We start from the raw sequence: 72,089 nt of genomic DNA, 5'->3' as shown, positions 1-72,089 counted from the left end.
CGGGAAGCCACTGAGGTCTGGTTGTACACTGTGAAAATCCTAAATTGAAGATTTAAGTTTCCCTTTTTCTGTTGGTAAAATGCTGATACTAACAGCTGGTATTCTACCATTTAGGCCAGTTTTGCATTTCTTTTAAATTAACACAAGTTAACATAAATTACGGTGAAGGTGGTATGCTGAAATAAGTGCATCAGAGACTTCCTGATCAAGGGATTCTTGCTCTGAACACAGTTAAAATGGGAATATATATATATATATAATTTTTCATTGTACACATAACAGCTTTCAATAAAACCAGCAAGACTGCTTCTAATACTGTTTATGAAAACAGTTTATATATACATTTCCTATTTTTTGTTGAATGAGCATAAATAAAATAAAGGTGTCTTTGACAGGAAAGCTGCAGACAATTTTTTTTTTGTATTTCTTTTCTTTATTATATTTTGTTAAACCTGAATTTGGTGTATCCTGACATTCCTCATATTCTTTAATAAGGCTTATTAACATTTGTTCTTGGTGTCTTTGTTGGCTGAACTGAACATGAAACATTAAATTCTGTCTTCTTTTATGGATTGCATTGGGCCTGTTAAGCCTCCTTATGCTACTGAGGTATAACTGTTTGAGTAAGAATCTTATAAGGCTTGGGCAGAACAGCAGGTGTGGGGATGGCTTGTCCATAAGCAATGTCAATCCCAAGGCAACCTTTTAAGGACAGTCAGAGCAGCACCAGATCAGCTGTCACTTTTAGGGTTACAAAAATCCAAATACCTAGAGCTGTCTGCTTCTAACAAGTGCAAGAAAAAAGAAAGCCCTTTTCTAGAACGGCCTATGGCAAGGATGTGGAATCTGTTGTTGGACTCCATCTCCCATCCATCCCAGCCAGGATTGTCAATGTATGATGGTAGTTGTGATCCAACAACTAGGGAGCCAGTGTGGTGTAGTGGTTAAGAGCGGTAGTCTCATAATCTGGTGAACCAGGTTCGCATCTCCACTCCTCCACATGCAGTTGCTGGGTGACTTTGGACTAGTCACACTTCTTTGAAGTCTCTCAGCCTCACTCACCTCACAGAGTGTTTGTTGTGGGGAAGGAAGGGAAAGGAGAATGTTAGCCGCTTTGAGACTCCTTAAAGGTAAAGGTACCCCTGCCCGTTTGGGCCAGTCTTGCCAGACTCTAGAGTTGTGCGCTCATCTCACTCTATAGGCCGGGAGCCAGCGCTGTCCGCAGACACTTCCGGGTCACGTGGCCAGCGTGACAAGCTGCATCTGGCAAGCCAGCGCAGCACACGGAACGCCGTTTACCTTCCCACTGGTAAGCGGTCCCTATTTATCTACTTGCACCCGGAGGTGCTTTCGAACTGCTAGGTTGGCAGGCGCTGGGACTGAACGATGGGAACGCACCCCGCCGCGGGGATTTGAACCGCCGACCATGCGATCGGCAAGTCCTAGGCGCTGAGGTTTTACCCACAGCGCCACCCTTTTGAGACTCCTTAGGGTAGTGATAAAGCGGGATATCAAATCCAAACTCCTCCTCCTCCTCCTCCTCCTCCTCCTCCTCCTCCTCCTCCTCTTCTTCTTCTTCTTCTTCTTCTTCTTCCAACAACACCTGCAGGGTCACCAGGTCACCAGCCCTCATGTATTAGAAAATGCCCATGGAAATGCTGGTTTTCCTTTGTTAAGGTTCCTGTTTCCACTAGCCATATATTATGGAACCTGCTGTCTTGGTTTTCACCATTAGTCTGGTTGTCCTGCAGTAGAGTGTTTTCTTAGGTGCTGCTGCCTGAGCTGGCAAGCCCTCAGCTAGGTGACGGCTGTGCTCTGGTCTGGTTGTCTCTCCAGCCACCTCTATAATGGGCACCAGAGCTCCATGTTGGAGCACACTGTGCCTCAGCCTTTGCCTTTACAGTGATACCTTGCTTCTCAAACTTAATCCGTTCCGGAAGTCCATTCCAAAACCAAAGCATTCCAAAACCAAGGTACACTTTCCCATAGAAAGTAATGCAAAATGGATTAATCCGTTCCAGACTTTTGAAAACAACCCCTAAAACAGCAATTTAACATGAATTTTACTATCTCACAAGACCACTGATCCATAAAATGAAAGCAATGAACAATGTACTGCAGTCACACAACCAATCAGTCAGTAGCTGAACTGGGTTCCACACAGTCACAAAAAGAAAAGAAAAAAGAGCCACAAAAACGCAAAATAAATAGCAAAAACAGCATAACACTCAAAACAGAAGTGTGGCACTCAAAGCGGAGCACGTTTGGCTTCTGAAAAAAGTTTGCAAACTAGAACATTTACTTCGGGTTTGCAGTATTTGGGTTCCAAGTTGTTTGAATACCAAGGTGTTTGAGAACCAAGGTACAGAACACGCATCTTGCCTGAGGTATGCAGCAGTTGCTTGGTGTGCATGGTGTGTCGCCTTAGTACACAGGCCTGCTCAATGACCACACAGAGAAGCATGCAATAGAAAAATGGGATAAAAATATGAGAAAATAACATCAAAAGCAAACACCCTTGTTAGAAAGACATCATGCGCTATCTCCCTGCCTGGGCTGCTGCCAAAAAGATAAGACTGTCATCCAGCCAGAATTTTAACACCTGCTTCTGGAGGGTAAGAACCCAGAGACTGTCCAACTTGCCAAGTATAACAGCAACTGTACACACACAAAAATCCCATTGCCTCAGATATGAGTCTTGGGCCCCATCTGATCTGTGCTGTAGATTTAAAGCTGTATCATATCACTTTAAACAGTCTTGGCTGCCCCCAATGAATCCTGGGAAGTGTAGTTTGTTAAGGGTGTTGAGAGTTGTCAGGTGACCCTTATTCCCCTCAGAGAGCAAAGAACATCAGAGTTCAACAATGCATTGCAGCCAGCAGTACATATTACAGGGCTTGTACGCAAGCACTATGTTCTTGATGAGTGATATCCCAGCCATGAGAAGGAAGATAGGGAATGGAGACAAGAAGGAGCAAGGATCTCCTAAGCTGACTCTAAGCAACACGTGCCCAGGACAAACAGCTCAAGCACCTGCCAATATCCATGCTTCCTTCTGAGGCCTGGAGCATTGGAATATACCAGGCAGATAGTTATATGGGTTGGAGGGCAAGCTCACTGACTCCTTCACAGCCATGATAATGATGCATAATTTTTGATGGCAGGGAAGGTTGTTGAATGTTGTTAAAATAAAAAAAACCTAAGCAATCATTTCAGTGCTATGCATTAATCAGATCTGCTTTATTATTGGCCAAAGGCTTCTTTGAGCTTAGGTTGCTATGTTGCAGTGCAGGGCTGGAGAAACTTTGAACCACCAGATGTTGGATGCTGATGCTCCTTGTCGCAGCTGGTGTGGCCGATAGTAGGAGTCCAGCAACATCTAGAGGGCCACAGGTTCTCAATCCCTCCTGTGGAGAAAATGGGTTTGTTTTTCCCTTAAGGAGACTATGCATCCTCACACAAAAATGAGCTTTTGTTGTTTTGCTCTTACTCCATTTCTAGAAGTCTGAACACTGAGAATATGCCTGTTAATAAAATATTATAGGAGCGGAGAAGTTAAACATTTAAAAGCCTCGGCTTATATAACGTTGTTTAATAGCAGGCAGCGTCATAATACATGGCTTGCATTTACTGGAACTGGCATCATGGACTTATCACAAAGCAAACATACCTAAATGGGCATTAACCCTTCTATCAGCTGCTGGAGAGCAAGGCTTATGCAAAATAGTTAGCCAAAGCATGCGCCTCATGCACATTTTTATCAGAGAGACAATTTTGTTTGCCAGATGGAGTGGGGAACTTCTTGAACTGGGGGCAGCCGCTGAGACCACATAACACCAGTCCTGAAAGACCTACATTGGCTCCCAGTACGTTTCCGAGCACAATTCAAAGTGTTGATGCTGACCTTTAAAGCCCTAAACGGCCTCGGCCCAGTATACCTGAAGGAGCATCTCCACCCCCATCATTCTGCCCAGACACTGAGGTCCAGCTCTGAGGGCCTTCTGGCAGTTCCCTCACTGCAAGAAGCAAAGCTACAGGGAACCAGGCAGAGGGCCTTTTTGGTAGTGGCGTCCACCCTGTGAAACACCCTCCCATCAGATGTCAAAGAGATAAACAACTACCTGACATTTATAATATATCTGAAGGTAGCCTTGTTCAGGGAAGTTTTTAATGTGTGACATTTTAATGTATTTTTATTTTTTCCTGGAAGCCGCCCAGAGTGGCTGGAGAGACCCAGCCAGATGGGCGGGGTACAAATAATAAATTCTTCTTCTTCTTCTTCTTCTTCTTCTTCTTCTTCTTCTTCTTCTTCTTCTTCTTCTTCTTCTTATTATTATTATTATTATTATTTATCTTTATCTTTAATGCAGGGTGGGCAATAGATGCATTAAACAAATAAGTAAAAGCACCCAGGTAATAATAATAATAATAATAATAATAATAATAATAATAATAGAACATTTTAAAAAAGGAATCTCAAAAGTATATCCCCAAATGGTTATGGCACTGTAAAACCATTAGAGATTTGATGGGCAAAACTCTATACCATATTCCCATTGCCATCACGCCACAGAACTATATAAAGGCACAGCCACTTTTGTTTTCAATCCCTTTCCTATTGATCCCTACCATGGAATTTGCATTTTTCACTTGGCAAACAAAACAAAGCTAAAAACTGGGACATTTTTAAAACTAGCGGTTAAAAGGACATGGCGTTGACTTCAAAGGAACAATACTCTAATGCATAAATGAAAGTTAATTTGTTTTTAAATAACCACACCTCACAGCCCAGCCTATGAGTTCTGTTATTCCTTCACCTTTTAATTGGCCTTCAGAGAACATACAGTAGCTACCCAGAATATATGCTTATGCTTTCGGTGTACAAATTTCAGCGGGGAATGTGTGTATTAGGTTGCCAAAAGGACTATCTGAATGGGTAATGAAAACGTATGATTGATTTATATAGATAAGAAAATTAGCAAACTCTGAGCACAAATTTAAGCATTCAGCTTTTTAACCCCAGCAGTTAATCCTCTGACACTTTCAGGGCAGTTTCCTCTGTTGTGTAAATTTGCCATTCATTTCTCCAGTGATGCCATGTGGAACCTTGCCAAGATCACGATAGTTCTCAATGGGTGTCTGAAATAATCATGGGAGTTTTTCACAACTGCTGGACAACTTTGTCAAACATTGACAGAGTCTGCTAACATTTTATGGCCACTCTATGATGCATGGAGGGTTAATATAACGTCACAACAGGGTTTGGGGTTTTTTTAAGTGAGAAAAATTTCCTTCTAAACAAAAGCTGTTTCCCTCGTTTGTTGTCCTTTTTTTTAAGCATAGCTCTTCATTTTTAAACCATCTGTATGTTCTTTTCCCCCCTACACATCACTCTTGAGATTCTGCCAACTAAAAAGTGGTGTAGGAAACTATGGGTAGGAACTTCATTCTAACCAGCTGAACAATAAAGCAAACTAGCTTGTATCTACCAGGCACTCGTTTTTGTCATAGACCACCCTTACTTTCCCTTGCAATTTCCTCGAACCTCAGCCTTTCCCACCTTAGTAGTTTGTGGATTCACCTCTTTAAATTGTTCCACAGCCTCTGAAAGTAATTTAGTGTTTTCCCAAACTTGGGAGGCTGCCTTAACAGCATTTTGCTTTATTTCTTTTATCTGATCAAACAATTCTCTTTTAAATTCTAAAGTGTTGCAGGAAACCCCCCCCCCCCCATCATTCAGTTTGTACAAACTTCACACACACACACTCACACTTCATACGCTACGCTTCTGTTATAAATTCATAGAAAATCAACCATACATCGGATCTCCACTGTTCCACTTTTATTTTACTCCATGAAGGAAGGACTACAAGATGGGGAAGGTTTGATACAGGGCAGCCATAATCCCTTGAGCATACCAGCACATACACAGGAGCCCTGCCCAGTTGCTATGCCAACCCTGGTGGTCCTAGACAGAAGACCATCAAGATCACAAAAAACTTGCATATGGGAGTGGATTCAGCACGACTGGAACAAAGGACAATGATCAGTTTTTCCCTCTGGGGACAGGAAACTGCAAGCTCCCCTTTGTCACCTGGAAAGTACTCATGGGGAGGGGGGAAAGAAGGAACCAGCCAGGTGACAGGACACTCAGGTTACCACCACAACTCCTCTCTCAACCCTTCCTTTTTGTGATGTAGTTGCGATGTAGTCTTAGGGGTGTAGTTTGGGGGATTAGTAACTAATTAAAGTTGGGGGTCTTCTTTTGTTCTGGGCTTCCATTTTGCTTCATCTTGTTGCGGGTGGGAGTCCTGTCGTGACAGTATTCAATAAAGGCCAAGCCTACAGGCTGCTGTTTTGCTCCAAGTTATCCTGGTTGGTGTCTTTGTTTTTGTCCAAGGGAGCCCTCGGATTTTTCTGTTAACAAAAGCAAGTTGAATAATTCACCTTTTGCTGGTTTGCTAATTTGTTTCAGCATTAATATTTACACCTCGTGTGAATTGATTTGGAAGGCCTATGATTTGGTCCAAGATAAAAACGATACCATGTTTGCATGGATTTGGGAAGCTTTGACGGTGATGAAGATGAAGCAGGAAGGGCGGGTAAAAGGTATGAGAGGCTACCATGTGTGGTGGCAATGTAAAATTATATATATATTTTTCAAAAGCCTGGGAAGTGATATACCGTATTTTTCGCTCTATAACACGCACCAGACCATAACACGCACGTAGTTTTTAGAGGAGGAAAACAAGAAAAAAAATATTCTAAACAAAATAGTGGATATATGATTTTTGTGGTTCATGCTGTGGCCACAGACATGTGATCTGACAGTGAGTTTGGAGTAGCCCAATGCAAAAACCCTGAGGATCCATGTGGATCCATGCTTTGTAACCATGGAGGAGGGAAGGAAGGGGAACCATGGATCCTCTGCTCACGACTGCAGCAGATCCCCCCGCCATCCGTAGACATTCGCTCCATAACACGCACAGACATTTCCCCTTACTTTCTAGGAGGAAAAAAGTGAGTGTTATGGTGCAAAAAATACGGTATATATATATAGCGATATATAAAGTGATATATAAAGAGAATGTTGAAAATGACTTTTGTTAAAAAAAAAAACAGAAGCTATGATTTTGAAAGGTACAGGGCTTAATGGATTTACCATGCAAAAGACTTTGTTCCTGCACCTGAGAGTGGACACCAGGCCAAGACCAGCCCATCCCTATAGAAGGAAGAAGCCACTGCCAAAGAAGAGAAAGAAGATTGGCAGAATAATCTAATGAACTATGCAGGACATATTAGACTATTTGAAACCCAAAAGGACATTGGTTTTTTCTTTTTTCTTTTTTGTTGTTGTTTTTAAATAAGGGAAATGTTTTAAACATAACCCTGTGAGCTTTGTGTATAGGTTTTTACATTAGTTGAATTTTTAAAGATGGCTTGTAATGACATGAATACGGTTTTTAAAAAGGACAGTTAAGAGTATAAGACTTTGTGGACGTGTATAAATAAGTATACAGTAATGGAGCCAGGAGGGGGAGTTGGAAGGAAGTCAATTAAGATGTATGATTTTGATTGCGATCTTTTTATTTTGGGTTTTTGTTATTATAAAATTTAAATAAATAAATAAATAAATAAATAAATAAATAAATAAATAAAGTTACCACCATAAAGGAGGTCAACTGATGATTTCTTGGGAGGGAAAACCAGAGTTGGGATGTCTTAAGTTACAGGTTGGTTTGGGCTGAATTATGTTAGTGTGCTGTGCTCCTCACACTACAGTATAGATCAGCCTTTCTCAACCTGTGGGTCCCCAGATGTTGCTGAACTACAACTCCCATCACCCCTAGCTAGGAAGGCCAGAGCTCAGAGATGATGGGAGTTGTAGTCCAACAACATCTGGGGACCCACAGATTGAGAACTGCTGGTATAGATGGTTTGTATATCTGTATGAGTTGATAGAATCTTTTATATGACATGTGTCTGAAAGCATATCAAAAACACAGAGGCACCTGCCACAAGACTCTCAATCAACAAATGCTCCTCGTCAAGTGTAGCTCAATGATAGATCAGATTATTGCATACAGAATATCTCAGGTTCAGTCTCCATCACCTGTAGCTATTAGGACCCCTGTCTGAAATCCAGAAGAGAAACTGCCTGTCAGTGTAGACAGATGGACCAATGGACCGACTTGTATAACACAACTTCCGCTATGATATATGAAAGCAAGCCCCATGGAGTTCAATGGAACTTAGTAAGTGTGTATAGGATTACAGCCCTATAGATGAAGCTGACCAGAAGGAAGGCATGGGGCCTGTCTCTTACTAAAACATAAAGAAGAATGGTGGAACAAAACAGATGTGTTTTATTAAGAGCCACCTGAAGACTGAGGGGCCCCAGCCCCCTTAAAACAAACATTGAAGGGGCCGAGGTGCCTTCATCCCCATAGAATTGGCATGCCTGTCAGGGACAGTGGGAGTTGTGGTTCAGTAATGACTTATTCTCCTGCACTGTTCTTGCATTTGGTTTCCCCCCAGTAGAATTGCCGGGTTGTGCTACTACAGGAGAAGTAGAACCCATAACTGGTGGACTGTGGACTATAAGGCTTATTCTCCCTCATTTCCCTAGACAACAGCCATATCCCTTGTTTCAGTAGTTCCACTGGCAACCAGTCTATTTCCAGGGACAGTTCAAGGTTCAATTCCTCCTCCTGAGCACCCATTGCTCCTACCTCTCTCAGAAAGACTGTTTACTTAGGCTGCCTGCAAACCTATGTATTGAAGTAGGCTCCTGTCCTTCCTTGAGAGTAAGTCCCATTGAAGTAAATGGAGCTCACTTCTCAGTAGACATGCATAGATAATATTGCATTGTTAGCCCCACTGAAATTGCTGGAACTTCAGCAGTTTTGCTCCACGCAGAAATGCAACCTTAACTGTGGCTCTTTCAAGGGGAAATACTGCATTCACCAAGTCTAATTTAAGACCTCACTAGACTTAATTACACTATTGAAAGGGAGAGAATTCTATTAAAAACCTGCCAGTGGAAGTGAATAACATCCCCATCGCTGCCTCCCCTCAACTCACACAATGAATTTAGCAGAAGCTGGAGATTTACCTGTTAAATAAATCATTCAATTGTCGTTATTTTACTTTCCATTACATTTAAACCAACACCCTGCTATGCAATTAAATGTCACAAAGTCAGACTATGTATTACACAAAATCTTTACCTTTTAATTTTCAGCTGCAATTCTTTTTCAGAAGAAATGAGAAAGGAAAACTGCTTTGCAAAATTAAAGCTCATGAGGCTTCCAGCATTGGAGTCATTAAGTGAACTGAGGGATGTTCAGGTGGCAAATTACCAGACTACTCATTCAGAGCTGTCAGTGTTCTGTCAGCCACATAGACAGGGAAGAGGCCACCCTAGAATTCCTGCCAAAGGTATAGACAAATACGGTGCTGACAGCTGTTCTGTGTTAGCATTTGTCCAGGTTTGTCTAGGACCCAGGGTGTAGACATTTGAGTGGGTTGTTGATTGAGGATGTGAGATGCAATTATGGGAGTGCTTGCACAGCATAAAGAGTGCAATTCGATGTGTTTGAGTGATGCGAGTGTGCCGATCCTGCGCAGGTGTGCTTGGAGGGGAATGCATTTCTAGCTGTAGTTAGGTGCTTGTGTGTAAACCAGGGGTCAGCAAACTTTTTCAGCAGGGGGCCGGTCCACTGTCCCTCAGACCTTGTGGGGGGCCGGACTATATTTTTTTGGGGGGGGATGAACAAATTCCTATGCCCCACAAATAACCCAGAGATGCATTTTAAATAAAAGCACACATTCTACTCATGTAAAAACGCCAGGGAGGACCCACAAATAACCCAGAGATGTATTTTAAATAAAAGGCCACATGCTACTCATGTAAAAACATGCTGATTCCCAGACCGTCCACAGGCCGGATATAGAAGGTGATTGGGCCGGATCCGGCCCCCGGGCCTTAGATTGCCTACGCATGGTATAAACCTACAGGCAAGATAAAATCTGTTAAAAATTAGAAAGCTAAGGATTGTTAATGGCCAAAGACTTGATTGCAGAGGAAAGTTTTCACCTGGCACTTAAAGATATGTGATGAAGACACCAGGTTGGCCTCCCTGGGAAGAGCATTGCACAAACGGAGCCACCTCAGAGAAAGTGCATTCTCGTGTTGCCACCCCCCCAAGTCTTCCATGTAGGGAGCACACAAAGAAGGGCCTCACATTACGATGGCAAGGTCTGGGTCGGTTCATATGGGGAGAGGCTATCGTTGAGGGGCTGAGCTGCATAAAGCTTTATGGGTCACAAACAAGACTTTGAATTGTAGCCAGTGCAGTCAAGCCAGGGTTGATGTGATAGGCTTGGACTTCCGATGCTCTGGTGAGCAATGTGGCCACTGACATGTGCAACAGCTGAGGTTTCTGAACCATCTTCAAAGGCATCATGTGAATTTCTCCTAATATACACATTTTTGCAAAGCCGTTTTCCCAAATGTAATGCATTTATTTAGGTTACAGCTTTCTAGCCTTCTCTTCTTAAGCAGCATAAACAGTCTGCTTCATGTCCTGAATATTCATTCCAGACATGTATGTCCTATAGTAGCTGCTTTTCCAGGCATGGGTGTACAAAGAACACTCTCACCAGCTGTTTCAGAGATGATTCAGAAACCTACTCTTAGTCCAAACCAAAGCGGCTGTTTTCCTTAAGTGATATGATTCAAAGTTTCAAAATATTTCATCAGATGTTTCCTTAACTTTTAAAAATAAATTAGATGGATGACAGATAGAGATAGATCATAAATACACACACACACACACACACACACACACACACACACAGTATCAGTCCTGAAATAAAGTTTCAATAAGAACATCTTTTATACACTTTTATACACTCATATGGAAGCCTCCTTGAAATAATTTCGTTTTGCTGGAGTATATCAAGAAGGGTCTCCAGAAGTGCAGAGTGTGTCTGTTATGTACTGAGTTGAATAGGATCCAAAATGCAGCAGTCTGATTGGTCCTAGAACAATAGGATTCAGAATGCAGCAGTCTGATTGGTCCTAGAACAATAGGACCCAGAATGAAGCAGTCTGATTGGTCCACAGGAGCCACCCAATACACCTCCAGGTGGAAGTGAATCCGCAACCTGATTGGCCTGCAGGAGAATCCCGGAATTAGCCAATCATATGGGGCCCATTGTGTAAATAATGTATATAAAGCAGACATTCTGGGGGAACTTCCATTCCTCCTCACCACTATGAGCTGAATAAAGAGCATGAAATCCACTCTCGACTCTGAGTATATTTCAGTGTCTTTTAATGATGAATTTTTATCATCACCAAGATTTTCTGAGCACTTCAAAGTCGGTCATGTGCAGTGGACCTTGTGGGTTTTTGTGTGTGTGTGTTCATGTACAAGAAGTTTCACTTTTAGAAACCAGTTATCAGGGTATTTAGACATGAGCAGCTCTCAAAGAATCTCCAGAGTGTTCTTGAATTAAATATCCAAAAGCTGTGCCATGTCCTACAGAAATGTCTCTGGATACAAATGAATAAAAATCTGATGCCATCTGAGATGCATTAACTAAACCAAACACCTCAAATGCTGTCCATTTGGTATAAGCCAAATGGGACACGGCTGAAACCCATGCCATTTGCAAAGATCCTAACATGTTAAATATAAAAACTGGTGAGCATTTTTAGGTGTGTTATTATGGATTTGTTTTAAGCTGAGTTTGGGAGGCTCAAGCTACATTTGTGTGTTGTTCTGTCTTGTCTAGCAGGTGAGTGTTCATCACAAATTCAATTTATTAAAAACATGTCTGTGGGTTGTGTATTCCAACCAAGCTTTACAAATAAGCTTTTGTTTTACTTGGGGGTCATTGCAAGTCTTACATAGAAGTCAGACATGGAACACATGAATGACGGCGCGAAAACAGTAAGTGGGCCTCACTGTAGAGCTCACTTAAGCTTTTCGTGCTTGCTATTCATTAAGTCTTCATAGCACAGAGAATATCTAGCACTCTGGTTTCCACCGGGAAATTCATAAATGTGCTGAAAAAACAATATAGCCCATGTATTCAAACTTTATTTGAAAGATGGGCAGTTGAAGGAGAAACCATGATTTATGTCATCAGGGTCTGAATCTTAGTCTGAAGCCAGCATATTCCGACACTGACTTTCATGTTTCAAATAGATAAAATAGCTAGAATTTCATGCCTTGGCTAGCTCATGAGAAATATTGGGAAGCATTAAGAATGAACACAAACATGAAGCATCCTTTGTAAAGAGAGACCAGAACTGTGTGCATAAAACAACAGCTTCACAAATTTAGTTCCATTTCTTGACCAAGAAAATCAAAATTCTGCTATCAGGAGAAAATTATGCTAAATAATAATAATAATAATAATAATAATAATAATAATAATAATAATGTATTTATACCCCGCCCATCTAGCTGGGTTTCCCCAGCCACTCTGGGTGGCTCCCAACCGGATATTAAAACACAATACAGCATTAAACAAATTTTTGCACAAATTTATCCTGCTTCTTAGACCCATGCAGAGCACTAAAGCTCTCTTGACCAGGAGAAATCTTAGGGCCAAATTACATATTACATTAAATGACTCAATCTTATCTCTGCCATGTCATCACAAGGTGGTGTTAGAGACATCTCTTTCTCTCCACCTCTCCCCACATTAGATCCTCACCCTCACAGCTGTAATACAGAGGATAATTACCAGTATATTGATATTTACAACTACATCTCTTTTCTCTTCCCTTCTATCCCAGTTTTCTTTTGTGTTGTGTCTTATACATTGTAAGCCTATGTGCAGGACGTGTCTAGTTTTTTTTCTTCCTTTTCTTGACCATACAGAAGTTGGTGGATAATCGACACCAGAATCATGAATCAGAATCAGAATCAGGAAGGAGGGGTTTCTCCTTCTCTTTCAACACTACTGTACCAGTGACATCACATGTACATACCATAACAAAAGTTAAAGAGTGACAGAAGCTGCTATTGGTTCCAATAACGGCCTCCCTCATGGGGGAAACAAGCTCCAGGGGAATTTTTATTTTTTTTCCAGGAACATGAGGAGGCATTCAATGTAGCACAAAACTGGGTCAGCATAAGTATTTCTGCTTTGCAAATGGAACAATCTGCCCTCTCCTCTTGCCGTGTGCTGTTCTGAGGGTTCTCCTGATCTTGGCAGATCCAGTTTGTGGGCCACAGGGGGAAAGGGGGACTAGCAAAAGTCCGCTGGCTTCCACTGGCGGAGCTCTCGAGTTGTCTCCCGCCCATGTTGTGAACACAAAGGGATAGCCTCTCCTGTGCTGTATTGCTAGTCCTGATTCACACACGTGGAGAGAGAAATATGTTTATTAGAAAGGTGTACTATACATGATCTGGTAGTCAACTTGTCATGGAAGGAATGTAGCTTAGCACTGTTGCAAAAGCTCCCAAATTCAATGCCAGGTATTTCCAGGCGGGGCTTGCAAAGACTCCTGAAAAGCTGTACCAATCAGAGTGCATGAGTCTAGACCTGGGATAATGCTCTGACTCAGAATAAGGCAGATTCCCATGCAATTTGGTCCTCATTCAATACACCCTCTGCTATTTAGGTTTCAACAGACACTGTCTAATACACAGGTAGGCAAACTAAGACCCGGGGGCCAGATCCGGCCCAATTGCCTTCTCAATCCGGCCCGCGAACAGTCCAGGAATCAGCATGTTTTTACATGAGTAGAATGTGCCCTTTTATTTAAAATGCACCTTTGGGTTATTTGTGGGGCATAGGAATTCGTTCATTATTTTTTTTCAAAATATAGTCCGGCACCCCACAAGGTCTGAGGGACAGTGGACCGGCCCCCTGCTGAAAAAGTTTGCTAACTCCTGGTCTAATACTTCCAAGCTCATCTTCTCTTGCATGAATGTACAGTGGAACCTCGGGTTACAGACGCTTCAGGTTACAGACGCTTCAGACTTGGCTAACCCAGAAATAGTACCTTGGGTTAAGAACTTTGCTTCAGGATGAGAACAGAAATCGCATGGTGGCGGCGGCGTGGCAGCAGCAGGAGGCCCCATTAGCTAAAGTGGTGCTTCAGGTTAAGAACAGTTTCAGGTTGAGAACAGACCTCCGGAACGAATTAAGTATGTAACCCAAGGTACCACTGTGAGTGTTTATAAAGATCTGTTTCTGAGGCTCTGCTCCATTGTCTGAGGGTTCCCCAGGATCTTGTTTTCCTCACCATGGTGCCAAAGTTCTGGGGAGGTATGTTCTGCTCCCTAGACAGTAGGCTTCCAGCAGCAATTTAAATGCATTTTATTTCAGAGATCTGCTCGAATAGGATTGCTTTCTGTTGTTGGCTTGTCTGTTTTATGGCTTTATACGACTTACATCCCCTTCTCCCCAATATATTTGCTAAGTTCCCTCAAGTGCCTCGCACAAAAATGAGAGAATGTAAATATTTTAAATAGCTGAGCAAATAAAATCTTTCCAGGCATTTTTGTAGAAAGGAGTGGGCACGGTACAGCCAGATATCTTTAAAGTATCATTGGTTCCAGTGGGAGACATGTCATTAATGGGACTTAACTCTTGGATCAAAATCATCCTTCATTTGGTTTACATGGCTTTACACAAACTGCTAAGTACAGTGAAAGTGCATTCCATCAGGATTAATAGGATTTAGAAGGCAATACATTTGGGGTGGGGTGACTATTTATTACTTGTTCACCAAGTAGGAAACAAGTCTCTATAGCGACAGTGAAACAAAGACTGTCACAAACTAAAGTCGCCACCAGAGGGAGCCCAAACTGTCTCTTGAATACCTGGAGAAATCACAATGTTCTAAAGACTGCAGTTTGTAAATCATATATGGCTTGTCGCTTGTGCCAACAAGTATACTTTAATGTGATGTATATTTAATAGTATTTTTAACAGATTTTTAATTTCAAGTAACAAAACATCCATACAAGGAAAACAGAGCTTATTAGCTTTACCAAAAAAAGAAAAAAGAAAAAAAGTGGCTGATGATTATAGTTTTTAGGAATATCTTTTAGAGTTTCTCTGTAGTAAAAATAACTATTTAATATCCAGTAGTCCAATTTCCAATAGAAAAGTTTAGGTTTGTGTACTCTTCATGATTACAGCGGCAATCTCCGACTTGTAAACCTGACAGATGAGGCTTTCTGTGATTAATAAATAACCCAGTCAGGGGTAATTTGTGTACTTTGCTGGCATATGTGTATAGCTTCTTAGCTCTAGCTTGGCTATATGCTAAGTGTCAAAGTTATTGTGTTTATGTAATATTTCGTAGAAGGGTGTTTTAAAAGATGGTGATTTGCACATGTTTTGTGATAGCGGAGAAATTCTGCTTTTATCAAAATAGTTATTAAGTACAAGATTTAAGTCGCCACCTATCACCCCTTCGCCTTGTTTACAATATTGTAAAAATTTCATCCAGAAAGTCCACTCGTGTACTGATAGCAACCTAGAAAAGTATACCTACATCTGCAATAATGTAGGTATACTTTTTTAGGTTGTTATCAGTACATGAGTGGATTTTCTGGATGAAATTTTTACATTAATTTACATATTCCATAAATACACTGGGATTAAAATCATTGTATGTCACATCAATATTATGAATCTTCACAACAATAACAATATATTGAGCAAGCCTATCTAATCCTCATTGATTTCAGTGTCACTTGAGTACCCCTAATTGTGCATCAGTGTGTGCAGCCATAGGGCAAACTAGAAATATTAAGTAAGTTCTGGATCAAAATAATAAACTCTCATTACTGCACATTGTGAAAATGGATGACTAAAATGGAATGCTCCTGTATTTCATCATAAGCAATAAATTCATAACATAAATTCTTGCCCAACTCCCAGTTATGAAGAAATAATAAAAGATAATTTCCATTCCATTCCATTCCAAATCAGATTGCTTCTGATTTATATATTATCTGGTGTTCAATAACTTAGTGTGAGGTGCAACATGTACAAACACACACACACACACACACACACACACACAGTGAGAGAGAGAGAGAGAGAGAGAGAGAGAGAGAGAGAGAGAGAGAGAGAGAAGTATAGCCCCTGAAAAAAGTGATCTTTTTTTAGATGTAGGTTTATAGGCATCATTCTGCATCAAAGGTCTCTGACTTACAATAAGAAAAGGAGCACCCAAATTCCACATTTAAAGCATGAACCTATAAAACCAGTCAAATAACAGGACAGTAAGAGCTTCCTTAACTGAAACTGAAATCAATAACAGTAGTAAGACCAAAGAGACTAACCCAACGATGCCTTGATAAATATCAAAGTTTGCACTTGGCATTACTCTGTTGTTGGCATCTGTCTGCCTTGAAAGACAATGGAGTGTGCCTCTGGGAATGAAGTCAAACTGCTGGAGAATCACAGCGCCTGCTGTGGCTGAAAAGACCAGTAACTTGTAACTGCTGTCTTCTGCACTGTTTTTGCTGTGTTAGCAGCACCAAAGTGGCTTCTCCAGGGCACAAGCCTAGGCAGTGTGTATGGAGTTCCTGGGCTGCCCAGACAACAAGAGCCCTGCTCTCATGGATGTGGTCCAAAGGAAAGCAGAGCAATACATTTGGCACCATCTTGGCTGCAGGAGTTGCCAGAAAGAGGTGTACAAGGTGCCATCCAACTATCTTAGGGACTCCACTCTGGATTTTGTGTACGGTTTACTCCTTAGCCTTTTCTTCTGAAGATGCCCTACAAGGCAAATCAAGAAATATAAAGTCAAGTTTCCTCTACTCATCAATGAGGGTGTTATCAATTCCTACTTCAGGCAATTGCAACAAAATTGGTGATAACACCCAGACCATCATCATTCCCCATGGTGCTGATGTAGTGTCCATAATGTTCAGATTCTGAATGTAAGCAGATTGTAAAAATTAAACTATTGGACACCAGCTTGAACACTCTAGCCAGATGAATAGTATAGTCTGTGTATCACATACTTCTGAGAGCCTTTAAAGAATGAACTCATAGGTATTCAATTCAACCTCAATCCTGTATAGTTGTACATGTTCATATTGCAAGTGCACATTGAAATATTATCCCACTAATGCAGCACTAACAGATATCCATTCACATTCTGTGACACAAGAACCTGCCTTATTGGAAGTCAAACTAGGCCAGTCCATCAAAACCAGCAATGTTTACTTTGACTGGTACCACTTCTCCTGCTCTGAGACAGAAGTCTTTCAAACCACCACAGTCTTTTTTTAGTTTGAGATGATAGGGACTGAACCTGGGACCTTCTGAATGCAAAGCATGTACTTTGCCAGCAAGCTTTTGTCCCTCCCATTCGTCTCCTGTCCTTCACTCTATATAACTTGCACAAAATTATTGCACAGCTGATGGAAACAAATCAGACAGAATCAGACATAATTGGAATAATTGTCCATTTTCTGAATATGAAATAGAATATGGTGGATTACATGGTAGTTGGAGCAGTTTCTTAGATAAATGGTATGCAAGCCTTTTAAATCAAATCTATTCACATAAGCTTCAATAGATAACACAATGGATAACACTTTCATTGATGTAAACAGGGAATCTGGCAGACGAGGTGAGCTTCGTGAGTGTATTAGGCTATCACAACATAAATTGTCAGCAAGTGCAAAATAAACTGTAAGGATTTTCTCACAAAGATCACGGCAGACACACTGGCAAATATTTTTTTTTTATTATAATCAGTTTTCTTCATGTGTATTTGCAATTCTGCATAGGAGAAAAATGTTCAAATCCTTACTAAAATTGCTTGCTTGGCATGATATGTCTCATGACATCTGAAATCTATAATGGGCCAAGGATAGCTCAGTTACTACAGCATGAGACACTTAATCTCAGGGTTGGACAAAAGATTCCTGCATTGCTGGGGTTGGACTAGATGTCTCTTGTGGTCCTTTGAAATTCTATGATTCTATGAAATGCCATTAGCTCTAAGAAAAAGTCCCAAAGAGATTACACACACACACTTTTGCACACACATTTTTTAAAGCAACAACAGCACTTTAGGCAGGTTTGCTCTGGATTCTGGTAGGAGATTTAATATACTAACACACAAAAAAGAGACATTAAGGTCTTAAAGCAAAATGTTCTTGTATTCAGGGGCTCTGATATACATCAAAGGGTGTCTTGTGATTTATGATTTATTTGTGATTTATCTATATACACACACACTTGCATATCTTGCTACATAATAATAATGTAAGACTGTTGTCAAGCTGCAGTTCATTTGCAGTTTGAGCAAAGGGGGCAGTGTGGGGAGTAGGGGTTGGTGAGGTCTAGTGGTTGGCCAGAAGTGCAAGCTGGATTTAGAAGAGGCAGAGGAACCAGAGACCAAATTGCAAACATGCGCTGGATTATGGAGAAAGCTAGAGAGTTCCAGAAAGACATCTACTTCTGCTTCATTGACTATGCAAAAGCCTTTGACTGTGTCAACCACAGCAAATTATGGTAAGTTCTTAAAGAAATGGGAGTGCCTGATCACCTCATCTGTCTCCTGAGAAATCTCTATGTGGGACAAGAAGCTACAGTTAGAACTGGATATGGAACAACTGATTGGTTCAAAACTGGGAAAGGAGTACGACAAGGCTGTATTTTATCTCCCTGCTTATTTAATTTATATGCAGAATACATCATGTGAAAGGCTGGGCTGGATGAATCCCAAGCTGGAATTAAGATTGCCGGAAGAAATATCAACAACCTCAGATATGCAGATGACACAACCTTGATGGCAGAAAGTGAGGAGGAATTAAAGAACCTTTTAATGAGGGTGAAAGAGGAGAGCGCAAAATATGGTCTGAAGCTCAACATCAAAAAAACGAAGATCATGGCCACTGGTCCCATCACCTCCTGGCAAATAGAAGGGGAAGAAATGGAGGCAGTGAGAGATTTTACTTTCTTGGGCTCCATGATCACTGCAGATGGTCACAGCAGCCACGAAATTAAAAGACGCCTGCTTCTTGGGAGAAGGGCAATGACAGGCCTAGATAGCATCTTGAGAAGTAGAGACTTGACAACAAAGGTCCGTATAGTTAAAGCCATGGTTTTCCCAGTAGTGATGTATGGAAGTGAGAGCTGGACCATAAAGAAGGCTGATCGCCGAAGAATTGATGCTTTTGAATTATGGTGCTGAAGAAGACTCTTGAGAGTCCCATGGACTGCAAGATGATCAAACGCATCCATTCTTAAGGAAATCAGCCCTGAGTGCTCACTGGAAGGACAGATCGTGAAGCTGAGGCTCCAGTACTTTGGCCACCTCATGAGAAGAGAAGACTCCCTGGAGAAGACACTGATGCTGGGAAAGATGGAGGGCACAAGGAGAAGGGGGCGACAGAGGACGAGATGGTTGGATAGTGTTTTCGAGGTTACCAGCATGAGTCTGACCAAACTGTGGGAGGTAGTGGAGGACAGAGGTGCCTGGCGTGCTCTGGTCCATGGGGTCACGAAGAGTCGGACACGACTAAATGACTAAACAACAACAGTGGTTGGGGGTTTGAGGAGACAGGTTGCAACTGTTGGCAAGTGAAGCAAACAGGGGCACAGCCCCTAATACATATCTCTCTCTCTCACACACACACACACACACACACTATTTATTTATTTATTTATTTATTAAGATATTCTCATACTGCACTTCACAAAAATGATAACAGGGTAGTTAACTTATAAAAGCATGAATAAGCAGGCCTGGTTTTGGAAAATATTATTATGCTGGAGTGAGATGCACTTCAGTGCAGAGGTCTTCTCATGTATGCAGAATATATATATTCCTGAAATAACTTGTTCCCTGTGATAATCTGAAATTGAAGTCTTGTAGGTGCACACAACGAAATTTAATCAACCATTTGAAAAGCAGACATGGAGGTTTGTCTTACTTATTGAGGTTGCGGTCAATTGTTTTCTGTGCATCGGTTCCTTCAAGGATGTGAAGAATAACAAAATAGCTTGCTTGCGTAGCAGAAGTGAGTCATATGTGTATTGACAGCACTTTTATCTTAACAAAATGGTCTAATGCTGCATGAAAATCCTATGTAATGGTATCCCTCAAGCTAAAGTTATATTACAGTGACTCTTCGTTTATTTTAGGTGAGTTGCTTAACAAAAAGCAGAAGAAAGCTGCTATAAGCATTGACACAAGTTAGACAAGCCACCCACTGTCAGGAGAGGAGTGGTAATGTTTTGAAATTTTGACCACCAAACACAAAATGTATGCTAAGCAACATATACCCTAAACTCAAATGGTTCAGTAGACTCTTATTTTTAGGCAGCTGTGCCTAAGAAGTTTTTTTTTTAATAGGGCTACACTTTGCAAATAAGTTCCCCAATACATTCAAATACTAAATGCTTACTTGGTTCAATATAGCTTTCGTGTACTTTCTGAAAGGGCCGACCCCACCATTAGGCAGAGTAGTGCAGTCACCTGAAGTGTCAGATGCTAGCGGATGGGTAACAGCTGTGAGGAACTGAAGGACAGAACTGTGTGTGATGGGCAGGGGGGCTGCCTTGTCCATTTAAGCTTGCCTGTTGCCCTCAGGTGTGATAAGCAGCCAAGAATGCTCTTTGGTTGCCTGATCCAGCGGGCTGTTCTTAGACTTTTATGCCAGTCTTGAAGTAGGATCCCACAGCCACTCTTGTCAGCTTCTCTACCCTTCTGGGTGAATGGGAATTGTCCTTTGCCACAGGCAGCAAAATGTTTTGGACCAGCTCTACTTTCTGATACCACTTTTGAAAATTCAAAATTTTGGTTCCTTCCACTTATTCTAAAGTCCCCTTCAGTTGCCCCCACTAACTGAGCAATAAAATGACAGAACTAGCCATAGTAATTTCAATATTTGCATTCACTGAGTTCATACCTCTAAATCTGAAATAAGGACAACTGTGGTAAGATGCTTCACATTTTGTCACGTGGATATCAGAGAAAATGACTGAAAATGTTTAGGCAGTAGTCCTATAATATTTACTAGGGAGGACTAATCCTGGTTGAAGGCGCCAAGGGAAAACATCTCTCTACATTCTGTGTTTTGTGGGAAGGTGGTTATTGGCTTGCTTTTGTTCTGGTTTTTTATGTATCTAGTGTTCTCATTTTGTATTTTTATGTTGTGAAATACCCTGTGATCTTTGGTTGAAGGGCGCTATACAAATTAAACAAACAAAGAAACAAACAAACAATTTGGGGCCTTCTATTAAAAAAAACACTTCTGGATCTGTAAGATGAGTAGCTTAACCCATTTTTGGGAGCTACGTGCCACGTTTTAAGAAGCATGAGGAAAGAATTGCTTGTACAGTGCAGCTTTTTCAAGTTCCTCCCCAATGAGACCTCCACATCTCATCACAAGTTCTTGTTGGAATTCCCCTAAGTTTCAACAACAGTTTCTTTGTGTTGAATGTTGGCACTGACTCTAATATCCAATGTGGGGATTTCTACATTTCTGGTGTGCTTATCTACAATATATATAGGAAAGTGGTTTTTCTGTCTGTCCTCCTATGTATTTGGATGCCTCATGAGATAAGATAAACGTAAACGTAAAGGGACCCCTGACCATTAGGTCCAGTTGTGACTGATTCTGGGGTTGCGGCACTCATCTCGCTTTAGTGAATGAGGGAGCCGGCATACAGCTTCCGGGTCATGTGGCCAGCAGGACTAAGCCGCTTCTGGCAAACCAGAGCAGCGCACGGAAACGCCGTTTACCTTCCCGTTGGAGCGGTACCTATTTATCTACTTGCACTTTGACGTGCTTTCGAACTGCTAGGTTGGCAGGAGCAGGGACCGAGAAACGGGAGCTCACCCCGTTGCGGGGATTCGAACCGCGACCTTTTGATCGGCAAGTCCTAGGCTCTGTGGTTTAACCCACAGCGCCACCTGCGTCCTGCCTCATGAGATACTACTGCCCAATTTGGCATAAAAGTTCCTGAGGTGGAGGAGCTGGTTTTCATTTATGTTTGGATGTCAGATACCATTTTGAATCAAGACTGTGGACCAAAATGTGGCTTTGCCCAGTTTGCTGTGACAGTTCTGAACTGTTTTGATTTGGATGCCTTTGAAGTTATGGTTGCCCAATTTGGCACGATGTTTCCTAAGAGCAAGGACTGGGTTTTGTTCTATATTTGGATACTACTGGGTGCCCATCGTCTCAATTGATTATGGTCTGTATCCAGGTCTGGTGTTCTCTAGGTCGGGTCAGGGCCCGGAGGTGGAGGCTGTAAAACTAACAAGTTACACTATATCCATTTATAAATCTCAACGTGTTTTGGTTTCTTAGAATTCCAGGTCAATGCCATGTACTTTCAGCCTATCTACTACATATTTTGTAATTGTGTGCCCATCTGTTTTCTATGCATACAATACTTCTTAAGATATTGTAACCAAATTTTGCATGATAGTTCCTGATATCAAGGAGCATGTCTATGTTTGGATACAATGGGATGCTGTATTGAATCAAGATGTCAGAGGACACCTTTAAAAACTGAAGTTTTTTTTTTTAGTTTCTCAGAATTCCTGAGCAGCACCAGGTACTAGGCTGCTAGTGAAACAATTATACTATCACGGTTCCTCGCTATATTTCTCTTTACATTATAATAATTTTTAAATGTGCACCTGTGCATATGAATTTGCATACTAAGATTTTCTGAAGATCTGCATCTTTATTTTGTCCTCTTTTTTGGCAATGCAGAAGTGGCCACCCCTGGATTATTTCAGAAAAAAAGAAGATGGAAAGAGAACCATTTCTAACTTATTAGTTATTGCAAAACTGCTCATGGCACAATATTGAAGAACTATAATGCACCATCAATTGATATACAGCCAAATAAAGTCCTGAATATTATAGAAACGTCAACGTTGACTTATTAAATTCAGAGAAGGAAGAATAAATTAACTCAAGAAATGAGAAAAGATATATCTTCTGCTTTGGGGAAAACATGTAAAAAGAAAGATAATTGAAGAAATATTGCAAGTTTAATGGTGTTTGCTGTCAGTTTATGTCATGGATGCTCAGACTGTGACCACAGTTTAAATTTAATTTTGCAACAATGATGAATAAAAATTAAATGTAAAAGTCATTTACTAAATAAAATTAACACTGATAAAACATAGCAGTATGAATTTCTATTGTATTAAGATGATAACTGCATCATTTCAAAAGAAAATGTTAGAAGGGGTGTCAATGGATGTTCTAATCCAATCCAAATCTTTATTACAGTCATAGACCAGCATAAGATAAAAGCACCTCCATACTTACATAAATGGATGTTGTTGTAGTTGCTAATAATTGTTCATCACTTTCTACAAAGCTTCTCAAAGCAGCTTACAAAATATCAAAATACAGTCATACCTTGGATCTCAAACGCCTTGGCTCCCAGACGATCGAAACCCAGAAGTGTGTGTTCTGGTTTTCGAACTATTTTTGGAAGCCGAATGTCCGACAGGGCTTTTGCGGCTTCCAATTGGCTGCAGGAGCTTCCTGCAGCCAATCAAAAACCATGCTTTGGTATGCAAATGTTTTGGAAATCGAACTTCCAAGGTACAACTGTACAGAATATCAAATAATTAAAATACAGAAAACAGAAAAACGTAAGAATAATAAAAGTATCTCCAGACTGATGTTTGCTCCAATTTAGAGCTAAAGAGCATATTTTTCCTGGGAAAGGAGAAGGGCAAGGGTACCTAGAAAGTACAGGTCAAATGGAAAACTGCTTTCTAAGCACAGGACAAGCATAAGTATGAACGAGCCCAAAGTGATAAAAGTTAATAAGTCCCAGGAATGACTGCAACTCCGTCTTGTTCTGTGGTCGTGGTGCCTCGATGATGGCCTTAATCTTAGCATCTGTGGGGTGGATGCCTGATGCATCAATTTTAAACCCCAAGAAATCCACAGTTGGCACCCCAAAACTGCATTTTTCCTTTTTCAGTTGCAACCCCACCTCCTTGAACTTGAGCAACACTGCACGGACACGCGCAACCAGTTCCTGTGGGTCTTTTCCAGCAATCAAAACGTCATCAAAAAATGGCAAGACCCCCGGCAGACCTCTTAACAGGCGTTCCATGAGCCCTTGAAAAATCCCTGGGGCCACACAAACTCCAAATTGTAATCTGTTAACTCTGAACGCCCCTTTATGTGTGACGATAGTCTGTGCTTCCGCTGATTGTGGGGTTACTGGCAGCTGTTGGTAAGCTTGTGCCAGGTCAATTTTGGCGAACACCTTGCCCCCAGCCAGTTTAGCCAACAGATGTGATATGACTGGAATGGGGTATGAGTTTCCCCTGAGTGCCTTATTGATAGTACATTTGTAATCTGCACAGATCCTGACTTCCCCATTTGCTTTAAGGGGCGTGACGATTGGAGTCTCCCACTTAGCAGAGTCCACGGGTGAGAGAACTCCCTGCTTGACCAATTTATCCAGCTCTGCTTCGATCTTGGGTTGCAGTGCAAATGGCACTCGCCTTGGTTTGAGTCGGATTGGGGCCACCCCAGGGTCCAATTCGAAGTCAACTGGGGGCCCTTTATAACAACCCAGTTTTCCATTAAAGAGACCAGCAAATTCTTTGCATAATGCCTCGCTCATCTCAGGGCAGGTTTGGATTGAATTAAGCCCTGATATACTCAGTCCCAGGGCGGGGAACCAGTCAGTGCCCAGGAGACTGGGGCGACTGCCCTTCGCAATCACCAGTTTGAGTACCGCCTGTTTGTCCCGGAACTGTACTCTCACGGCACACATTCCCATGACATGGATGCGGCCCGCTGAGTATGACTGCAAAGTTGCCGGGAAGGGCTCCAGAGGGGGCAACTTACCCCTAGGGAAGAATGTCCTCGCGGTCTGGTCCGACACGATAGTGAATCCAGATCCGGAGTCCACCTCCATGTCGCACAGCTGACCCTCAATCTTCACCTTGACGTGTGCCTTGCCTTGTGCTGGAAACTGCACGACCCTCCCGTTGATCTCCGTTACGTAGTGGCAGTCCTTTAGAACATGGTTTGCCGTGGGCGGTCTGCGATGCTCCAGTCTAGGTGCTCCTGTCGCTTCCAACGCCGCCGATCTACAGACCCTGGCGATGTGACCTGTCTTCCCGCACGTCCAGCACATAGCATCCCGGAAATGACAACTCTTCCGCTCATGGTTTCCGCCACAACCAGGGCACCTGCCTCGGTGATCTTTGTGCACTGTGCAGGCCTGACGCACTGACTCGACCCCACGGACTGGGCTTTGGCTCGGAGTAGCCTCTAGCTCGTCCATGGCATGCGCAACTTCTATCTGTGGCTTAGGGGCCTTGCGACTGGCATCAAGCTCCTCTCTTTCATAATTCTCCGTGGCGGTGGCCTCCTTCAAGGCTGAAGCAAGGGTAACCTCTTCTTTAGCCACGATGCGTCTTCTGGCTTTCTTGCTGCTCAGACCACCGATAAACCGATCCAGGAGAGTCTCTTCCAGATCTTGGAAGTCGCAGTGCTGAGCGAGCTTCCGCAGTTCAGCTAGGAATGCAGATACAGACTCCCCAGCACGTTGCTGCCTCTTATGAAACTCCAACCGCCGGGCCATCTTGGTCTCAGTAGGCGCCAAATGGCTTGTCAGGCAGGCAAGAATATCTTTGAGAGGTGTCTCACTTAGCTTCGCTGGAGCAAGCAATGCCTTGGCCAGCGTGAAGATCTCAGGCCCACAGTAGCTCAGGAATGTGGCCCTTCTTTTGCTGGCATTGGTGATCCCTTGAGCCACTGCGAAGAACTCGAAGCGTTTGACGTAGTCTTCCCACGTGTGGGGCTCTGATGGCTGGAAGGGCTCCAATACCCTTGGACTCTCCATTGTCCTGTGGGCAGGGTCGTCTTCTCAGCTGGCCAGTGAGTCTTGTTCTTAGCTACAATCCGGACTCTGAGGCAGGGCTGCGTTTAACCGCTCCTCAGCATTCCGGATCCCACCTTCGTCGCCAGTTGTTGTGACGTGGGGTTTGTGATTTCAGCTCTCTTGACATAATATGCTGGAGACAGTTCTGTAGTAACACTTCTTTATTAAAGCAAACAAGACTGAGAACTGAGGAGGGGAGAGCTACATTTATAGGGACAGGGAACTAGCTAGAAAGGATACATTTTGGAGGGAACAATATCAGGCAATCACAGTCCTGCCTTTTGGAGGAAACCAATAAGACAGAGGATCCAAATACAACAGCTTAAATGAACCAATAGTAGCTGTACCCTCTGGAACCAAAAGGCAGTTACTTTACTCTAATGCAAATACAGACAATAATAATACAGATATAAAATCCTTTGACTCAATACACAACAGATACGTCTCCCTTTTTTAAGCAAATTTGAAACACATTTCCACCCTCAAGGAATTTTGGACACTGTAGTTTGTTAAGGGCTGCTGAAAACTCTGTGTGGGATAAACTACAGGGCCCAGAATTCTTTTTGGGGAAAGGGTTTGAATGTGCTTAGAGTATAAGCAACCTATATCCTTTTAGAATTGGCAGCAAACTGCTGCTGATGTAGAAGAAGCTTTGTATCAATTTACTGCAAATTGGCTTGAAAGGGAAACAGATCAGTTGTTGTGCCCACGCTTTAAGAAAATATTGCTGTGAAATAGGTGGCAAATGGACTTGATGGAAACCCCAAATATTTGGATAATTGGGAATTTGGCAAAAAATTACACCTCAGCAGCAGCAGATGAAGTGTTTTGCTGATGATATTTTCATAGGTAGGTGGGTGTGCCAGGATCCAAATTTCCTTCACTTACATTCACTTTCTCGCTCTCTGACACTCATCAAAAGCCACTCCAAAAGGTCAAGAGATTTTCCCCAAGAGCCATGCCTGAAGCAGCATGGTGTTTAAAAATTCAAATGTACACATTACAGTCCATTTGTTCAATTTACAGAATGCAGGTTTAAGAGTGATAAAAATGTCCTCCATAGACGACAATGGAAACTGCCAGAATGACAGTTATCATAAGCATTTTGTGTGACAGACTCTTCCGCTACAGGCACTTTATGGGCAGAGTTTTAATTGCTTTCATTGACCACGCAAAAGACAACTTCCAATGCAAGTGAATGCCCAGGAGGTTATCGCCCATCAGAGACTGCAATATAATTTCATGGATGCTTATTACTGGCTCAGACTACCCCTCCCATTGCCTAGTTAAGTTGAAAGGTGCGAACGGCTGTCGTGGTGTTTAATAGCAACTGTACTGGGCAAAGTACACTGTTCTTGAGAATTGCTTTCATTCTCAGAAAGCCAGAATGTCTAGCCTGCCATTCTCATGTTCTCTCCAATACTGTTCTTTTGGGGAAAGGAGTTTTGCAGCTCTTCAGGCTCCTTCCTTTCAACAAGCTGTTAAGGGAAACTCCCTTGCGGTTTGCCTTGGAGCGCTCTCTTCCTCTCAGTCAGCCGCCACCGTCACCTCTGACTCCTTTCTCTAGTGTAGCACAAACAGTGTCTGAAACAGTTGAGCCGCCTCAGTAATAGAAAAGCAAAATGCTTTTAGATCAGTTTCCTGCGTACAGGCTTGGTAGATTCAGAGCTGGGAGACATGGGTATAGGCCTCATTTTTGCAATGGGTGGCCATTGGGTGGCCTAGTTCACAACAGCATCGATCAAGCTTAGTAACTTACGGTACTTGTAAAATGGGAACTGGAAGTAACCGATATTGTTAATAGTGACTGAGGCAGAGGTGTCCTAACGCAGAGCCTGGAGCCCAGAAGTGGCCTTCCAAACCACCGGAATCTGACCCAGAGATAAAGTGCAGTGCTTGGTATTTAGAGTGTGGTCTAAAGAGCAATCAGAATTCTGCTGATCTCGGGGCTGTGATCAGGGGGGTGGGGAATAATGCCTCTGTCTGCTTTTTAAGAGATCCACTCTCAACAGCAGGCGGGGGGATCTTGTTGTCAGGAGCTTGTCCTACACTCAAGTAGGACCTTGGTAGAGACACATGCCCGACTGGCATGTTCCCTCCCTCCTGGTTGATCGTTCGGGAGCTTCAAAAGCTTTCTTCTGCCCGAAGATCACACGACCAATGCCAACAGACATCGGCACACTTAGGGATCTGCAGAGTCTTCGCAGCTTGCGTGACAGACCTCAGCAACTCAACATTTGGCTAATCTACTTTATTTACATATAAACACACACGGAGCACTGCAACATGGCTCCCTCTCTCTCTAGCATCAGAGAGCAAAGAGAAAAAGCACAAAGGACAATAGTCCAACTTCATGGAACACAGTAACACAAACATCCTGTCTCCGTCACTTCCCACTCTGCAGAGTCAAAACATACACCGTCATGTGATAGACAGAAATCCCATGACTGCAATCATGGAGCAGGAATTCTAACACTTTTATCTCTGGCCTCAGTGCTAAGCACCACAGCACTGAGAACAAGGAGAAGCCTTTGTCTGCTCTTTGAGAGTAAAAGGAGTGGTGTGTGTGTGTAAATGTTGCCCTTTCCTTTGCACAAATCCTCCAATGCAAACTAAAAGACAGGGCTTCCAGCCCTCTCCACCCAGCACTTGGATCAGGGGTAGGGGAGAAATGCTGCCTTTTACTCTCACAGAAGGAGTTGTGCAACGTTAAATGGCCCATTCCAAGCCACCCCATCTTTCTAACACAAGGAACTCTCTTCTGCTGCAATGTCTCCCAATTACTAGTGCATGCATATGTTACACACTAGTATATAATCACACCTGAGCCCTCATAGGTTGTCACCTTGGAAACCACAGCAGAATATCAATGCAACCACTGGACTCATTCTTTGTAACTAGGTGTGCTGGAAACCTGAATTAAGCTTTATTGGTGGTTAAAATATTTGTGCAGTATTGACTTTCCAGAAGCTAGGCTGAGTAATAAATTGTGAGTCTCCATGGCTAAGAACCCAGTACCAGTTTTTTTCCATCATGCTATTAACCGCAGTGCTGTATACAGCACTGATGTGATAGATCTCACCTGTCAAATCCAGCAAACATAGTTGCGTGGGTTCGGTGTCATATTATATCAGGCTTAAATTCCGATGTGCTTGAGAGACCAGTCCAAAGGGGGTTAAATCCTGTATCGCAAAAAGGACATACACAGATTTCATTTTCTGCCTTGGGAATGCAACCAGTAAATGTGATGACTTTATATAACTCCGTCGATGAAAGATGACCAACCTGTGATGAGCAAACAACGCTGGCAGAAAACACAAGAGCAGACACATAATTCACAAGCCAGACAGTGAGAGATAAGACGCAGAATGAAAATAAGTGTGTGCCTGCATGTGTCGCTGTAAAGGAGAGAGGGAGGGAGGTTGGGAGTTGAATGGAGGTGGGGAAGAACGGAAAGGCTTTACTAGAAGAGCACATTGCATGCTTGGCATTTAAAATTGTCGTTCATCTATAGCTACTACTAGGGTAGCATAAGTGTGCCGAAATTCTTTATCAAAGTGACAGGTCCTGCTTCCAGGCAAAAAATAAATAACAGGAGCGATTAAAAGCATTGATACAGAACATCAGCCTTTAAAACCAATTACCTTTGTTTCATGTCACAGAATGCAAGACACGCACACACATTGAACAGAGCTTTTCTAGGTATGCACAGACCGCATCACAGTCCTGAGGAAATTGCTCATAATTGGATTGCAGTGTAAGATCAGTTCCCTTTAAATAAGAATAAAATACCGCGAGTCACCATGCCACATAAAAATGGATATGCTCTAGTCAATGCTGCCTTCTGTCATCAGGCCATTTGGACATCCAGCTCAGTATTGTCTGCACTGATTGGTAGATGCTCTCCAGGTTTTCCATAGAATCATACAGTTGGAAGGGATGCTGAGGGTCATCCAGGTCAACCCCCTGCAATGCAGGGATCTCAACTAAAGCATCCATGACAGATGGTCATCTGACCTCTGCTTAAAAACCTCCAAAGGAAGGAGAGTCCAAAGGGTCTTTTCTGGGTCTATTTGGAAAGACCCAGGGACCTTCTGCTTATGCTCTGACGTATAACACATTCCCCACTTCAAAACAGACTTAGTATTTAAACTGGAATGTTAAGCATGTGGTTAACACTCTTCAATTGAAATATTGTTGATCAAAAAAAAAAAAAAAGGTTTGAAAACAGTTTCTCCATGTGAACCAGGTAGTGACCTCTCCAGATAGTGGAACGACTCTTCTTTTTTAAAGCTCTGCAGCTGCAATCTCCTGGGTGACAAGGATGCTGTTGGGCAGCTGAATGTGCATGCTTACTCCATCTACTTCCTTCCCTTCCATCCCCCCTGTGTGGTCCCAGGCACTGGCAACCCACGCTACACCACTGTGTCTCACCACCATTGTTGAGAAGAGCCTTTACCAAAGGTGTCATGGGCTTTGAAGACACTCAAACTCAGGATGCAAGGGAGAAATATGCTAAGAGGAAGGCACACTTGGCAAATCCACACCGTGATCAACTCCTGCCCGGAAACCTCTGTCCCCACTGTGGAAGGACGTGTGGATCCAGAATTGGCTTCCACAGTCACTTATGGACTCATTGTTAAAACCGTGTTTATGGAAGGCAATCTTACTCGGCTACAAGTGATCACCAAAGAAGAAGAAGAAAGAAAGAAAGAAGAAAGAAGAAGACGCAGTCAGCTTAGGAAAATACATGGCAAGCTACTGTTCATCCATCGACTCTAGTATTGCCCACACTCACTGGTTGCACATCTCCAGGCTTCCAAGCAGGTCTCTCTCCCAGCCTTGTCTGCAAATGCCAGCGATTGAACCTGAGATCTTCTGCATGCAAGCAGACACTATACCACTGAGCTCTGGCCCTAACTTCTGCACAGGGAAGAGAGAGCACCATCATGTGCTTCACCTGAGGCAGTATCAGCTGCTGAGAACTACTTTGGATTTCCTATTGATCTCCTTAACTGTCCCCTAATGACCCAAAGGTTCATTCCTTATAGCGTGAGATAGAATCAGCCATCCAGATCAGGGTTCAGTTCCTGCCCTGAGTTTGCCTTAGCTTTAACGAAGCTTGCCAGAGAGATTTCTGCAAGAGCCGCAAGGTGTTTCATTGCTGTCAATTCAGCCTGAAACCCTTTCTGCTTCAGCGCGTGCCTTCCTCCACTCTGCTTCGGGTGTTACTGTGGTGCTTCTGCAAACAATTCTACAAATCAAGAGCTGTAGGGAAGAGTTTTCAAAGACAAACAACATAAAACAATACTCCAAACAGACTTCTTGAATGAATGCTTCATATAGCAAAGAGGGGGAACTCAACAAAAAGCCCAGCATGTAAGAACAAAACAAAACGATGGTGCTCATTTCAGTTGGTTCAGAATGTGATTGACAAGAGTCCTGTTAAGGGCAAGGCAGTCGGCATTTGTAATACATTTATTACATCAGTGGTTGCTGGTGCCTTTCTGGACCCAATCCAAAGGGCTGGTTTTAAAGCCACTGAAAGCCCTAAACTTCTCAGGACCAGGCTGTTGAGCTACTTTCACCCATACTTTCCTGCCCTCATCTTAAGATCAGCTTTCCCACTCCCTAGGTCAGTAAAGTGAGAGGCCAGGAAGGAGAGGTAGTGGTGGTTGATAGGTTTGTAAGAAGGTGGGCAGGAGGGGGCTGGCTGAGGGCAGAGTGAGACTGGTTGGGCCGTGCTCCATTTGCCCTAGTGGAGTAGCCTCCACTGGGAAGAAGTCCTTCTCTAGGGTGACTGTGCAGCTCCCTTCCACTGGACCAGCATCAAATCTTTACATTTCAGGCTCTGCAGAACAGCCTGAAGACACACCTTTCTTTCAACTAGCCTCTCAGGCATGATGTTTGTTAGTTGGATGACAGCCAGTTATGTTCTCTCTCTGCTTCTGTACTGTTTTGCATCAAGTGTTGATCTGGAGTTGTTTTAATGTTTTACATTTTGCAGTGTTGTGCTGCCCTTAAATCTGTCGTCTTGTTTGTAGGCCACTTGGGATGAACCTTTGCCCAGAAAGGCAGCCTAAAACTATTTAAAACAAATTATTTGTGTTCATTAGAGCCACAAATGCGCTTTGTGCTTGTGTGTATGAAGTGTGCACCAGCTGCCCTAAACGTGGCAATTGCTAGGTTTATAGGACTTTGAAAAACTTCAGAGAACTTCAGTGGAGAATCCCACAACACACGGGGTAATGCTGACTACCAACTTAGTAGAGTATTAGACAAATTCATGGAGGATCATCAATGACTACTAGTCACAATGGCTGTGCTCTGCCTCTGTTTATATTCATGCCTCTGAACACCCGTTGCTGGGAATCGCAAGAGGGAAGAATGCTGTTGAACTCAGGCATTCCATAGGCATTTGGTTGGCCACAGTGAGAACAGGATGCTGGACTAGATGGGCCATTGGCCTGATCCTGCAGGGCCCACACACACATGGAGAGCAAATGTCACCAGATGATGACCAAAAGTAGCAATCAAAACTAATCTGCTCTCAGTAATGGAAATATTGCTTTTAATTCCTCCACATACAAACAAAAAGGATGATGCCAGTGAATCTACACCAAATCATCCTACAGTTCTGTGGGTGGATTCAGCTGTAGGAGAGCCGCAGAAATGTCTTTAAGCCAGATTATTTACTTCTAGAGGCTCTCATTGACTATACAGTGTGGGCTTGTGGGTTTAGTTTCATAAACGGTGTAGGTTTAGTGTCTACTCTCATACAGAAGTCCTAAGCTGGGCATGGGTGGATAGATTGGGGGAGGGGGTTGAGCAAGATTGAATAATTGTATGTGTTTATTATACTAAGTGTATCAGTCTACGCTAGCAATATTTGATACTCAACCACACTTTGAAAAAATCAGATCCCATTAGTAGACTGAATAATTTATCAGGTTATACAACAGAGTTTAATTGATGGTTGCATTGCTTCCCTAGATGTTACAATTGTTTAGTGCTTTTATACCATGCTGATGTGGAGAATATTCTTACAGTTGGGGTTCAATTTCAAAAGCCAGCTCCACGAGAATTAAATATGCATCCTGGAATGGAGACAGTCTCACCATTGTCCACCACATCAAAGATCCTTTCAGTACCAAAGACCTTTACTTTTGGAGACCTGGGCAAAAAGCAAAACACAGATGCTATGCATAAATGCCTGCATGAAAATAAATGCAGATGCAAGAAAAATCCTAGCATACAAAATAACTAGCCACACAATCCTACGTACATCTCATCAGAAGAAAACTCCTTTGTATCCAGTGAGGTTTTTGCATCAGGTAAGTGAGCGCAGACTTGCAGACAGTGTTGAATTACCCCCACACCCAAGATACTACTTGGCCATTATCTGAGACATGCTTTGAGCAAGATACTTAAGAAGCGCTTAAATCTCTCTCCATTGATATCAGTGGGTCTTAAACTGTTCTTAATTTTGGTTGGTTTGTGGCTGGCATGTTCTAATAGATGCTGGGCAGGGGAGGGGGGAAATACTATATTTTAAAATGTGCAATCAATCCTCTTTTATACTCCATGCTTTTTTAAACAATATCCTTGTTAGCTGAAGAGGCAGCTAGAGGAGCGAGAGCTGGAGTCAAACCACACCCGGAAGGCCATTGGTTATTTCCTCCTGCAATAGAAACAAAAGTTTCAGCACTGCATTCAAATTCTTGAATTAAAGACCAAGACTGAAACAGTCCCATTCACACTCTGTCACTCATACACACTTTTTTTTTTGTAGTTCTCATAACTCATCCTGCAGAGATAATCCTTACTAATCCCTAAATTAGTTTGGCATTAGCAAGATTTGGTACACTTTTGCTTATGTCAGGCCTTAAAATTAATAGCATAACAAGTAAAATCTATGTAATTTAGGTATCTTCAGGCTTTTCAGATGCAAATCATTTTTAAACATTTACCATACATTTGCATGGTGGGTAGTGCTCCTGTTGTGACCCACTTTGGATCAAGTCATGACCCCCTAGTGGGTCCAGACCCACCAGCTTAAGATCGCTAATGCAGTTGACGTATGTCACAGGTAGATCAATGTAATTTGCAACAAAATACTGGCCCGCAAGCGGAAGATTTCCTGCTGCTACATTGAAAGAGATGGTCAAACACATTCAATTGGCAGTTGTAAATCTAAAGCAGCTCTATACTAACATCACACCAGGGCTGGAAATACACCGCAGGTATTCTGTCAGAAAATCTGCCATGCCCAATGTCTACACAGCCAGGGAAGGGGAGATAAAGGCACAAATGCAGAAAATACAAAAATGGCAGAAAATGAAGGACACACTCACAGCTTCTTGGGAAATGGTGCCAATGCCCACCAATCTGAGACTCTGTTGGTAATGATGCCCTCAACTCACAGACATGAGCATGCAAGCCCAGTGCCCTTGTTTGCATCACCCCCTCACACACAGCTCCCAACGTTTCAGCTTAGAATTGTTGCTGTCTGTGGATCTCTCTGCTGTGCTTGTTGTTGTCTGAGGTTTTTATGTACTTGCTGTAAACCACCCTGGATCTTTTATTTTATTTTAAAATTATCTTTATTGAGTTTATACACAAAGAAAATAATAAGAAGAAAGAAAATACAAATAGCCAAGAATTTCCCATAAAGGAAAAAAGGTGGCATTTAAGTTTACAAACTGCTCAAATCTGTGTTCCAATTCAATTAATTGTTGCTACCTACATATACAGTGGTTCCTCGGGTTAAGTACTTATTTCGTTCTGGAGGTCCGTTCTTAACCTGAAACTGTTCTTAACCTGAAGCACCATTTTACCTAATGGGGCCTCCCGCTGCCGCCGCGCTGCCGGAGCACGATTTCTGTTCTCATCCTGAAGCAAAGTTCTTAACCCGAGGTACTATTTCTGGGTTAGTGGAGTCTGTAACCTGAAGCGTATGTAATCTGAAGCGTATGTAACCTGAGGTACCACTGTAATTTAATATGCCTATATACAATGTAACAAACAGTAATAAAAAGAAATGTGAATACTTCCGATTAAGTCCATAACACTCTTCCTGCTGTAACCATTAGATCCATACACTGTCTTCCTACATATATCTATTATTTAATTTCATCATTATTGTTTTTTGTATTAATACCATATGTTGTTACTCATTCCTCTAACGTCAGAAAGCCTCTACTATTGCAGTATCCCTGGAGATATTCTCTCACCATTTTCCATTCCTTGTCCACCTCCTTTTCTGAGGCTCCTCTCACTGGTTGCATTTTTTTCGCTAACATTAGATATTCTACCAGTTTAGCTTGCCATTCTATCTTGGTTGGAATTTTAACTGATGGAAGAGAGTTTTGAAATGAAATGAAATGAATAAACATGCTCCTTCACGGTGCTTTTCACTTTCCATCAACAGTTCTGCCCTATTTGGATTGTTCTGCTGGACTATATTCATGGATGGATCTGGTCCCCATGAGCATTTTCCTCCTGCTGGCATATCAGGGAGCACCATTGGCCTATGTGCCTGGCATTCTGCTTGCATAATAGGGATTCTTCAAAATCCTTGAACCCTTCAGCCTACATAACTCTAGAACAGGATTGCTCCTTTAATCTAACTTCATTAGGCACAATGGTTGCCATAAAAAATGGTAATACTCCCAAGGCTTTTTTCCCTCCCAATATATTTTTTGAAGATTTTTTTTAATGGTAAACGCTCACTGAATTTTTTATACATCCAGGGAAAGAGTCGAGATTGAATAAAACTGCTTTGTAAAGACACAGTAAAAGTGGAGCTTTGGGACTTTCTAGATGGCAATTTCACTTTAATGCTTTTCAGTCAAACCAGCCAATTTATTTGCTTCAGAACTCTAAACGTCTGTAGTGGGTACCCACAGAAATACACTTTCCATCTTTGGGAGCTGTCCCTCTCTTCTTTTGTCATCAGCTTTATGCAACTTAGACGCAATGACTGATCCGCACAATCTAACATCCTGTGGTCTCCAGGAGAGCATCCCTGGAACCACTGGAAGCACCAGATAAGCACCTTATGCCAATGCTAGATCAATGGTCCATCTTGCTCAATATTGTCAGTACTGTCCAGTCAGTACTGGAAGTGGCTCTCCAGGGTTTCAGGCAGGGGACAATCCCAGCCCTACCTGAAGTTATCAGGGATTGAACCTAGGCCCTTCTACATGCACAGCAAATGGTCTGCTGAATGGGAAGCAGAAGGTGTCTATAGGTCTGCTTGCCGCAAACACTCTGCGTGGCTTCCAGCATATATAAAAACATAATAAAACATTAAACATTTAAAACATCGCTCTACAGGGCTGCCTTCAGATCTCTTCTAAAAGTCTTATAGTAGTTTATCTGTTTGACATCTGGGTGGCAGGCATTCCACAGGGCAGGCTTCACTACTGAGAAGGCCCTCTGCCTGGCTCACTTCTCACAGTGAGGGAACTGTCAGGAGGCCCTTGGTGCTGGATCTCTGTGTCCAGGCTGAATGCTGCAGGTGGAGATGCTCCTTCAGGTATACAGCACTGAGGCCATTTAAGGCTTTAAAGGTCAGTACCAGGACTTTGTATTGTGCTCGGAAACATATTGGGAGCCAAAGTAGGACTTTCAGGACCAGTGTTATATATGGTCCCAGCGGCCACTCCCAGTCACCAGTCTGGCTGCCGCATTCTGGATTAGTTGTAGTCACCTTCAAAAGTAGCCCCACACAGTAGTAGCCCAAGTGGGAGATAACCAAGGCAAATTCATCAGCCCCCCCCCCCAGTTCTATTTTGAATTCCATAACTCACCTTCAACTGGATGGGGTTCTTTTTCTTGTTTACATTTTATACTTGCTACTGCTGATATCTATCTATTTATGGTTTGTATAGTTGCTGTTGTGTTGTTTTTCTTGTATGAGTTTATCGTTCATTTTATATGTATCTTTATATTTATTTTATATTTTGCCTTGGGCCATATTTAATTGGAAAAGGCAGCTGATAAATGCCTATGTTGAAATTCCCTCCACTGCACAGTTATTAAAGGGAAGAATCTCTTTCCTTGGCTGCACCCAGTGACCCTCCATAAAATGCTTCCACTTGTTTACCCCCCAAGGTATTAATATATTGATTTCACCTACCTGCAAAAAACATTATGGATCTCCAGTTCTCCAATCACTTCAGCGCATGTTATTTCCTGTGCTGACAAGGATTTATTGAAATACCAGTTTGACTGCTCTTTCTGCTACAGAAGGAATGCTTCACTCCAGATGCTATTCACTATTTTTAGACACACCAGTGTGGGTGGGTTGGGGTGGCAGGAGATTTTTCAGTGCTGAGCCATTTCTTAATAATATATTGGTGTGGGCGCAGAGAGTTAAATAATTAATATTGAATGATATTGTTCTCCTTTGTAAATTTTAGAAAACAGAGTAGAAAAAATAATAAAGAGTGTAACTACATTTTGGTAATATATTTCAGAAGATAGCATTTTTTATTAAAGAAGAACAACACACTAAAACCTACTGGGACTAATATCTTGTTTAATCTCAATCTTTGTGTTACGTTTATTTCATTTATTTCAATTGGTACATTTATTTCAGTGGGCCTACTACTCTGAATATGATTTACTCAGATACTACCCACAGCAGGGCAGAATTCACCTAATGAGTCCCATCACTGGAAACCCGCAAAACAACTTCTGCTTGTGCCATGGTGTTTCCCCCCTCCTCCTGCAGTGGGCACCCCCACCCCTTTAAATTGCTTTGTGTATGAGGGAAGGAAGAGGGAGGATGGTTCCATCTGGCAAGCTGAAATGCTTGTGCTGACAAAATGATTGGCATATTGCACTGTTAGATTCTTCCCACACTTTCAAGCAAAGCTTATGTATAGAAATTAAGGACACGTCCTTTCTATATAAATAATCTACTAGCTGATGGGGTACAGCAAGGGAAGGGAACGTCAGACCCAGGAGTCAAATTCAGCTTCCCTATCCAGCCATTGGGACACACTCTGCACCAGCTCTGCTCTGCACCCTTCTCAAATGCTTTTGCCTGACTAGAATGTGACTAGAATGCCTCTTGTATGCCTGGGTAGAGGTGTGTGCACAGAAACCTATGAATTTTGTGTGGTTGGAATGTAGTCTACTAAGCAAAGTAAAAAAATTATTGCCCCACCCACCTTTGCCTTTGGCCCCACCCATGCATGCATGCAGCTCCCAGAAAGTTCCTTTTGGCCTGAAAAAGGTTTCAATTATTATTATTATTAGTAGTAGTAGTAGTAGTAGTATTTCTCCCAAAGGAGTCAAGAGTGGCAAATGTCTTAAAACAATTCCACTACAGATACAGATTGGGAAAGAGCTATACTCAAAAGGTTTGCTAGAAGAGAAAGGTCATCAGTAAGTGCCAAAAATACAGTGGTACCTCGGGTTAAGAAGTTAATTCATTCCGGAGGTCCGTTCTTAACCTGAAACTGTTCTTAACCTGAAGCACCACTTTAGCTAATGGGGCCTCCAGCTGCTACCGCGCCCCACCATGCGATTTCTGTTCTCATCCTGAAGCAAAGTTCTTAACCCAAAGTACTATTTCTGGGTTAGTGGTGTCTGTAACCTGAACATAGCTGTCAACATTTCCCTTTTTTTAAGGGAAATTCCCTTATTCTGAATAGGATTCCTCTCAAGAAAAGGGAAAAGTTGACAGCTACGAACCTGAAGCGTCTGTAACCCGAGGTACCACTGTACATGTGCTAATATTTAACAGGAGTGAACTCCAAATGGAAGGTGTCACAACACCAGAGGCCTGATTCCTATATTGTGTGCAATGGTTCTCCTAATAAGATGGTGCCTGCAGGCAGTCCTCAGTGATTGAGCAGGTATAGAAGGGGTGAGACACTCTATTTCAGGTATAGGATTTGGCAGAAGCCAGGCACACCGCTGCCATGACAGATACATCCCTGGAAATCTCCCCTTCTTCAAGCTGCCCACATCCAACCCACAGATGAATCGATTTTTCATCGTTCTGCAGGCAATGCAGTTCCACTGGCAGAGTATTACACCAGCCAAACTTTGGAGAGAGGGCCCTACATCTAGCATGCCAGTGACCTGCCTCAAGTTCTGCTGGCATAGCAGAGCTTTTACTGCTCTCGAAACCACCTCAGCCAGCAGAACTTGAGCAGAGGATTGCGCCCTTGATGAAGCAAATAATTTCTCATAATTATGCTGCATATTTTGAAAGGGAATGATATAGGGATTTGATATGCTGCACTTTACCCAATTGCGCGCGCGCGCGCACCCCCCCCTAATAATGAAGTAGAGTCACAGTGGTACAAATGCAATCAATCAGTTGCAAGTGTAAGAAATGCAATTAATTACTTTGATAATAACAACCAAATTTTTACTGAGTCTGCTGGGCTTCATTTCCAGCTCTATAAATCACTAGGACATCTCACACACATGCTGAATAAAAGAGATTAATCCATTTTGATAAATGTGCTAAAAGCAGGCCCCCCAGTTTTAAACAACGAATGTGTCAAAGAATTAGCAGGCTTTGGGAAACAACTGGGATCCATAGATTTTTGTTCAGATCTATCTCTGCAATCAGAGCTTTTACTTTCTCTATTTCTCTCTATATAAAGAAGTTTGAATTTTCAGGATTCCAACAAAATACTTACACTTGGTGTGGTGCTGAAGCTTTTTGCAGGATCAATACCTCTGAAAATGGATTTGATACTTTGCAGGTGAGTGCCTTAGAGGACATATAGCATAAGTTAAGCTATAGTACTTATATAGGATTCAAAGGGCAAGATGGGCAGGCTGAAGTGCTAGAGAGGTTTGTGGCTGACTAGCAGGTGAAAGTCAATGCCATATGAGCAGATCATGAGAAAAAGACATGGGTAAGCAAGGCTGGCCCAAGACATTTTGGCAACTGAGGCAAACAAAAAAATGGTGCCAGGGAAAAAGGGATGCATGAAGATCTACATCAGGAACAGGCAGGGAATAAAAATCTACACTGAAAACAGCCTTCTCTACTTGACCAGAAGAAAAGACCTAAAGCATGGTGAGGACTCTATATATGCAATTATTTGCACTGGAATCACACCAACTTATATTTTGGAGTTAAGTTGTAGCATTGTTGGAAAGTCTGCATTTGTCTGGAGGGTTTAGGAAATGAACAACTGTTGTTACTTGTGGGTTCCAGATAAGGACTTGCTGAAACACAATCTGTGTTTCACAAAGAACATCACTCACTTCTTGCAACCTCCCTTTCAATGATTGGGAGGAGGCTGCAAAAAGGGGCAAAATGATCATTCAGAGTGAGGGCAGGATGTGTTGCTGTGCCTCTGCTCTAGCTTTGTAATGCTATCACATATGCTTATCCTGGTTTCATGATGTCACAAAATTCAATCTCATTGTTTGATGTAGTGATACCACCATGAGCCCTCAGATTGCCTCTAGAAGAAGCACTTTTTTGCTTTGTTTCAAAAGAAAAAAATGGTACTAAAGCTGCAGTTCAGCTGCAGGTAGGAACATGAAAAGAAAGAAAGAAAGAAAGAAAGAAAGAAAGAGCAAGAAAGCAAGAAAGAAAGCAGCAGGAGTAGATCTACTTAACTTCCCAAATTCTCACTGGTGAAAAATTTAGCCCAGCTATTTTTCAAAAAAAAAGCTGTATCTAGGTGACCCATTTTTCCACCACTACAAAAATACTTTAAAAGGTTTTTCTGGGAGCCCACGCAAAGGAGAAAAACTGGGTCTTTTTAATTTCCTGGTGGATAGAATGCCATTGGTAGAATTCCTTGCTGAACTGTTTGCAAATGCCACTGCTTTATAAATATCAAAGCTGAGAGGGGACGCGGGTGGCGCTGTGGTTAAAAGCCTCAGTGCCTAGGACTTGCTGATCGAAAGGTTGGCAGTTCGAATCCCCGCGGTGGGGTGCGCTCCCATCGCTCGGTCCCAGCGCCTGCCAACCTAGCAGTTCGAAAGCACCCTCAGGTGCAAGTAGATAAATAGGGACCGCTTACTAGCGGGAAGGTAAACGGCGTTCCGTGTGCTGCGCTGGCTCGCCAGATGCAGCTTGTCACACTGGCCACGTGACCCGGAAGTGTCTTCGGACAGCGCTGGCTCCCGGCCTCTAGAGTGAGATGAGCGCACAACCCTAGAGTCTGGCAAGACTGGCCCGCATGGGCAGGGGTACCTTTACCTTTACCTTATCAAAGCCGAGTCGTGCAGAGATGAGTTATGTGACTCATTCAGACTTTTTTAAATGAAAGAAAAGAAACCAAGTGAAAGCCATTTCCTTCCCCATTTCCTTCCCAAGTCTGTCCCCTTGTCAAACAGTACACATATTATTTCCCCCCCATCCTGAAATATTTCTCTACTCTCTTGACACAATGCATTTCAAATGTGAGGAAGAGCTACATCGATGCTCTAACGCCCTGACTATTCCATCTTATGTATGGGGTGAGAAGTATGATTGTCGTGTGAAGGTTCTAACAAGTGCAGTTTTAAATTGCAACCTTTTCTTCTACTTGCCACAATGCTTGTCAGTGGATTAGATTAATGTGAAGTCATTTCCTGTTCTCATTACTGCCTTTGTTAGGGGAACGAAGTACCTGAATCTTAATTCCCCCAAGCATTGTCAGAAATGGACTGGTGGTCTCGCTTTTTTCATATTTCAAAGCTTGATTGAAATAACCCCATCATTCTTTTTCTTTCTTTGACAAGAAGCAGAGTGGCTACCATGTTAAAATCATTTACTTCAACAGTCTCTCTTACTGCAGTACATTTGTTATGCTAAGTGTGAGGCCTTGCCAGTTGATTGGCTTATTGTAAGGTGAATGTACAGTCCTTACATGATTATTTCAGGGGATCCAAACCATGTTATATTCTGATACAATGAATTCATGTGTGCTATGCTGGAAATTGACCTCTTTCTTTAGCAGGGTGAGGGATGGGTGGGTGAGAATCGCACAACCTGACTGAAGTGGTAACAAAGGGGACTTTTTTTGACATCAGGTGATCCTTAGGAGTAAAGCCTTAAATTCTCCTTCATGGCAGATGGGTTAAAAGGGTGGTGCAAAGAGGCCCTGTGAGCTGGCTAAATTCTTACACAGTTTGGAGTCAGGGGATATCTATTTGTAACAGCAAAGGATTCTCTTTCAACTTTTTCATTCCTTTTAAAAACTGATTTTGCTGCTGTGGTAAAGCAATGGAAGCAATTTACCTCCTATCCACGGTCATTTCCAATTGAAATCAATGGGATAAGTCAGCCTTTTATTATTACTCCATCCTATGCTCAAGTTGTAGATATGTGTGAATAAAACCATATACAGTTGTACCTTGGAAGTCGAACAGAATCCGTTCGACTTCCAAAACGTTCAAAAACTAAAGCGCAGGAAGTTTGGGTTCCAAAGAACGTTTGCAAACCAGAACACTCACTTCCGGGTTTGCGACGTTCAGGAACTAAGCTGTTTGACTTCCAAGGTACGAATGTATCCGAAAGATACCACAGACTCCATTTCCCTTCATTCCAAGGAAACTGAATGCTGAGTCAGTGCTGGAAGTCCTGGGGTCTCTTGCTACTTAGAGATTTGGGTGTGCACAACAATTTTAACATGTCCTTGGCAATGCTGGATATTGCTTTATGAACAATAATTTTAGGAAGTTTCAGCATTAAGTAAAGAAGAATGGATAGGCATCACACATCTTCCAGACAGCCTTTAGGTTTGCTAGGTACCTTTATGTAACTGGAAAAATGAGTAGTGGCAGTCACATAGAATTGTACCATTGTGAAAGCTGTATATTATTCTTTCTCTGTCCTTGTGCATGACATGTCACTCCAAGACAAAATCATGTTTCATAAGTCACTTGGCTGAGTTAGATCAGTGCCCAGACCACTGACACATAGAGGCAGTCAGATTTTTAACTCATCCGAAACAGTTGCAGTTTGCAAGAATCACAAAATTCTGAGGTGATGCCATGTTTATTAAGCACATCCTTGTTATCTCATTATACCAAATAAGCTGCTAAGTACTTACAAGCTGCTTCCCTTTTAGATACACAGCAAGTAAGAAGATGTAATCGGAGGTGTAGGCATATCGATCCGTTTCTGTTACTCTACAGAAAATTGCTTTAGGCTAAATGCCAGCGTAGTTTAACCAGCTGCTCTTTTTCCTCATACAGATTGATCTGAGATCTTTCCTCTCACAGTAATGCTGTCAATATGGAATTGATTCAGAACTCTCGCAATCCAATCTAAATTGGAGGAAGGATTATAAAGGGGACAAAAAGAGATTTTGTTCAAGACTCTAAATTAAAGTTATGCAAATGAACCCTTCACAAATGTGCTAATGACTTACATGCAAGCTTTAATAAAGCCGGAAGCCAATTTTATACTCATTTTGTCTTCCACCCCCTGACGTTCACTAAATTCTGTGCCTAATTATTAATGAACTAAGGTGTTCAGTCTTCACTAGGCCTGATATTATGCATTATTTTCAATTCATGTTATTCATGAAATGGCTTAAAACCTGAACTTTAGAATGTTTAGTGAGAATTAAGCCCATGTTGCTTTTGGGTGTTTGTAAGATGACAGTAGAGTCCTATGCATGCTTACCTAGGGCCAAACTGAACGAGGTGGAATCCACACAATTAGTAACAATATGAATCCCTTTTTAAAAAAGCAAATAGCAGGCATGGTGAGGGTAATCTGAATCAGGATTCTGACATTGGCGTAGACTGCAGTGGTGTCCAAACTTTTTTCAAAGAGGGCCAGATTTGATGCAGTGAAGAGCCATGAGGGCCAACCACAGTTGTTGACCTTTTTTTAGGATTGAAGTTGTTGAGGTTTTTACCCCAGGAAATAAACTGCCACAGGGGCCCAATTAGACCGACCGGCGTGCCAGATTAGGCCCCCGAAACAGACTTTGGACATGCCTGGTATAGAGAGCTTTAACTCTTTCCCTCCACTGGGATCCCAATCCAGTTCTCCTCTACCTCCCCACTATTTACATTGTTAAAAACGCTTCCATTTGCATGGTAACACTTGATTAAATGTAAGGGGATTTATTTTAGAATCAATCAAAATGCATTTTAGTGTGCACGCACTCCCCCTCTCTCTCCAGTGTTCACCATCAATCATGTCAAGACAGACAAGCTTGGAATATGCAAGGCGTGAATGTACAATGCACAGTGATCACTGATAACAAAGGTAGCAGCTAATGGAATAGCGTTTCCCCAGGAAGCATATTAGCTATTGGTAAATTGGTCCCATTATCAATATATGGGTGAATGGCTTGATGTGTTTTGTAAAACATTATAAAAAGAACACTTTTACCTTCTTCTTAGTGCTTCTCAGTAGTCCCTTTGTCAATAACAAGCACTTATTGATGCTAAACCCCATCCCAGTTAATTTACTTTAAGAACATCACTGTGCAACATTGCTACAGTATTATAACCAGGACTGTAGGTATTCTACATGTCTCCCATTTTCACTGACCAAGTGTAGACACTTGTATCTACCATGGCATTTGGGGTTTTTTCTTTCATGCTCTGCATTAATTATTAGAAATATGCTGTTTCTAGCCATCTAAGAAATGAGCTTGGAAACACAAAGGAAAAGCATAGGTCAATCCAGAAATCATGCATGTAAATTTTGACATGCTTTTGGATATATCCAGTATTCAAGTCCAAAACAGCACTTTGTTAGTGTTGCTTTATAATATTTCAGAGTAACAACCATAGCCATGATCAGGAATTATGACTGAACAGGAAATACTAATCCATGCTGGGGACATGAGGCCATGAATGCTGGTCCCAACCCCACCTGATCAGTACCAGAGCTCCCTGTGCCCTAAATCTTTGAGCGACGTTCCCCTGGAGTAATAATTTATTATCCATTTCCACTAGTGGGTACGTTTGTGTAGTTTTCTCTGCAGAGAACACCAGCCCACGTGGTTGTCTTGAAATAGGTGATGATCAGAGGGAGGTGAAACTGAGTGTGATGTAGTAATGGGGAGATGAATCAGTTAAGCAATTAAAAAGATAATTAGGATTGCAGCCTAGTGTTTTATGAGAGAAAGATGTCAAGCTGACAAGCTGCAGTGCAGAATGCCCCCAAATAAATAGCTGGAATCAACCAGACAAGCGTTTCCAAAATTAGATCTAGCCCTTCCTTGGAGGTGGCTGACCCTCTTGGTAATTGTACATGGAATTATTGAGGTTGCTACTACCCATCGTTTTCAGGCTTAATAGGGCATTTCATGATGTATCTGCAGCTGTGCCATGCTTGCTTAGTCTGTACAATCAGACAATTTCTCATCACATGCTGTAAATTCCTTGTTACATTTCATAAGCAGCTTCTCTGCCCTCTCCCCCAGATGATGTGGTCTCCTGCATCTGGCACAGACCGGTCGCATACCAGCAAATTCAGGTTGCACAATTGATTGGGAGGTAGTGTGCAGCAAACACGCCTCCCCAGAAGATCAGACTTTTTGCAATAAGGAAAGTGGCTCTACGTCATCTAATCTCCCTGCCAACAAATCAGAATGAATAAACAGGTCATCTGGAAGCAACCTGGGTTGCTTTTCCTTTCTCTCTCTCATCTGATATGATTGTGTCATCCTTTAAGTGAATGAGAAAGGCTGCTGTCAAGAGACACCTTGATAGGCTTTTAGAACGGTCAGATACACATCCCACTGATGGATGCCACTCCTAAGAATGGACTGCTGTTAGCCACTTCCTTTCCCTTTAGGAAAAACAAATAATATATGAGCTGGCTGGCTATCAAGCGGGTCTCACATATTGTTGTGTAAGTTTCATACATAAGCAATGCCTTCAAATTTAAAAGAATCGATCTGGCCACAGTGATGCATAGATTACATGAGAACTGGAGCAGCATGTCACAGGAGAGCTGCAATTGGATCATTGAATACAGAACTCCAGCATGAAAAGATCTTCACAAGTTTCCAGTTTGCTTTTGGTCCCAATTAAGAGTGCCGGTTTCGATCTTTTAAATCACTAAGTGGCTGGGAAACTCAGTTTAGGAAGGGCCAGCTTCTGCCCTATGAACGTGCCTATTCATTGAGATCATTTCCTGAGACCCTTTTTCAAATACCCCCACATGCAGGAGGAAGGCAGGTGGGCTTTCTGGGGTGCCATTCTGGTTATGGAACTCTTAGTCCCTAGAAGTAATTGTTTCTAAACCTGATGGAGTCTTTAGTAGACGGCTTGGGCCATGAAAAACAGGCAAAAGCCAACTTCTTGACCTGGATCAATCCTTTATCAGCCTCTCTTCCACACCCTCCTGGAGGGTCTTAGATGAGTCACTTTTCCTCAATTTATTTTACCAATGATCTTCAGGTGTTTCTTAGTGGCCTTAACACACTGCAACATACTAAGGTGCTTTTCTCCAAAATTTATTTTATTTAATATTTATTACATTAGCTGTGATTCCTGCATTGCAGGGGGTGGGGTAGCCAAATCACCCTTTGGGTTCCTTCCAGCTCTCTGATTCTATTATTTATATCCCACTTTTTGACCAATGAGCTCAGGATGGCTCTCTGTCTCCCAATTTTACCCTCGCAACAACCCTGTGAGGTTGGTTAGGCTGAGAGGCACTGACTGGCCTGAGGTCACCTAGTGGGGACTAGAACCCCAGCTAGAACCCCTGGTCTTAGTCCAGCAATCTAACCACTATGCTACACTGCTTCAATGTCCTGCAGCATTTTCACTTACCAAGTGGCTCTCATGACCCTAAGTATCCAACAGGGAAAAGTTCTCCTCCTCTGCAGGAGAAGGATGAATCCTCAACCTGTTTTCTAGGCTTCCATTCCTGGGACCTTCATAGTGCTGTGTTCCTCTCATCACTGATGATGCTTCAAACATGTCATTGATTGCTTGTGTTTCAGGTCTAAACCTCCACTGCAGCCATCTCTCACTAAATCCTTGGGGCCCCCTAAAGCCTTTTCCTGGAATCATATTAACTATTGGAGCTAGCCTGGAGAAACCATTTAACTCTCCCACTCTTTTAGATGTTCTGCTGAGTGCAATAATGAGGGTATTATTACTCCATCACTCAAGAACTCAAGGATAGTAGTTCTGGTTCAGACCAATGGCCTCATCTATCTTAATGATCAGTCCAAGCAGTTTTAGAAGGAGTGTGCAGTGCCTCCTTGAGTTGTTAAGAGTGTCCCTAAATGTCAGAGTTAACTTCCTCCCTCCTGACATTTTTCTTGAGCAATTTCATCTATTATTATCCCCTGCTAACATTCCCTATGGTCCACCCACACCATTCCACTGTATCCTCTGTGAATTTTATTTGGAACTTGGGGCCAACAATAATTGACCTACCCAGTTATATAATTTCTTTAATACCGGCAACAATGTGCAGGATGTTTACAGTTGCGAGTTAGCAGCTGTACTCTTAATGAACTCAAATCATTTCAATATAAATCTTGACTGTCTTGAGACAGTGCGCTGGAAAGCCCTGTTGCAAGAGATAAATGGATACTCCAGCCTTAGCTCTGAGGCTTGATTGGATCCTGCTGCTCTTGAGAGATGACAACATGCTTGCTTCATGCTGAGGTTCATACAAAACATTCTCAAGCAAACCACAATGTATAATTGATAGAGACCAAGAACATTTTTCTTCCAGAACGTTCAAACCACAGTCTTTCTCTTTCAGCCATGGGGAGGGAAAACCCTGTCAGTAGCTAAACAGCAACTCCAAAAGTCCCAGACACATCACTAATGGTGGAAGAGGCCCTTTATCAGTGGGGTACCTCCTGCAGGTGCCCCACTCCGATTAGACATGAGGCAGGTGGCTATTGCCAGACAAGGGTTACTTGGTGGAGATGTCCCACTTATGGTATGCTCTCCCTAAATAGGGTTTTCTGCTGCCTTCCTTGTTATTTACAGTGGTACCTCAGGTTAAGTACTTAATTCATTCCGGAGGTCCGTTCTTAACCTGAAACTGTTCTTAACCTGAAGCACCACTTTAGCTAATGGGGCCTCCCGCTGCTGCCGCGCCACCAGAGCACGATTTCTGTTCTCATCCTGAAGCAAAGTTCTTAACCTGAAGCACTATTTCTGGGTTAGCGGAGTCTGTAACCTGAAGCGTATTGTCAGGGAACTGCCATCGGAGCTAGAGGCGGAGGCAAGGCTCCACAGCGATGCTGGAGAAGGGCCCAGCAGGGAGAGAGGCAGCTCTTCGGCTGGGGAAGGAAATCAGCGTTACACCAGGGATAAAGGGGGGCCGATGGGGGAAGCGGAGAGGGGGCTCCAGGACTCCTCGCAGGAGACCAGCGAGGAGAGCACGGGTCCTCCACTGCCCACACCCACCCTGCGCAGAAGACTTCCGCGCAGGGAGAGTAGGCGGCGACTTGGCGTCAAAGAACTTCTTTGCTGGAAGAGGTTCAAGAAACGCCCACTGACGGATTCTGCTAGCGACTGAAACAGCCATGAAGTGAAGGGGTGTCCAGACAGAAAAGGTTTAACCAGGCAACCTAGCCAGGAGTGGCGGCAACTTACGCACGAGCAACCCCTATAACCATTACACATATGTAACCTGAAGTGTATGTAACCCGAGGTACCACTGTATTCTTTTCATTTATATCCATTCCCATTTCCTCTAGGGAGCTTACAAAGGTGTACATGGCTCTTCCCCTCCCCATATTATCGTCATAACTCTGTAAGCGACTTAAGCAACACAAGTGAGCTTCATAGCTGAGGGGGGATTTGAACCCTGGTCTCCCGGGTCCTAGTCCAGCACTCTAACCACTACACTTCACTGGCTGCGATTATCCTTTTGGTGCCCAACAAACACTTCATTAGTTTCCTGAGTATTCCTGCTGACCATGTTGTCGTACTGCTTTAATAATTTTGTGGCTTTTAGTTTATTAGCATGGTGGTGTTGGTCCCCCCCCCCTTTAATTTGCATTTTAATTGTTCCGTTCTTTTTGTAAAGTGCCCTGGGGATGTGATTGGAGGGTGCTGTAAAAATGCTTTTAATGACTGTCTATGCCCTCCTGAGTGCTTTTGCCTAGTGGGAAGGATTTGAGATAGTCCTTAGCTTGCCTAGATGGAGGTGTGTGTGTGTGTGTGTGTGTGTGAGAGAGAGAGAGAGAGAGAGAGAGAGAGAGAGAGAGAGAGAGAGAGAGAGAGAGGGGTGGGAAGAAACTGGAGTTCTGCATGCTCCCGATCTAATTCAGGTCCCAATCTGGAGTTGCCCAATCTGATCCGGAATGATCTGGGGCTAAATTGAAATGGGGAACACATTTTAATTAGGGTTTTAAATTCCAATTAAACATTGTGGGGGAGAAGATTGAGTATATCTCCTACTCCCTCCTCCCACACCACATCATGGTTTAAACTCTAATTTCAGGTGCAGTTTGTTTGTTTTGTTGTTGTTTTTTGCTTGCTTGCTTGCTTGCTTGCTTGCTTGCTTGCTTGCTTATATCCCACCTTTCTCCCCGTACATAACCCAGACTGGCTCACAACATGCATTAGAAATGGATAAAAAAATTCACCAACCAGTTATAAATATATATATTTTTTAATTTAGTAAGTTACAATATTGAAACAGCATGGAATCAAAGCAACTTAAAACCACTTAAAAGCCCATGAGGCGAAGAAAATGTACTACACCCACAAAAGACCCTACCGCAACAGCCAGTGAGTGGCCGGATGGCTGTCTGAACAAAAAAGTATTTGCCTAGTTCAGTACGCTCTCTACTTTCTGGTGTTATAGGAGAGGTGATAAAGTGCCAGCAAAACAGCAAATATTGCAAGGCTTGGGAGGCATTCAACCGAGTTACTCATTTAGTTCAGTTCTTCCCAGAAAACGTCTCAAGAATCTAGAGCTTCAGAGAGGCAAGTTCTGCTGCCCTGCCAATGACAGTAGAAGTTGTTTGACTGCTTGCTTACTTCTTCAAGTCTCTCCCTTGTTCCGCTTCATACTACTACATGCCCATTCTTCCTGCCTTCTGGCACATCATTCATTCTTCACACGTCAATCGCTAATGCAGTCAGTTAATGTAGCTGGGACTTGTTCTATCTCTTTTCAAAGAACAACACAGCAAGCTGAATTTCACATGCCTGATAACAGCACAAGAAAAACTGACTCAAATTTCAATGTCTTCAACTACTGATCATGTTTATTTCATTTTTATTCTTCCAAGTATTTATTGATCTATCTGTTTGATATTGCCGGGGGCAAAATATAAGGGCAAAACCTCCTGAACTGAAGAAAAGACAAAAAGCATTCTTACTTGTGCTTATCCTACAATTATTTCAATAATTTCTATGTAAATGAGACATTTCTAATCTTAAGAGAAATGATCATATTTACATGCATATCAAAACTGCATTTTGAAACTGGCGTGCCTTTACAGTTGTCACACATGTGGCAACATTAACTCAACAACAGAACAAAAATATGAATTAGTGGCTTAAGAACAAAGTCAGCTTAATTAAAATTGTGTCAGCGTGTCGGAAAGATATTAACTTTGCATTCCCTGATCAGAACAAAGAAATTGATATTCATTTTGCTTTTTAAAACTTGTTTTAAGTTTCACTCTAGATTTTCTTCACCCCCCAAAAATCATAAACTAATCCAGTTTGCATTCATATGCATTATTTTCTGGGTAATTAATTCACTGAATCAGACCATTGGCCATTCAGGGTATATATCCTTGTTCTAATCATTGAGATTACTCTGTTCTAAAAGTCAGAGGGGTATAGCATTATTTTTTGCGTTTCACTTATGAACTGTTTCCCGAGAAATATTCCAAAGTGATTTACAATATAACATATATAAAAGTTATCTCTATGAAAACAGTTGCATATATTAAAATTATTTTTCAAACACACACACACACACACACACACGATTAAAACAGCAACAGGACTAAACAAAAGCAATATAGATGCCAACTGGGATAAGGATAGCAGACCAGGAATGGATGGGGCAGCTGAACCAGTTACAAAGCAGCTCCATTGGTTCCTAAATAGTGCTGAAACAGTACAGTACCTGAGCCAGCTTTCTGTGGTTTCTTGCTGGACAGCTCCCCTGGTCTCCTGAACAACCTTATCTCTGACCTACTGGACAGCTCCTTGGCTTCTCCAGTAAAGCAAACTTTAAGCCACATGGCAGGGTAAGTAGGAATGGGGCATCATGTGCCCTACCTAGATTCACCTATGGGTCCTCGCCATAATAACCTCTTGGACCTTCACAGCAGAGACAGAAAAGAACCCAACCCAAAGCCCAGACTGGAAGACACAGGAACCAATTAGAGGGTTCTAAGGAGGGAACAGCCAGGCACATAGGACAGTGTCCATTTCTCTGACCAGCCCTACTTCACACATTATGTTCTTCAAAGAGTTTTGAATAAGCAGGGTATATTGGCTAGAGGTATCCAAGGTAAATTTAATTATAGAGTGGTTTTAAGCAGGGATGCAAAGTCCCAGTATCCAAGAGGAATCTGGTTATATCATCTTTGTGATTAAAGGGATTTAAATTTTAAGTGATGTAGGAAATCAGAGAGGATAGACAATGAGTGTTGTAATAATACTTCATATCACCGCCAGAGTATTTTCAAATTTAATATCTAGTATCAGGCATTAAAAGAACTTTAATTATATCCCCATAGGCTTACTACTGCACAGATACATGAGAATTCCCAACAAAGGACACAGAGCTATGTACACACAATTTTGCAAATGGATATACAACATCTTTTGCAAAATAAAAGAAAACCATCACTTGGCCCCTAGTGTCTCCATCTATATATATGTGTGTGTGTGTGTGTGTGTGTGATTTATAGAATGTGTGTGTGTGTGTGTGTGTGAGAGAGAGAGAGAGAGAGAGAGAGAGAGAGAGATTTAAAGATCACTTCCCATCCAAGGTATCCAAAGTGCTTTGCAGAGTGAAATTCCAACATTAAATGTTAACCACGCATAAATGAAATAAGTATTAAACGTACACAAAATTCATATCAACTCAACCACAAGCAGAAAGCAAATGCCAGGAATACATTTGTTCATTTTAAATAGATTTCTCTCCCACCCTTCATCTGTAGATCTCAGGGCAGTTCACAACATAAAAATACAAGATAAAAACAAGAGCAAACCAAACCAATAACCCCTCCCCCCACCCCTCCCACAAACACATTTAGAAGGTGTATAAGCTATTAATCAGCCCAAGGCCTGGTTGAACAGGAACTTTTTGCCTGGCACCTAAAGGTGTATAACGAAGGCGCCAGCCAAACCTCCCTGGGGAGAGCATTCCACAAACAGGGAGCCACATGCAATATCTAAAATGTGCCAATCACCTAGTTGTGAAATATCTGAAGTGTGCCAATAATCCAGCTGTGAAATATTTAAAATATACCAATAACCTAGTCAGGAGGAGGCAAACATAGTTTTAACAGTCTTGGGAAGCACCTCACTATTGGAGCCCCCTGTATAGCAAGGGGAAAGTGTGTTTACAGAGTGGGCAGGCCACACTCCAGGGAAGGCCCAGTTCCATGCGTCTCAGCTGTGACAGATTTGGAAATATTGTTCCTTCAGATCCAAAATCCAGGATAGAAAACAGTCCAGCCAGCACAGTCCTGGTTGGTTCAGTTACTTCAAGTGACTTTTTGAAATATCAAGCAATGGCCTTTTTGCCACAGGAAAACTTTTAGCTGGGATTAAATGTGAGACCTTACACACGCAAAGCTCTGTCAGTGAGGTATGGCCTTTTTCCAAGTGAGCAGCTGGAAGAGGACACTGAACCGAAGAATGGAGGGGGATGAAAATGACACAGCCGGAGAGAGAGAGAGATCTTATAGCATGATTCCTGTTTTCTACAGTTGTTACGCAAATGTTTACCATTTAATATGAATATGAATGTCAGATTACGGGAAGACCACATGGTTCATTTCAACCACAGCGGGAACTAAATGAATACAGGGCTAAGATTCTCTCTAGTTTGAGACTTCTGCTCTGAGTCTCAAGATCTCACTGTGTGTCTGTGTAAAATATCGTTTTCATTAAGAATAACATGAAATACCACAAACAGCAATAGGTATCGGTCATTAGGTACAAAGCAAAACGCAGTCATCACATGTATAAGGCAGGAAATAATAGCAGCATGTTAAGTTAACTAACCAAAAGGATGTGTGAGGTACTGGGGGTCTAGGTTTATTAATAATAGAAATAAATATAAACTGACCAGCATCAAAAGTATATTTTTCATTGCTCCACACATCACTCTACTTCACTGTGTGAGTTTGTCAGTCAAAGCCAAGTACCATACACTGTTATACCAGTTGTAGATATTAAACTCCTCTGCACTTTTCCAGTTGAACCCCAGCTCCATGTGCACTGCCACAAGAAGGTGACTTATCAGATTCTTACAAGGGAGGTCCTTGTTGCAACCTCTAAATAAGGAAAGCAAAGCTAATGCTGTTTCCATTTCAATATCTCTGCCAAGAAGATCTGTATATTTTAAATTTTGCATAGAAGTTATTTCATGCCAGAGAACATATGCATACAGAATAAACCCAATATTGATATGAATTGGTTACTCATGACTTATCCTAGATAATTAGAGGGTCATCGTTATCTTTAATAGGTTATATTTAATAAGTAAATATTTTATACGCAGATTATTTGGGTTTTGCCCAAAGTGATTATACAGAAAGCATAACAATATTTATAAAAAAATTACACCTCTAAGAATGAGCTGTAAAAATTTCACCAGGATGCAACAATGAATAACAAGCAGGTGGAAATGATAAAAACTTAACAGTGGAATCCTGAGATGGTGGAGGGGGATACACAGGTGGTTCGCAGAAGTGAGGCAGAGACACTATAATAGATTCCTGCCAGGTGGGTCACTTCTGCTTACACAGATGAAGAGGGAAAGGAGGAACTGAGGCGGAGGCTGGTGCAGTGAAGGAGCCAATCCAGTTCCCCTGCTGGTGTGTCTGCACCAAACCAACATCACTGCTGCGTCATGCCTCCTGGTAAGCAACTGCAACCCACAAACATGGAAGCTAGCATTGTGGTTCCACCCCACTCAGCAAGCTGCTTTTGGTTCTTCCACCTTATCTAGTGTCCTGCTTGGCTCAAGCTGTCTGAGTGGCAGCCTTCCTCTGTCCTCCCCCCCTACATAGTGAGTTTGTATGCTTACGATCCCAGTTAGAGACAATCAGGAAAAGAATAAAAAATAAAGCTACCAATATTGCACTGCTTGAGTACAAAACAAGGGGAAACAGTGTAAGCCACATTTTTGAAAAGGGGATAGCAGGGGAAAGTGCAGAAAAAAGCAACCAACGTTACTATTGGGCTGGGGACTTTTCCCTCTTATGTGGCATGTCTAGTTTAGGGTGGGGGAGAATGGTGAGTTAGGCAGAATATGATAGAGTAAAAAGGTAAAGGACCCCTGACAGTTAAGTCCAGTCGCGAACGACTCTGGGGTTGTCTGCAGACAGTTTTTCTGGGTCAGGTGGCCAGCATGACTAAGCCGCTTCTGGTAAAACCAGAGCAGCGCACGGAAATGCCGTTTACCTTCCCGCCAGAGTGGTACCTATTTATCTATTTGCACTTTGATGTGCTTTCAAAGTGCTGGGTTGGCAGGAGCTGGGACCGAGCAACGGGAGCTCACCCCCTCGCGGGGATTCGAACCGCTGACCTTCTGATCGGCAAGCCCAGGCTCAGTGATTTAGACCACAGTGCCACCCATATAAATACAGTACATGTTGGCAAAGTTGGACATGGCAAGTGGATGGAGGGTAGATTTTCTGTTTCTATCATCAAAGTATTATTACTACACTTGATCTTAGTCAAAAGGCTGAGAAGCAAGGTGGCAACATTAGCAGCAGCTTTTCACATAAGCTCCATGGTTTAAGTCTAAATTTTATTGTTTTCTAAATGTTTTAAATTGTTTTAAGTCCACAATTTATCATTTGCTGACCTCAAGGCAAAAGGCTTATGCAGGGCCAACTTTCTGCCTTGCCTCTTGGGCTTTAAGGCATCCGAAGGTCCTTGCTAAATTTGGAGACTTTGCATGGCAAATGCTTTTGCTGAATTTTTCACATATACAGATTGTAGATCTTTGTGAACCACTCTTATTGAATTTGCTGACCTTAACTCAGATGTATCATCAGAAATTTACTGATTGAGAAAGAAGAAGCACCTCAGTAAAAAGCCACCAAATGAAAGAGACTCCTGAGCATAGGGTGCGAGAAAGACAGACATATAAGTCAGTTGAGTGAACTAATTGAAAACTGCAGGCTTAACTGCAGTATTATAGTATTATATTAACTGAAGTACTATAGACCTAATTGAACTAAAACAGCTTTGCTAAGGTAGAAGAGGTAGTGTTGAGCAGAACCCTTCAAAACTATAATACTTCACATTGGATGTTAATGTATTAACTATGCTATATGAAAAAGAGATCTAAAGGACAATTGAAATCTCCAGCCCACCCAAATTCCAAGCAACCTAAGACTGATAGTTTCTTGTTTGGCAGTTATGGAAACTCTGGTCCCTCTGGGTTTTCCCTTCCCACATCTAAGCGTTATTCAGTTCCAGCAACTGCTCTGGTGGAGGAAGCCAACGAGGACAGCCAAGAATGGACTAATAGAAGTCACGAGTATTTTGGATCTCAGCCTGGAGGTGAGAATGCTTCACTCACTGATGTTATGGGAGAACAGTTCCTATCAATTGTAAAGACTCTAAACAATATTTTTGGGACTCCATGAGTTATAAATGACAAATTAATTCCCATTGCTGGATGTGGAGATCAGCTTGATAAATTTATTTAATAAATTCTTCTTAAGTGCTTCAGAGCTAGAGTGAATTAAAAAGACAAGCTATCCACAGGCCCTCAATTTACTCTTTCTGTCGAGGCCCATTTCCCAAAGTCACTGACATTTATGGACCCTGGAGAAATGGTGGAGTCAAAGGATCTGGATTTTTAAAGGGAACCTAGCTCTTATTCCAGACCAGGTGGCCTTGATCACCATTGTCAAGTTGGTGGAGAGGAAACAGAATGAATTATTGAAATCAAGAATCTATTCAAGAAATCTCATCACTACCCATATCCTCCCAATCCTACCATATTTAAAACAGATGTGTAATAACACTCTAGCTTTGCTAAAGAAATATATGCAGCGAGGTCACAATTAGGCAAATACAAAATTAGGGTTCAAGGGCTTTTTAGAACTTTGTTAGTGGACCACAAATTATTAAGGAAGCCATAGGCCAGCATTCCCCAACACCAAACAATTTGGAATGTTCAAATGCTCCAAGCACTGAAATGCTTATAGATCTTGAATCTCAGGATGTGAAGGTAGGACCATAAATATTGGAATTCCTAACTCAGCCTTATGGAGAACTGGCTTTAGGTCTCCAATGAAGCATGTTTCTAGCCTCCCACTCATACAAGAGTCCTCTTCAGATTTCCCTTATATGCCACTAAATGATAATTTAATAAATTCTAATCTTGATTGCTTTCAGTCAAAATTACAATTTATTTATTTTTTTAGAAAATAGTGTTGGCTTAAATTAATCCTTCCCTGTTTCCACCACCTGGTGCCTGTAGAATTGGTATTCTAGTTTAGAGTTCTATCCCACACTTAAATGGTGAGGAGTGCTTGGATCCTTTGATAGATCAAATTGCTCCAGGCAGTCCAGGCAACTAGACAAACAGCCTTTTGCAGAAATAGTTAGGTGTGACATTCAAGAGCTCAGGATCTTGGTCCACTCATCTTTCAACTACAACTCTAATAGCTAAGGTAATGATTAATGCTACCTCTCACTTTGGGCTGGTCCAAGTGGGAAGATGGTGGTTCCCATGATAGAACTGCATATGGGCAAATTACGGTACTTTCCTAGATGTTATGTGGAGCACCAGTTTGGGCCCATTCAGTTGCCATAATAATAAAATCAGTACTGCACAAGTAGTTAAGCAATGTGTAGTTAAGCAATGATATTTGCTGCCTCAGGAGGTGGTAATGGTCATCATTTTAGATAGTTTTAATGAGGATTAGACAAGTAGATGGATCATAGACTGTTATCACTAGCAATGACCACTAGTCATGGCAACTATATATAGAGAAGCAGCATGCCTCTGAATGCCAGTAACTGGGGGACAAAAGTGAGAAAGAGCTTTATCCCCTTATGTCCTGCTTATAAGCTTCCTCTAGGCACCTGTTTCCTGTAACTGTTTCCTGTGAGATGCTGGCTTGTAGACTTCATAGGTCTTTGGTCTGATTCAGCAGGGCTCTTCTTATGAAACAATTAAATAGCACTACTCCCAGTATATATCCTTGAGGAGCTACTTCTTCCTTTGTGAGAGGATATCAAAGTACAATACCTAGCATGTTTTTTGAGTGCCAAACCAAAGATTTCCTGTCTTGCTTTTAAGGACACAAGCAGTTCTCTGCTCATCCCTCTGTGCTGCTCCAACTGTCCCTCTATGGGTACCAAAGGTCCCTTGTCCCATATCAGAGCAGCAATCCATCCTTCTAGATATCCTCCCAAAGATATCCTCCCTTCCACTGTGAGAATTCTTTATTTCCTTTCTTATTCTTATTTTTTAGCTGGTCACCCATCCATAAGATGACCAACTCTTCCATCTCAGGGCTGCTAAATTTATTGCGGACTGTTTCGTGAGGGACTCTGTCAATAGCTTTTTGGAAGTCAAGTGAATTATCTTTTCTAGATCTTTGCTTATTCACAGCCTTGCCATAGCCAGCATTATTTGTGTGTGAACTTTGCCTATGAACATCATCCTGTGATACATGGATTCTTTGTTGCTTCCTTCCTTTTGAGATAACTACGTTCTTGTGTATTTACGAATTAATGTACATGGCATGAACAGCTGTTGCATTCCCAGACAGAATCAGAAACCACATCATACTGGAAATGCAGTGAATGAGTCTCATGTAGTTGGGAAGAGATGTTTTCTGTTTATCTTCTCTTGCCAAAGATTCTGACTGAAGGGCTGCCAGAGATTCTGTTTGAGAAAAAGGGTGGATCCCATTACCAGAGTGGACAGGAATAAATTATTGTTACAATAACTAAATCATTTGTTGTTAATTAATTCTGACTAAATTATCATATCTGATGTACAATACCTAGCATGTTTTTTGAGTGCCAAACCAAAGATTTCCTGTCTTGCTTTTAAGGACACAAGCAGTTCTCTGCTCATCCCTCTGTGCCGCTCCAACTGTCCCTCTATGGGTACCAAAGGTCCCTTGTCCCATATCAGAGCAGCAATCCATCCTTCTAGATATCCTCCCAAGAGTAAATAGTGATCAATGTTTGGCTTTCCCTCAGGGACTGTAATTGTGACACATGACATTGCTGCCATTTCAGTGAACATATCCCAGTTTGAATGAACATTTACCATATATATGAGGTTTGTCGGTCTGTTTATGCGTTCAGACACCTCTTGAAATATTCTCACCCAATTTGGCATGATGATTCCTCCAGTCAAGGAGCTGGTTTTCATCTATGTTTGGATGCCAGATGCCATTTTGGATCAAGATGGTGGACTGAAGCATGACTTTGGCATAACTTTGCCCAATTTGGCATGGCAGTTCCAAACTATGCTGATTCGGATGCCTCTTAAGCTATCATCATCCAGTTTGGTATGGTGGTTCCAAAATGTTCTGATTGTAATGGTTCTGAAGATATTGTCACTTATTTTGGTGTGACAGTTCCCAAGAGCGAGCTTGGATTTTGGTCTGTTCTGAATGCAAATGATGGACGGAACCATTCCAAACTGCAGTGATTTCATTGCCTCTGAATATATTATCACTCAATTTGGCATGATCAGCATAAGAATAACCTGTTGGATCAGACCAGTGGCCCATCTAATCCAACATCCTGTTCTCACAGTGGCCAACCAGGGCTCGGTCCAGTACACCTGAAAGAGCGTCTCCACCCCCATCATTCTGCCCGGACACTGAGGTCCAGTCCCGAGGGCTTTCTGATGGTTCCCTCGCTGCGAGAAGCCAAGTTACAGGGAACCAGGCAGAGGGCCTTCTCGGTAGTGGCACCTGTCCTGTGGAACGCCTTCCCACCAGATGTCAAAGAGAACAATAATTACCAAACTTTTAGAAGACATCTGAAGACAGCCCTGTTTAGGGGAACTTTTAATGTTTAACAGACCATTGTATTTTAATATTTTGTTGGAAGCTGCCCAGAGTGGCTGGGGAAACCCAGCCAGATGGGCGGGGTATAAATAATAAATTATTATTATTATTATTATTATTATTATTTATTATTATTTATTGGACCAAAAGAAGGAGAGGCAGGTGGCCTCTGCAAATGGCAGCCCTGAGCTGTTTGCAAGAGGGAGTCCAAGCACTGCACTTTGTGTACTGGCTCCCAGCAGCAGACGACCCATGCGAGTAATCAAACTGAGCAGACCTGAATCTCCACTCACCAGATGGCGAGCATGGGATGCTTTGTCAATGTGTTCCCCACAGGAACATGCAGGGGAAGCAGACCCCAGCAAGACTGAAAAGGAAGTGACAGGGCCACATAATTCCCAAAGTGGGAAGAGAAGACTTGATCGCATGAATGGAAGCAAAGGAGGCGAGAAGAACCAGCTACCACCCCCATGCTGGTCCAGTGCCTGTGGTTAGGGCTCCAGGTAATGGTGACAGCTGATTCAGAAGTCAGTTTTGGGGGGTGGGCAGCAGGGAGTGAAGTGAGTCCAGCTCAGATGGCTGCTTCCCATAATGTAGTAACAACAACAGCTAGGTAGATGGTGGCCATGGAGGAGGAGGAGGAGGAAGCATTGGTTGTAGTTGTGGTGGGGACAGCTGGGCTCTGAATGGCACTGTGTCAAGACACATTGGAGACAACAATGTTGGAGGGGGCATGGCAGAATGGGCCCAAGCAGGCCTGACACAGCAACCAAGCATGTCCAGCAATACCAGGGGAACCATGCACCAAGAGTGCAGTCCTGTATGTTGCAGAGGTCTGCTTCATCCGCATGTTTCCCACGGGGAATGCATTGGCAAAGCAGCATCCAGTGTTGTTGGTCCCATGGAGCTGTCATGGAAGGGGTGTGAGGATTCTGAAGAAGTGGGGGAGATCAGCCTGGAAGTGGGTGTAGGGGAGAAGGTGTCAGTGCCTCAAGAAGAGTCAGATCTTGTGGAAGGGACCCGTAATCAGGAAGGCCAAAAGTTGGGTTCTGGGGAACATTCAAGTGGGTTAGAGAGGTGCTTCTAAGGAAGATAGAAACACACAATTCCCATGTTATTTAGCCTGTCTCAATCTTTTCTGCCATGATCAAATCCCTATGGAGCAAAGGGCTTCCAACAGACATGGACCCATCCCTTTCCCTTAGAGAGTCTTGTCATTCTTCTGAAGCAGGACTAAGATGTTTAACATGTGCTTAATATTTAAACATTACTTTGATCAATAGCCCTAGTAGATCTAATTCTCCAAAGGCAGAAAATCCTTTGATCATAATTCTCACGTAGTGTTAAGTCTCCCAAATTAAACTCCACCTTTGGCCAGATGTGTCTGATCCCCTTGAGCACAGTTTGTCACAGCGAACATTAAACAAGTAAAGCTATGTTCAGTGGGAAAGGGCCAACTAATTGAGCTGACTCCTGGGTGCTTTATGCCTTGTTGCTGATGCTTGGCCACAGTTTTATCTTTAATTACTTAATGCATCATCAGGAAAAGTAGGGCTAGCGCTGCATTTCCACTGGCAGAGCCCTACTGAAGTCAATGGCGTTTACTGATCCAGGAGCATTTATAATCATGACCTTCATCCATGCAGGACTGATTACATTTTAATTATGTTTAAATATCTACTTGAAGTAGGTATTAAAGCCAGCAGTCAAATGAGTTGAACCAAGAAAGTGTATATGAAAAAGGAATGCTGGTTTGGGAAATATCAGGGATATAAATCTGTTTATAATAATGTTCATCTGATTTTATTTTATTTGCAAATTGCTTCAGGGTTATTATTATTTTTAAGTAGGAAGCAAAGCACAAATTTTACAAGCCTAATGAAAAACCTAACCTACTAGAGTCCACTTTAGTAATGGCAATTTTTCCAAAAAAACAAAACAAAATAGTAGATGTTCAGACTAGATCTAGGACTGAGGGCAAACTCATCTTGGGGGAAGGGCTGTAGCTGGGGAAGGGCCATAGCTCAGGGATAGAGTACCTGCCACATCTGGAAGTCATTTGTTAGCCACCTCTCAAATTTAGAAACAGTTCCCAGAATGTGTGTGTGTGTGTGTGTGTGTGTGTGTGTGTATACTGTGCAGTAAATCTATAATAAACATATTTGCATTATGAATGCAATATGATAGGAATATATGCATGTATAAAAATCAGCTTATATTTTAAATCACTGTTATTAGTGGCTTCTAAAGGATTAACCTGACAACAAAGATGAATGTTGTAGCCTTAACTTTGTCTTTTATGCCAACCCCTCTTCACGCCTAGCTTCAACTACACTGGGGACGCTGACATTATTAGTTGCTCAGCTCTATCAAACTGGAAATTTCACATTATTAAATTACAGTTGCTATGGAAACTACACCATTCTATGATTTTTGTTTTCTATTGTTTGGTGGCGGCATATGAGTAACTCAGCGCCGGTTCATACACAAGAGCATATTTCTTGACTGAATGTCTGATGAGGTACTATATAGTTAGAGTAACCTATAGTGGTTTAACTAAACTTATAATAATCCTGCTACAGCACAAGACAGCAGTGAGACATCTCAACTATTGGTTAAAATATAATCTGTAGCTCACAGAGGGCTGAAGGAAAAAATTGGGTCCTATTTATTTGATTTATATTTCACCTTGAGAGCAAGGATGTGGAATCTGTGGATTCTGATGTTGCTGGATTTCAGCTTCCATTATCTGTGACCATTGTCCACAATGGCTGAGGTTGGCTGGCTGTGGTTGATGGGAGTCCAACAACATCTCAGAGGGCAGCAGGTTCCCCATCCCTATCACAGAGGGAGTGTTGTGGGTAAAAAGCACATGCTCCCTCCCATTTCCTGGAAATGAAAAACAAACAAACCCAAAACCAGTAGATTGGAGGACTCCTAATGCATCATTTCCACTTTGTAAAGCAGATGAGACAATTTGGAATTGCATATGCAGGGAGAACTTCAGATGGAGACAAGTTCTGCAACATCCCAAGATCAATGATTGCGTCTAGCTGTCAATTCAAGACCGGGGTTGGGGGTTGGGGATGAGTTGTGGGAATCCATGTACCCTGCCAGTAATTTGACATGTTTTGGCATGTGATCTAAAACTCTGAACTTCCATGTAAGATTTTACTTTCCAGTCATTTAATAGCACACTGTGCTATGAAGATGGTATCTCATTTGTGACGCAGATTTATGAACTTGGAACGTTTTGAGTTCGACTGTGTCAGGATGTCACTTGATCAAGTTTTAAAAGTTGTCAGAAGCATTGGATGCACTCAAGGCAACAAGCAAAACAACAGAAGCAGCTGCGAGCTCAGTATGGGAGCAAGGCAAGCTGGTGCTCAAATAGTACCAGGTGCCTTGGGGGTTTTCGTGGGAAGGAGTCGGCTCACAGCAGGAGAACTGAGTTGTGGAAAGAGATGCTAAAGGAAGCCAGCCTACAGCTATGGTAGTTAGATCTGGCTGGTGGATTCAACAACGGAGGTTAAAAACAACTGACAAATTCAGCTCTTATGCTTATATTAGTGGAAATAGTGTACAATGCATTGTGTTTTATGTTATGTTAAATATGTTATCTTATGTTATATCTATCCTGCCATTCCTCCAAAAGGATCCCAGGGTGGCAAACAACCAAGCAGCAACAATATAATTAATTTAATTTAAATCTCCCCACCCTTTTTTAAGAGCAGCTAAAAACCTTTTTACTCAATCATGTACTCTCACAGCTAAAAATTTCAAGGATGCCAGGAACAATATATTTCAGCCATCAAATGCTTGGGCAAAACGGAATGCTTTTAAATTCCTACTGAATGTTCATTAAGAGGGTGAAAGGCACACTTCACCAGGATGGGTGTTCCACAAACAGGGAACCACCACTAAGAATGTCCTGTCATGAATCAGTGTCAAGGGTTGATATTGGGGGAGATGTCCTTTTAGGACCAGGCTTGCATGCAAATTTATATACAGTCGTACCTTGGAAGTTGAACAGAATCTGTTCTGGAAGTCCGTTTGACTTCCAAAATGTTCAAAAACACAGGTGCAGCTTCTGATTGGCTGCAGGAAGCTGCGGAAGCCCCATCAGACATTTGGCTTCCAAAAATAGTTTGCAAACCGGAACAGTCACTTCCAGGTTTGTGACATTCAGGAACCAAAGCGTTGGGAACTAAGCAGTTCGACTTCCAAGGTATGACTGTATTTCTTAAGATTTATATACTGCTTGGTTGTAAAAAGCACACACATATCAAAGCAGTTTACAAAAAGATAGAAACAATAAAACCCAGAAAAAAATTGCAATACTTTAAAACTTAGGAAAAGCTAAAAACACTAAAGGAGATTAGAATTCACACCAGCATTTCGAAGCACCTGGGTAGGCTTGCCTAAACAAGATAGCTTGTGTGTGCATAAACTGTGGGGAATGTTTGGATGGAAATGTAGAAATTGGACACAAATGGCATCAGGTGGAATCCAGATCCCTTGTCTCCCTTTCACATGTTCATTCCCCCTGAGCTTTTAAAGGGCCAATGCCTCTAGTTGATCTGTGATTGTTGTAAAGATCACCTTGATCCTACGCTATCTCTGGGCTACGTACATATAGTAAAATATAATGCAAGGGGCATTCCTTTAGAAGCAAAGTTTATTTCCTTGTTGACATTGTCTTATTATTGAGTCATGCCACACAATGGCAAGCAAAGGCTCAGTTATTGTGCAATGAACCCAGGATTTTTGCTCACTCCAGATCTTTCCTTAAACAAATATTTCGCTAATATATCAAGAGCGATACATGTAATTATGTTATAGCAAATAGAGACTCATCTGTTTAGGCACGGAAGGTTAAGTACTGGGAATGAGATCAGTAGAGGCAGCTGGAAAGAGAAGACAGCATAAGCAGAACACAATTATATGCCATGAACCAAGAAAGGGCCAGCAGAACAACTAATGGAGCACATTCAACAACATCAATACAGTACATCACTTCCCATAAATCACCATCACTAAGAATATTTCACACACCATAGCCTCAAGGATAGTTCCAGTGGACTGAAAGGGAATGAGGAAGCAACATTTGCAAATCATTGCTATAAATTCTAGACACACAAACCCAGAGCCTTCTAGTTGGGCATCCACATAGAGCTTTTATGGTTACTGTTCATCCATTAAAATAATCAAAGCAAGAGGCTCCTGGGAAGAATCTCTCCATTGCGTTGGACTTGCAAGTCTGCAAAAATTCAGAAAGCAGGGGAGAATTAGGAACTACAGTGGTACCTCGGGTTAAGAACTTAATTCGTTCTGGAGGTCATTTCTTAACCTGAAACTGTTCTTAACCTGAGGTACCACTTTAGCTAATGGGGCCTCCCACTGCCGCGGCACCGCCACCGCACAATTTCTGTTCTCATCCTGAAGCACAGTTCTTAATCCGAGGTACTATTTCTGGGTTAGTGGAGTCTGTAACCTGAAGCGTCTGTAACCCAAGGTACCACTGTATACTATTTCTGGTGTCACAAATCCAGCTTTCAGTAAAATTATTCCAGCTTCTTGCAATTCTATGATTCTATGAAATAGTCATCTATATCCACCCACTGTCTAGGTACAAATGAGATGACAGTGTGATCAGGGTATTTCTTGTAATTACACTTAAATCAAGGCAGCAGGGTGGAAATACAACATTCTTTGCATGCTGATATCTGTGTGGCCCTCCTGAGCTAACCAGCCTGAAGTCTAGGAAGAATTCTGGTCCAGGTTTTAGAACTTCTACAGATGTCCTCAAGAGATTCACATCACTTACCTGGAAAGAAATGTCTGTCTGTATATTGCTTTGAGGCCATCACTACAGTACAGTGTCGTTTTAATCTCATTGGAGCAAAGATGTTCTTTCATTATTGCTGTCCAATGGACATCCAAAACACAAGCATAGACCTGGCCCTCAGGGCTGAAGTCCACAGCCAGGAGGAGGCCCAATGGCAGATGATGAGGCAGCAGCAAATAACCAGCACCTGGACTGGCCAGTTCCTGCAGCATCCATCCACCCACTCACCCACTCACCCACCCATCCACCCATCCTATTTTGTATCCTAACTATTTTATAGTTAGGGAGGGACCAGATGGGCATGAGTATGGTTCATACACCGCATCTTTTGGGCTCCATGATCACATGCATGTCACATGACTCGTGTGAGAGCAAAGGCAGGAAGACACATGTCCTGGTTTTGGGACTCAGTATGTTGGAGGCTCCGCTAACCCGGAAGTAGCTGCTCCTGGTTGCAAACTTTGCCCCAGGATGCGAACGGAAATTGCATGCCAGAGGCGCGCGTGCAGCAGGAAACCCCATTAGCGAAAGCGAGCCTCAGGATAAGAACTGTTTCAGCTTAAGAACGGACCTCTGGAATGAATGAAGTTCGTAACCAGAGGTACCACTGTAGTGTTTCTCAGATTTAATTGGGGTGGAAAACTTGCTTGTTTTCCTCTGATGTATCAGGAATATAATATAGTTGTAGTTTTAGAACATGGAGTGACAGTGTGGGTGGGCAGGGGGAGAGAAGAGAAACGTTAATGTTGTGCTTCACAACTAAAATAAAGCATATGGTTGGCTTGGAGGGTGTGCCCTTAAAATTATAAAGGCATCCTTTTTTTACTGTGTGTACATGATGATTTGTGCTCCTGATGGTCTGAGGGTGGCTGTATGCGATCCCACTTTCAGGTTTTGAGATGCTCATACTATTTTGTTTCCATTTGGTTCATGTCCCATAGCTTCCTACTTTAATTCTATAGCTTTTCATACATCCACTGTTCTCTTTTTTTATACTGCTTTTGTTGTGCTATGAGAATGCCTTCCATGTGGCATCAAAGCAGTAACAAAGCATTGCAGAGCAATGAATAAACTGGAATAGTGCGGGGGCAGTCTGGTCGAAATCCACCTTGCATACACTATTGATTTGCCAATGGCATGTTGCAGAATACACCCACAAAAACACTCCAGAGGCCTAGAGGAGCCCTAAGTCCAGAATCTCACATTACTTAAACCATTTAGCACATTCTTCAGTTCCTTTTTCATACAGCTAGTTTTGTGTGGGAAGAGCTTTGATATTGGTAAAATCATAGTTATCAACCAGTTCTGGAAAATATATTTGGGTGAGTACAGATGCAAGTGACTTCTATCATGTGCACTTCAAGGGTTACAGAGCCTTGAAGAGTAGTCTTGTAGGCAGAAATCCAACGGGTAAAGCCTTCTCAGACTTCCCTTTGCCCTCTGAGTGTCCTCCCCTGTCTTATGAATTATGGATGATAGTGAACAACCCAGGCATTTATCCCAATGATTTTATTCCTCACCCATTCTCATAAAAGGACGCTGCTAAACATGGGCAAATGTATTAGTTACCCACTGTAGAAAAGTGTCTCTGCTCCAGGCTAATGTAAAAGATGCCCAGATTCCGCTGCATTAAAAAGTCAGTGTGCTGAAGCATGTTAATGGTGGTTATATACTTTCTTTTTTATGCAGCGCCTTCACTTGCAACTTGCAAACTCCTTGTCTGACTGCAGTGAAAAATGGTCCACGGCTCAGTGACTTCAGTTCTGCTTCAAAGTGATTCATTACTGCAAGTAAGGTATTTTCTCCCCTCGCCCTCCTTTCATTTCTCCGTGTTGCCTTTTGGCAGATGATAGTTTTAGCTGCGCTCCTCAGACCCCCGGCCTGTTTTTTTGTGTTTTTTTTTTGCAGTTATCGCACATATAGATCCCGCTTTAGTCGTCCTGGGTTTAAACGGCACACAAAGCAAACATGCACATTAAAAATCTGTAGCACATCATGACTCTGTGGTATGTTTACAGGCAACCAGAATGATATGTTCGCAAACCAAGAAACTCTGTATTTGTACATCTGGTTCCCCTTTAACATAGGAGTGGAGAGCATGTGGCTCTTCAGATGCAGCTGGACTCCCACCAGTTGTGGCCACCCTGGGAAATGGTCAAGGATGATGGGAGCTGTAGTCCAGCAACATCTAGTGGAACACAGGTCACCTACTACTGTTTTAATGTGTGCCTTCAGCTGTTCCTACCAGAATATGCCTCTGCCTTTGTAAGATTTACAGTGCAGTTTTAAACATAGATAAAGACTGACATGTAGAATTCTCCAGTGTCGAGGATTCCTGCAACTGTCATCTATGCTATTAATTGTGACAATCAAACTCAGTCCAATGGAAACAAAAGAAAGACTGGAGGGTGGGTTTCATTTTATTTCTTACATTATTTATTTATGATGAAAATCTATAATAACAAATCGCTTTAAGGTTTGCTTGTATGGTTTTTCATGGTTTTAATATTTTCCAGTTGTGCACACCCACCCTAATACTTTATGATGAGGCAGTATAGAAATACTTTTTAAAATAAATAATATTTAAAATCTTTCTAGCTGCCTTATAAGACAACATCCTCATTGTTGGGCAGCTTTCAATTATTATTGTTGTCACTGTCATTCAATAAACACACACACAGTTGGACAGACATGAGAACTAAGGAGCAATCACCCACAAATGGAAACAATATACAACCCATCATAAAATAAACAAACTGTCTAAAAACAGGAAATGAAAACTAATACCCTAAAACCGCAGAGACCAAGACATGATTTACAAAAACACATGTTCTTAGCTAATTCCAGCACTTTTCACACAACAGTCATTAGGAACTAATTTAAAGCAGATATGAGGCTTTTAACATGCTTAACATGAGTCAACAGGGTGATGCAGCAGCAATGAAAGCTCATGCTATTCTAAGCTGCATCAGCAGAAGTCTAGAGTCCAGAACAAGTCATAGTACTGCTCTATTCTGACTTGGTCAGGCCTGGAAAGCTGCGTCCAGTTCTGGGTTCCACAATTTAAAAAGGATATTGGCAAGCTGCAAAGTGTGCAGAAGATGGCTGGCCCGGACATCAAGTTTTATCTGCAGAGAATCATAGAATTGTAAATTGGGAAGGGACCACGAAGGTCATCTAGTGTGACCCCCTGGAATGCAGGAATCCTTTGCTCAACGTGAGTCTTGAACCCACATCCCTGATATTAAGAGTCCTGCTCTACCAATATATGAACCAGTGAGAACTCTTGCTCTCGTGTCCTCTTTGTGGACTTCCCATAGGCATCTAGGTGGCCACAGTAAGAAAATAATGTTTTACTGATTTACTCAATAGGCTTTCGGTCTGATCCAGCCGTAATCTCCGGAACTGAAGAAGAGGTGAATCGAGACTTGGCAGAGAGCATCTGAACATCACATCATTTGGTTCGTCATATCAAATGACAGGCCTGACCTGTGATCTTAAATAGATGTCAAAGCCTTTCACTTGACCTGTTCCGGCCTTTTAATACTCAGTAAACGCTGGAGTGTCATTGCACTGGTCCTCATGAAGTTCAACTCACTGTACACTGGCTGAACCCTTGCCTTTCTCTGCAGCAGTATTTATAATAATATGCCCTGAAAATAATGACGAATAGTGAAGCTTTCAGCAGTAGAAAATCAGAACCTTTTCAAGCGTTTCAGGGCTGAGATTCGTGTGGCAGCCAAAGGATGAAATGTTGAAACTAAAACCTGTCAGGCATTCCTTCTCAATTACAAGCTAGCTCTTGTTAAAATACACTAAAATTGAGTCTGGTTCCTCTCACTAAATATTATCTTCTCAATTAAAATAGTTCTTTCTCCTTACAGTGTCGGGAAGGTCTGCTATTCAGAACATTTAGGAAGGCAGCAAGGCCTGATTTGTGGGTAACGGCGACAGGGTGTATGTGGTGTCCTGTCGTGAAAAGCAATTTAAAAATGACTTTCATGCAATGGAAAGGTGAATGAATGCAAATTAAATAGCAAAAACCCATAGCTATTTCATCAAGACTCACAGCTGGTAAAAACAAAGATATTCTCGATGACTGCAATGATGGAAATGGACTAGTAGGTTTATGTGTGTTGATTTGGGTATAGGACTCCCAAACTGTTATTCCCATCCCAGGGACATGGGCTAAATCAGTCTTCATCAGCCTAGGGCCTCCTGTTGTTTTGGACTACATCTCCCATCAGCCCCAGCCAGCACAGCCATGTCCAAAACATATTTTATGTATTTATTTTTAAAACCCTAATTGTCAGCAGTGGAGTCAGGCATAGGTCCACAGCAAAAATAATAAATCACTCAAGGTCATTAAATCTAAATATTTATTCAAGGAAACATACCACAGCTCAGGCCTAGTGGTCTCAGCAACTCATTTGCTCTTCATATCAGCCCTCATCATATTATCATGTGATTACATATAATCATTTTTCAGTACCTTTCTTCATTAAGACTTTGACTAATTTTCCTATTCATTAAATGTCTCCCAATATCCTCTTTTATTTGTCTACAAAACAATTGAAGATTAATCACAATTGCCATGCCTAACAAATTCTCATGCATACAAAATGGCCACCATAAATCCTAATGGCTTGTTCTTTTCAGTGTTCCAGAGTGACCGTTCACTACATACAGTACCTAAAAGCAGCTAGTTCTGTACTATAAAAAGTAGGCAGGCACAGCTAGGCCATAGTCTCAAAAAATAAATAAATGGAATAATCAAAATGATAGTTTTATGAAATTATTATTTTCTTCATCACTCTGCCACAACTTCCAGACTAGCAGAGAGTAGTATTGTTGCTGTCAGCTCAGTGAAGTAGGAAGTCAATTGCTTCCCACTTGGTTTTTATCCATCCTGTCACTAATACATATATTTTTGTTATGAAGAGTAAAACTAGAAGCATCCTGACCCTTATATTGTCTACTCTTGCTGAGCAGGGCCTTTATAACTCTGGGAAAATCTGAAGCTGCCATATTCTAGCACAAAGGCTTCTTATTCATCTTGAATTTAAGACCCCTGACACTAGGCCTGACACTAGGGTTGCCATATTTCAGAAAGTGAGAATCCAGACACAAACTTTTTTGGCAAAAAAGCTTTTTTTAAAAAATGGAATTTGACAAAATCTAGACTTCCAACATTGGTTGCCATACATTTGGGTTTTCCTGGACATTTCAGCGATTTCCACTCGAACACTGCTTCCAACTGCAGTATTCTGGCAATTCTACCTGACACAAGTTGGAAGGGATGCCCATTTTGTGATGGAGGAAAAAGTGCCACAAATCAATCAAAATTCCTGATGCTGTTTCAGTAGTCTATGCAGTATATAAAAAGAAGTCTGATGTAACAAGCAACCTGATTTTTCAGGTTCTGTAATGAGAGATTGAACAGTATCTCTAATTGGCCTATTAACATTCTGCAGCATTAATTGTATAATTTGCATATGCATCTTGAATGATTCCAGATGCAGCCTCATGACTGAAGGATACAGGTGTGATTTTGAAGAAGTGAGGAAACCATTTCAGTACAGAAGTACCGGTATGTCTCAAAAGTCCTGTGCCTGCAATTCTGCATGCAGGTAATCTTCCTTATATGTTGAGATTTAAATGTAATCTGCTTCTAGATTAAGGGCAGTTTCAACAACACAAAAGGAAAGCAACTGCAGAGAATGAATTTCTGAACATTCATCATGCCTGTTGCTGCCTTTTCTTGGATTGTGAAACTGTAAATGTTTGCAAAATAAACTCTAAGCTTCTTGCTAAAAAGCAGGTCTGATTGATATACCCTGGATATTTTCCCCATAGTCCTAATTCCTTTAGGGGCTGGGAACAAAATGTTAGAAGTTCATTAACCTCTTATGCACAAACCAGATTCTGTAGACTCCTGACAAATTTCATAATGTCCCTTTGATAATTGTAATCAGCCGACAATAAAGCAGCTGCCCAGGCGGCCTTAGATAACAAAGTGTGCTCATCAGGTACTCTCCTCCTTGCAATAGAGGGGATGCTTTCATAGAGCATAGTAAGATGCTTTCATAGAATTGTAGAGTTGGAAGGGATCATGAGGATCATCTAGTCCAACCCCTTACAATGCAGCTATCCCATACGGGGATCAAACCTGCAACCTTGGTGTTATCAGCACCATGCTCTAACCAGCTGAGCTATCCAGGCTTCCAGTCCCAGCAGGAACACTCACATAAAGCCCAGAAACCTTTAGTGGCAGGGAATCAAATGGCACCAAAAGAACAATCATGTACCACTGTATCATATAAAATTCTTTTTTTTTTAATTATGTTTATTAAAATTTTCAAAAAAGAATACAAAAGAAAACAGAAAAGAAAAAAAGCAAAAAAGAAAAGAAAAAGAAAAGAAAAAGAAAAGCAACAATTTAAAAGTTTACCATAATTATATTCCATACCCAATTTCCTTGACTTCCCCACACCTACCCTTCTTGTATTCCAATTCCAATTTTTAGCTCAGCAATTTTTATCCCCCCCACTTTACCTTATTTCCTCTACTTCAATTATCTTAAACAAATTTTAACTTCTAAACCTCTATCTTTATATTTCAAAACTTATTCTTAACATACTTTCCCTAAATTCCTCCATCAATTTAATTAGCCTATTTAAACTTAAAAATCCCAATCTTTATACACAAAACACTTATTTTTGATAATCTTTTGCTAAGGTCGGCCCCAAATCTCTCCCCAAATTCCCCATTTTTATGTTAGTGGCAAAAGCCAACTTAATTAAAACAGAATCATATTTTTACCCCCTTTAAATTCCCGAAGCCCTCCCACCCCCTTTCCCGGTTTCGATCCCCAACCAAAGTCCAACAGTCCATCCAAAATCAGCCTGGCGATCTCACATCCGAGGCACTTAACCCTCTCTCAATTTCTCTCTGCCGGTTTTCTTGATAGTCCTTTATTTTAAATTCCAAATCTCGAAGAGGCTCTGTTCCAGTAAGGTCCATATTTCTTCCAGCCAGACCTCCATATTTAACAATGGAGCCAGAATCTTGTTTCTTGCTTCTCATAAGTTCAAATGTCCCAAAGACTCCAAACTCTGTACTGTCCATATTTATATTCCATATGTCTTCCGATCCCCATAAAAGGAGATCTCTCCAGATTCCATTCTTCACTT

The sequence above is a fragment of the Podarcis raffonei genome, chromosome 7 (assembly GCF_027172205.1).
Source record: "Podarcis raffonei isolate rPodRaf1 chromosome 7, rPodRaf1.pri, whole genome shotgun sequence".
Classification (NCBI taxonomy): Eukaryota; Metazoa; Chordata; class Lepidosauria; order Squamata; family Lacertidae; genus Podarcis; species Podarcis raffonei.
Note: the sequence above shows the minus strand (reverse complement) of the source record.